The following is a 66577-nucleotide window of genomic DNA, read 5'->3' on the forward strand; positions in this document are numbered from 1 at the left end:
TGGTCTCCACAGCCCATGGCAGGTACAGATTGGGGAGCTGAGGTCAAACTAAACTGAGGTGTCACATGTCATAGGTCTCAGGTTGGAGGGGTGTCTTGTATGACAGGGCCTGATCTACGATGGCTGGTATGGGTATCCGTGAGGGGATTCAGTGAAGACCCCACTGCAGAAGGAGCCCCTTGTGTTGGGCTGGGAGTGAGGGGAGGAGATATGGGGTGAACCTATGAGTGTGACAGGTTGAGCCCCTGGGTTAGGTCTGGACTTGGGTTTGTCCATGCCTTGGGGGTGGGGTGGCAGGGCCGGCAGGAAGCCCCCCTCCCCCCATGGTTTGTGAGAAAGGCCTGCCCATGGCTTCCTGCCCTGACCCAGCCCCCTGGGCTAAGTGGGGGAGAAGGAAGTGTCCTGGGGCTGGGGGCTGGGCCTGGGTGGAGCTTTGGGTCCTCTCCCATCAGCCCTGGCGGGGGGGAGGGGGACCTCTCCTCAACCAAGGCGCTGAGGAGGTGTGGGAAGCTTTAGCTCTCTAAGCTTTTCATCCATTTTAAGAGCAACCTGAGTGTCCCACAATCTCCGCTGTCCCAGTCACAGGTGGGAAACCCAAGCTGGTAAACAGCCGTCACATGTCACCCTCAGGACGGTGGCCTGATTGCTGGCGCTGGTGGCTCTCTGCTGTCCCCTGCTGGCCACACGGAGAAATCAGTCCTGCAACACTATCAATAGGCCCAAGCTCAAACACCTCTATAGACCCACCAAACCCCAGGCTCCGTGAGCTGGAAGAAGCCAGGTTTACGTGGATATGGGGGGAGTGGGTAACAAGTAAACCATATATAGAAGGGACAGCCTGTCTTCCCAATCACCCCTGCCAGCAAGGAGTAGCTCTTAAGGTCCTTTTGAGTCTCCTCACTGTTAAGATCAGCAGTCTGGGAAGGGCGGTGAGGCCTGAGCAGGCAGCCACAATGCATGACTGTAGTAAATTCTTCCCAATCAAGCCATCTCAGCACCAGTGTGACTAGAAGCCTAACTTTCTCGGGCCAGAATTAGGGTGCTCTCACCCTCAGCAGTTTCCAGCCCTTCACGTGGGGCATCGATTTGTGCCTGGTAAGCACTACTGCGCGGGCATCTCACCCACGTGGAAAGCCCAGAGAGGCTGCCATGAACATCCCTCAGAGCCCACGCAGCCTCAGCTTGCTCGTTCTCAATGCAACTGAAATTCTGTGAGGAATCTGTTTGGGTGACACCCTGGGACCCCCACCCCACCCCAAAAGCTGGGTTCATAGCTCTCCCCTCCCAGGCTGTGTGTTTGTGGGTATGTCACTCCCAGGCTCTCTAAAGCAAAATGCAATCTGCTTTCACAGTTTGTCTTACCCAACCACTGAAGGTGCCCAACATTTCTGTTTTAGGCAGGGTCTCATGTAGCCCAGGCTGGCCCTGAATTCACTACATCACCAAAGATGACCTCGAATTCCTGATCCTCCTGCCTCTGCCTTTTGCATTACAGGGATTACATGTTATTTATTTCATGGAAACAAAGTCTCTCTATGTAGCTCTGGATGGCCTGGAACTCTCTCTGTAAGCCAGGCTGGCCTCAGACTCACAGAGTTCCTCCTGCCTCTGCTTCCCTATTAAAGGCCTAAGCCAGCGCTAGGCTGCTCTTTAAAATATCTAAGCCAAGGCCAGGCGGTGGAGGCGCACACCTTTAATCCCAGTACTTGGGAGGCAGAGGCAGGCGGATCTCTGTGAGTTCGAGGACAGCCTAGTCTACAAGAGCTACTTCCAGGACAGGCTCCAAAGCCACAGAGAAACCCTGTTTCGAAAAACAAAACAAAACAAAAGCATCTAAGTCAAGTTAATGCTGTGGGGCTGCGTGTTGCATCTTGGAGCCTTGAGGTCATTGCCCACCCTACACAGTTCAGTTAATGGAGCAGTGCCTTTCCTCTAAATGAATAACTGACCCTGCTTCCTATCTCTACATGGGAGGAGGACCAACCTAGTGGTGACCTGATGGGGACCAAGCCTCCTTCAGTGTTCCAGGAGGGACAGTGGAACACCTTGGGGACTCCTGCGCAAATCTATCAATTGGGGGGCACATATCTGGAGTCCCTTGGGAGAAGTATAGGGTGCCCAAGTTCTCCCCAGGCCTCGAAAAGGTGTGAACTTAGATCTTGGTTCAGACGCGGGGCTGTGACGGACCTGGAAATACAGCATTACCGGGTGAGCAGAGGCCTGGTGCTATGCGCAGGTGCAGCGGGCCCGGGCTCGGCGGACCTGGGCGCCCCCTGGCGGACACCCGAGCGCCGAGTCGCCTTTCAGCAGAGGTGGCGGGCGCGAGCGCGAGCAGCGAGTCTCGGGAGCAGCGGCCGCCGGGGCGGAGCCTGCGACGAGCAGGTCCCGGACTCTCGAGCGCCCCGCCCCCGCGCGGGCGATGCCGAGCGGCGCGGCGGGCAGCGGGGCCCGGCGGGGCGTGCAGAGGAGCGGGCCGCGGCGCTGAGGCGGCGGAGCGCGGCCCGGCCATGGGCTTCCTGCACCAGCTGCAGCTGTTGCTCTGGAAGAACGTGACGCTGAAGCGCCGGAGCCCGGTGAGCGACCCGCACCCCATCCTCCGGGGCCCGCAGGCCGCGCTCCCGATTTGCCGGTGCGCTCCCAGCGTGCACGTGCAGTGCCCGGGCGCGCGCAGACCCTGGGAGGCCGCTACCGGGGACCCTGTCCCGGGCCCGCTGCTTCCGCGGGCTTCCCGGCCCCGGGCAGCGGCTTCGGCTGTGCCCTCGTCCGCTGACACTCGCAACGCTCGGCTGAGTCACGGGCCGGCGCCCTTCGCTGCTCTCTCTGGCAGGCTGAGGTGGGGGCGGGTGGTCCCTGGACTTTAGCTCTGGCGAGGCCCAGGTTCCTGGGACACAGTGCTGGCTGGGGCGCACCATTCAGCGTAGGGGCTCCAAGCCCTGGGTCCACTGCCTCCGGAACCCCCATAGCGACCCGTCTCTTCATTCCCTTTACCGCTTCTCTGCCCTTGGGCAGGCACCTTAGGCTGAAGATGGTACCAAGTAGCCCTGCCGCCGCCCTCTTCCTCCTCCTCTGCCACCGTCTCCTCCTCCCCCTCCTCCCCCTTCTCCTCCCTTCTTCATCTCCTCCTCCTCCCCTCTCCTTTCCTAGCCCATCCTGGCATGTCCACAGCCCTCACTCCTGCTCTCTCATCCCTGGGCATGTACTTGTTGTGCCAGCTCAAGCCGTCAAACCCCAGCACCCGTTTGTCCTTTAGGGCCAGTTTTCCCCGAGGCAGCTCCTCTGATTTCTCCTGCCTCGGGCCTCTCTGGGGGCTGGGGCCTGCTGGGCAGAGCTCAACACCAGGCTTCTCAGTACCTGTCTAGGGCAGCCAGGACAGAAGAGTAATTGGATGAGGAGCAGTTTGGGGGGTCTGGATGGCATGGGCCTTGTTGGTTTTTATTCCAGTCCCTGGAAGAGCAAGGGCACCCAGAGTGTCCTGGGCCAGCAAGAGTATCAGAGGGCTTTTGCAGGGTGGAGGCCAGGGAGGATGGGTGCCTAAAGAAGGGACCAGCCCATTCCCAGGGACTCCTTGGGTTGCCACACTCCTCCTGGTTCCACTTTGGGTATTCAGGTGCATAATAAGAAACTCTGGGCTATAGGCAGGGTGGGTAGCAGTCATCACCATGGCCTGGCAGGATTCCTGTGGGCACCTGGCCCTGGCTGAAGCAAGGACTGGGTACGTCCCCTGTCCTGGTTGTCTGGGGCCACCTGGTGTGGGGTCTGAAGGAGTTGGCTTGTTGTTACTCTAGCTTTTAAGTCCCCAGGGGGAAGACGTAGAGAGAGGATGTAGGCCTGCCTCAGTGCTAGCCCCAAGTTGCTTGTGAGGAAGGCCCCTTCAGGGCCCAGGAGCAGAGGCTAAAACAGTTCCTGCATCTGATGGGAGCCTCACACCAGGCTTGAAGAAGAGTCCAGTGATTTGACAGACAGCTGGAGGTGCTCATAGCCTTTTCCTAGGACTGACCCCGCTGCCCGCTAGGCTGGGTTGATCTGTGGACCTTCCCAGGTTCCCATTGGACCAGTTAGACCACAGTGGGGGATCCTTAACCTACGGCTACAGTGAGGTACCAGCAGTGGCTGTCTTTCTCCAGGAAGACAGGCTTTGCTGGGGCCAGAGACACACCCATGCAAAGCTAATGATCTGGAAGGGACTCCCAGACCTCTGCCCTTCCTGCTTCCTTCTCCCAAGTACCATGCCTCAATTGCCCTGTTTTTGAGCTGGCTGCACATGGGACTCGGGTCTACCCTGGCGTCCGTAGGAGGCACACCAGTGTTGAGTAGTTGTGGTGGCAGGCCCCAGCATCACAGTTGGGTGTCCCCTGCTCTCTCCACTCCCCCACCACAGCAAGCACTAGGCTTCAGGGAGGGCAGCTCAGACCCAGGATTGGCATGGAGACACTGGGGCGGCGTGAAAGGACTGGGCTAGTCTTGAGGGACAGGATCCCTAGGTCACTTGCTGTACCCAGGTAGAACACCTAGGTACTGCTGAACCTGTGCCGCCTGTAACCAGATTCCCCTGTGGTGCCCGCCACCTGCCAGCTAGGACTCTTCCTCCTAGCAGCTCATGCGCAGCCGTTGCTATAGTGATAGGGGAGACGGCCTAGCCTGTGCTGCAGTTACTCTGAGGTGCCCAGGGCAGGGCAGAGGTGCCCAGGGTAGGGCCTGGTATGGGTAGGGCTGTCTCTTGAACTGTGGCCCCTGACACCAGCCACTCTGTATGTGTGAAACACGTTTGTCCTGCGGCCCTGGGTGCACACATCACCTCTTCAGCTGGCCCTGGGGAGAGGAGGTGGAGGCTGGCACCGGCTGAGGCGGGTGTGGGGTGTGGACACACAGCAGGGTGTTCTGGATCACAGAGCGCTATTGTCAGAGCACAGTAGGCATAGCCAGGGACAGGCTGGGCATGGCCCCACACCGCTCCTGGGCGGGGGTGGGGCAGGGTGGCGCTTCAAAGTCCGCTTCAGATGGTGATGAGGGTGAAGGAGATCTCCGATATTGCAGGGCCCTGGAGAAGGATGACCTCTGGTGGTGGTGGGTGGGCCTCTCTTTCCTGTGGTCTCCGAGGCAGGAGCTTCCTGATATATCGCCTGGCCTTCATCTCTGAGCTGAGGTGGGGGGCAGGAATTGAGACAGTTCTTTGTTTACCGAGAGACACTGGGAGGTGAGAGTCTGAGCCCCAAGGTTTTGGCACTTCTGGCCTACCTTGCAGCCTGGCCCCTAGAGGTTAGGCCAGGAAAAGAAGCTTTTGCCTCAGAGACTGTGTTTGCTAGAGGCTCAGGGCCCTGGTCACACTAGGCCTATTCTCTCTGGGTCCAACACAAAGTTATAAGGGTGCTACAGGAGAGGAGAGGGGAGGTGCACGTCATTCAAGTCAGAGATCACACGTGGCCCAGATGCCCTTCAGGATCCCACCCGGGGGGCTCAGCAGGTTGCCAGGGAGAAGAGGAGTTGGGTAAATGATTGGGTCAGAGTTGACCACAAACTGGCTAAGTTGTCCCTGCTGGCCTTGGGCCTCTTCAGAGGGTGGGTGGTCCATGGTTTGTCAGGCACAGTGTAGGCTGCAGGACGAGAGACCCAGTTTGGTGGCACCACACGGCGTTCAACATCAGGGTATACTGGGAGAGACTAGAACCCTGGCTGGACCTGAGAAACCTGTGTTGACCTTCGTGGCCACTGGGTACACAGGGCTGGGCTGGTCCTTCAAGGAGGTCACAAGAGCCTAGGCCAGCACCTGTCCATCATGTCTAGCCCTGGGCAGGCAGTGGACAGACTGCGGTTAGCTTCATGTGGTTCACCCTTTCCAGTGGGTCCTGGCTTTTGAGATCTTCATCCCGCTGGTCCTCTTCTTCATCCTGCTGGGGTTGCGGCAGAAGAAGCCCACCATCTCCGTGAAGGAAGGTGAGGCGCAGGCATAGCCTGGGCACGTGGGTGGGCAGGGAGGGACGAGAGTCCTGTGTGTACGTGTCAGCCCGAGTGTGGCCCCATTCCCAAGACTCCCTGCTCCCCGTGTGGTCCTGGCCACGTGTCTTGGCTAGGCTGTGGCAGTCAGGGCTGGCCATTGTGGCCACGAGTGACGATGGTGCCTGTTTCTGGAGGGTTCCGGCATTCACTAGTCTCCTCTGTTCTGTTTTGACCTGCCCCCCCACCCTGCATGGTCTCTTGTCCTCCTCGGCCCGGCCTGCATGCAGTCTGTAAGTGAGCAGCCATTCCTTCTTGCTGGCTCAGGTGGCAGCCATGGATGGCCTGGCGGGTCCTCCTAGTGCGGCTTAAGCACCCCTTCTGCTTGCATTAACAGCCTCCTAGCAGCTGGGTCCTGTAGAAGCCTCTGCCTGTGATCAGGAAAGGCTGGCTTATCAGTCAGGGTGGTGGGCTGTGATGTGGGGGGTGAGGGTAGTGAAGGGCCAGGCCACCTGGGCCATAACTGGTACCCTGGTCAAGCCATTGGAGTATCTTCTTGGCAGGGTGTCTGAGTCCACCTGGCACTGCTTTCTAAGGGCAGGGTTCCTGGGTTGAGCCTGGGCTAGCCTGGGCTAGCCTGAGATGAGGCTGGGGTGGCCTGCAACTTTCCCTTCAAACTCCTTTGGGCTGTTGCGCTCACTCTGCTAACCAGTTGGCCTGCGAGGTCAGAGGTCACTGCCAAGGGGTGCCTCATGTGTTACCCTGGTGTCTGTGGGAAAGGGGATCATTGGGGGCATGTGGGCAATGCCAGGCTAAAATGTGATATGCTGGGAGCTACAGGGGAAGGGGTGGCAGGTGGCCCTCTGACCTCTGACCTACAGAGTCTTTGCCTTAGCACAGCTGGGGGGGTCAGGTGCGCTGTGCCCCAGTCCTAGTCTGCCTGAAGCTGCGTCTCCCTCCTTCCCGACTGTCTTCACATATCTCTCTTGGCCTCCGCCTCCCCCATTCTTCACCCCACCAGCTTTCTACACGGCAGCACCCCTGACATCTGCCGGCATCCTGCCAGTCATGCAGTCGCTTTGCCCGGACGGCCAACGTGATGAGTTTGGCTTCCTGCAATATGCCAACTCCACGTAAGTGCGCCCGCCCCATGGCTTGGGAGCCGGCTACTCCTACCCGGACACCATAGCAAATGGCTGATGTCTCACGGTGTTGCAGGGTCACCCAGCTTCTAGAACGCCTCAACCGTGTCGTGGAAGAGGGCAACTTGTTTGACCCAGTGCGACCCAGTCTAGGCTCAGAGCTTGAGGCCCTGCGCCAACATCTGGAGGCCCTCAGCTCAGGCCCTAGCACCTGGGAGAGCCGCTCGGCCAGCCCTGCAGGTGTGCCCTGTGTGGGGATGGCTTTGGGACTTGGGGGAGGGCCTGAGCACACTGTCATTGGGAGCCTGCCTGCCTCTGGCCCTGGGTCCCTGAGTCTGCATCCCATTGTCCCTGACCTGTGTGCTTGAGGCAGGCCCAGTGAAGTGCTGGTAACTCTGCTCAGAGCCTATCTGGGACTCCGTAGCCCCAGCTAGAGCCGGCTCCTCAGTCCCATCCTCCTGCCTGTCCAGTTTCGTCCTTCCGTCTGGACTCGGTGGCCAGGGACCAGAATGAGCTTTGGCGTTTCCTGACGCAGAACCTGTCACTGCCTAACAGCACGGCCCAGGCCCTCCTGGCTGCCCGTGTGGATCCTTCCGAGGTGAGGTGGGGCATGTATCCATGGTGGCCATGTCCCTCTGGCCTCCCCACTGCCCCTGGTTACCGCAGCGAGGGAGGGGGAGGCGCTGCGAGTGTATCTCAGCTCCTCTCAGCACTCTGGAGCCCCTACTGAGCCAGACCCCTCACAATGCAGGTCTATCATTTGCTTTTTGGTCCTTTGCCTGCCCTGGATGGGAAGTTGGGTTTCCTCAGGAAGCATGAGCCGTGGAGTCGCCTGGGTAGCAATCCTCTGTACCAAATGGAGGTGAGGGGCCTGTCCCGGGGAGAAGGGTGGAAGGAGAGGATCTCCCTTAGTTACCGGTAACTTCTGGGGATCTGTGGTGTTCATGGTGAAGGGTTTTCTCCCTTAGTTATGCATCACTTCTGGGGATCTGTGGTGTTCATGGGGAAGGGTTTCCTCCCTTAGTTACACGTAACTTCTGGGGATCTGTGGTGTTCATGGGGAAGGGTTTCCTCCCTTAGTTACCGGTAACTTCTGGGGATCTGTGGTGTTCATGGGGAAGGGTTTCCTCCCTTAGTTACCGGTAACTTCTGGGGATCTGTGGTGTTCATGGGGAAGGGTTTTCTCCCTTAGTTACACATAACTTCTGGGGATCTGTGGTGTTCATGGGGAAGGGTTTTCTCCCTTAGTTACACGTAACTTCTGGGGATCTGTGGTATTCATGGGTAAGTGGAGGCAGGATGGTGATTTGAGAGCTCCCACAGCACCGTGGGACCCTGGCACAGAGCCAACACAGTGGACGGGCAGGCAAAATTTTGTGCTACCTTCAGTAGGCCCTTGATAGTGTCTCGGCTGGAGTGCAGGCGTTACCAGTCCCCTTTGCCTTGCCACCAGGAACTGCTGCTGACTCCTGCCCTCCTGGAGCAGCTCACATGTGCACCAGGCTCTGGGGAGCTGGGTCGGATTCTTACCATGCCTGAGGGTCATCAGGTAGACCTGCAGGGCTACCGGGATGCCGTCTGCAGTGGGCCGGCTATGGCTCGTGCCCAGCGCTTCAGTGATCTGGCCACTGAACTCCGGAACCAGCTGGACATGGCCAAGATTGCCCAGCAGGTGAGGTCCTGCCTGCCAGCTGGCCAGCAGACCTGCTGACTAGCCTGGAGGAGTTCTGGGGCTACTTGGAGCCTGAGGGTGGGGGGGCTCCTGCTCCCAGGCCATGGTGTGGCTTGTAATTGAGTATTCAATACCCTCTACTATAGTTCTAGCCCTGGCCAGGACTTCCTAAGGTGTAGACCCTCCCTTGTCTTCCCCAAGCACTGTCCCCGGTTGATAGCCTTCCTCTTCCATCCTGAACTTAGTCACCTCCCTGAGTCACCTCCAATCGAATTTACCCTGTCTCCTAGCCTGCGTTTTCCCCTTGGTCTCCCCCCTCAGCTGGGCTTGGATGTCCCGAACGGCTCAGACCCCCAGCAGCAGGCACCATCCCCACGGAGCCTGCAGGCACTCTTAGGGGACCTGCTGGATGCCCAGAAAGTTCTACAGGATGTGGATGTCCTGTCAGCCCTAGCCCTGCTGCTGCCCCAGGGTGCCTGTGCTGGTCGGGCCCCTGCACCCCAAGCTAGCGGCCTGACCGGAGTGGCCAACAGCACTGTGACGGGGGCAAACACAGGTCCCAACAGCACCGCTGAGGAGGGCACCCAGTCACCTGTAACCCCAGCCTCCCCCGACACTCTGCAAGGCCAGTGCTCCGCCTTTGTGCAGCTCTGGGCTGGCTTGCAGCCCATCTTGTGTGGCAACAACCGGTAGGTCAGCAACAAAGGGATGGAGGGACGGGGAGAGTCGTGGGGTGGTGGGGAGTTGACCCATTGCCTGGCCCTTGTGCATGGACTCCATTCTGGAAGTCCCGTTTTCTGTGTGCTCATACGTTTAAGACCACCCCGTGCCTAACCTGACATCCCACCTGAAGTTCTGTTCCTAAGCCCTGTCCCTTGGCTTTTGTTGAGCCACCCCAAGTGCCCCATCCCATTGGTCCTGACATCTCTGCCCTGTTCCTACTGCTTTGTCTCTGCCAGCACCATTGAGCCTGAAGCGCTTCGGAGGGGTAACATGAGCTCCTTGGGGTTCACAAGCAAAGAGCAGCGGAACCTGGGCCTTCTTGTGCACCTCATGACCAGCAACCCCAAAATCCTGTATGCACCAGCGGGCTCTGAAGCTGACCGTGTTATCCTCAAGGTGTGTGGGTCTGGCACAATTGGGTCACGAGTTGTGCCCATCTCCCCAGTAGGAGCATGAGCCCAGCAAGAGCCTGAGTGAGGGCTCTGTAGTCCTGGGACTCTATGTAGGACTGATGAGAGCTAGGGTTGACTTCGTGAAACCTGGGTAGTGGTGTGCCTAGCACGGCCAGTTTCGGAGCTGGAGGGGTAGTGGCACTTGGCAGCCTTTCTGTTGAGAACTCCACAGAGTTCCTGCAGGGAAGAGATGCACTGGAAAGGCTGGATGCTCTGGCTAGTGTCTCCCCCCCATGCTGACTGGGCCAGTGTGGTATGTTCAGAGGCGTCCCCACACACTCACACACCGGTAGCAACAAATGAGCAGGGTGCAAGGAACATTGAAGCCTGGGAAGAGAGTTTGTTGGAACAGTGTAAGCCAGGAGTGGAAGTGGATGTGGCAAGAGCTTGACCTTGGAGGAGTTTTTTTTGGGGGGTGGGTGGGAGGAGAAATGAGGGTCAGACTTAAGTGCTCAAGGGGCATGTGGAAGGAAGGAAGGAAAAAAGGAAGGAAGGAGTGAGAAAAGCATGCATGGATGCTAAGGTGGGATTCAGGGAAGCCATGTGGCTATGGTAGGAAGGTGAGGTAGAAGTACTAGCTAGGCAGGTCCCTTGAACGTGTGAGAGAACAGAGGACTCCCAGACTGGCTCAGGTTCCTCTGGAGCCCCATGCCTCAAGCTTGCGTTTTCTTCAGGCCAATGAGACCTTTGCCTTTGTGGGCAATGTGACACACTATGCCGAGGTCTGGCTTAACATCTCCGCGGAGATCCGAAGCTTCCTGGAGCAAGGCAGGCTGCAGCAGCATCTACATTGGCTGCAGCAGGTGCTGAGGGTACAAGGTGGGTGGGCACCTGCAGTGGGCTCTTCTGCCCAGAGCTGAAGGGTACGAGCCACACCCTAAACTCAACTGTCTACTTCAGTATGTGGCCGATCTGCGCCTGCACCCTGAAGCGATGAACCTGTCCCTGGAGGAGCTGCCACCTGCCCTGCGCCAGGACAACTTCTCACTGCCCAATGGCACAGCTCTCCTGCAGCAGCTAGACACAATTGACAACGCAGCCTGTGGCTGGATCCAGTTCATGTCCAAGGTGCGGTGGGTGAGCACTGTGACCACCCTTTCCCCCTGTGCATTTTCAGGGCTTGCTCCAACGATGGCCCCTTTCCAGGTGAGTGTGGACATCTTCAAGGGTTTTCCTGATGAGGAGAGTATTGTCAATTACACGCTCAACCAGGCTTACCAGGATAACGTCACAGTGTTTGCCAGTGAGTTCCTCCCCCTCCCACAAAGGTCCTGTGTCTCCTATAGACCTACTTCCTCACCAGCTCGGTCCCACCCTATCCCTACTATGCTCCGTTACCTTCCTGCTCCTTGGCCCAGACCTCTTCACCACCTCCATGTCTTCCCACATCTCTCCCTTTCTCCCTAGCCTGGCTCACTTGGGTCCCACACTCAGCCTGCTGGCTCTGCCTCATCCCCCTGTTCCTCTTCAGGCCTGCTCCCCCTCTTTCTGAGACACCTCATCTGTCCCCATTATCTCTCCTGGAACACTCACTTCGCAGTCTGTCCCATCCCTTCTATGCCCTCTGGCCACACACTCCTCCAGCCTCCTGTTCCCAGGCGTGATCTTCCAGACCCGGAAGGATGGCTCCCTCCCTCCACACGTGCATTACAAGATTCGCCAGAACTCAAGCTTCACCGAGAAAACCAATGAGATCCGACGTGCTTATTGGCGCCCGGGGCCCAACACTGGTGGCCGCTTCTACTTCCTCTATGGCTTCGTCTGGATCCAGGGTGAGGGACTGAGCCCAGGTGGGATATGAGGGGGGGAGCCTGGCCTTGCCCCGATACGACTTCTACCCACAGACATGATGGAGCGTGCCATTATCAACACTTTTGTGGGGCATGACGTGGTGGAGCCTGGCAACTATGTGCAGATGTTCCCGTACCCCTGCTACACGCGTGATGAGTGAGTGCCAGCCTACACAGGTTTGGGGGGAGGGAGTTCTCAGGCCCAAGTGCCCCCTAACCCCTGTTTCCCCTCAGCTTCCTGTTTGTCATCGAGCACATGATGCCACTCTGCATGGTGATCTCTTGGGTCTACTCCGTGGCCATGACCATCCAGCATATCGTGGCAGAGAAAGAACATCGGCTCAAGGAGGTGGGTCTAGGTGGCTGTAGGCACTCCCTTCCACAGGCTGTGTGTGTGTGGTGTGGGGGGGGGCGTGGGGGGCAGTGCCATCCTTTCTCCTCCGCACCTGCCCCAAGGGCCCTCATCTGCTGCCCACCACAGGTGATGAAGACGATGGGCCTGAACAACGCCGTGCACTGGGTGGCCTGGTTCATCACAGGCTTTGTGCAGCTGTCCATCTCCGTGACGGCTTTGACGGCCATCCTCAAGTACGGCCAGGTGCTCATGCACAGCCACGTGCTCATCATCTGGCTCTTCCTCGCGGTCTATGCTGTGGCCACGATCATGTTCTGGTGAGTGCTGTCTCTTGGGGCAGCCCAGGGGGGCTGCAGGCCCAGAGCCAGCCATCTCAGGACTGACAGCCGTGTGGGCTCCCACTGCAGCTTCCTGGTGTCTGTGCTGTACTCCAAGGCTAAGTTGGCGTCAGCCTGCGGCGGCATCATCTACTTCCTGAGCTATGTTCCCTACATGTATGTGGCAATCCGTGAGGAAGTGGCCCATGATAAAATCACGGCCTTCGAGAAGTGCATTGCGGTGAGGAATGGGGCCAGGCAGGGCCAGGGTGGGGTGTCCAACCCCTGCCCGGCTGCTGACACTTACACCCCTCTTTCTTCAGTCCCTGATGTCCACAACAGCCTTTGGCCTGGGCTCCAAGTACTTTGCGCTGTATGAGGTGGCAGGTGTGGGTATCCAGTGGCATACATTCAGCCAGTCCCCAGTGGAAGGGGATGACTTCAACCTGCTCCTTGCTGTCACCATGCTTATGGTGGATACAGTGGTCTACGGCGTCCTAACCTGGTACATTGAGGCTGTGCACCCAGGTACACGCCCATCAATGGAGGGACCAGGGGTGGGAGAAGGTCACTGGGCTTCTGCCTTCCTCTTGGTGGCATTTGGCCTTTGCGGTAGATAGTCACCTCCAGGCCCTCAGTCAGCCTCTCCCATCCTGGACCCCCAGGCATGTATGGGCTGCCCCGGCCCTGGTACTTCCCACTGCAGAAGTCCTATTGGCTGGGCAGTGGACGGACAGAGGCCTGGGAGTGGAACTGGCCATGGGCGCACACACCACGCCTCAGCGTTATGGAGGAAGACCAAGCCTGTGCCATGGAGAGCCGGCACTTTGGTGAGGCCAGGGTCAGAATGTTGAATGGGGTGGGCACTGGGTTTGGGGGCCTGGGGTGGCCTTAGTGCTGCCCCCCGTCCTGCTGACCCAGCCCTGGTACAGAGGAGACGCGCGGTATGGAGGAGGAGCCCACCCACCTGCCCTTGGTCGTCTGTGTGGACAAGCTCACCAAGGTCTACAAGAACGACAAGAAGCTGGCCTTAAACAAACTGAGCCTCAATCTCTATGAGAACCAGGTGGTCTCGTTCCTAGGCCATAACGGGGCTGGCAAGACCACTACCATGTGAGTATCTAGGGTTCAGGAGGGCTTAGCTCACAGGAGGATATGGTTCCCTCAGGGTCTGGTGGGTTGTGACCCCGTTTGCCCCTGCTCCAGGTCTATCCTGACTGGACTGTTCCCACCCACGTCGGGCTCAGCCACTATCTATGGGCACGACATCCGCACAGAGATGGATGAGATCCGCAAGAACCTGGGCATGTGCCCGCAGCACAATGTGCTCTTCGACCGACTCACTGTGGAGGAACACCTCTGGTTCTACTCACGCCTCAAGAGCATGGCGCAAGGGGAGATCCGCAAAGAGATGGACAAGTGGGTGCAGCATGCCGGGGCGGGGACAGACAGGGCACAGTGTGATTGGGATGTGGACCCTCGGACGTGGAAGTCAGCGGGAGGGGTGGGGATGAGGTGAGGTGGGAGCTTTACACGTTCCTGTGTCCAGCCCGTTGATATCACCCTCCCACCACTGCCCTCCTCTCTGCTGGCCATCCTGTTCATGTGCCTCGTTCTTCTGTCCACCCCCTCCCATAAATCAAACACCCCTGCCCGCCCGTCACCCTCCCATCTGTCCATCGTCCTCCTTTTGGACCCATAGGATGATTGAGGACTTGGAGCTCTCCAATAAACGGCACTCCCTGGTGCAGACGCTGTCTGGAGGCATGAAGCGCAAGCTCTCGGTGGCCATTGCCTTTGTGGGTGGCTCCAGGGCCATTATCTTGGATGAGCCCACCGCCGGCGTGGACCCCTATGCCCGCCGTGCCATCTGGGACCTCATCCTGAAGTACAAGCCAGGTGAGCGGGATGCCAGGCTTGCCGTTGCCTGAGTGGGTGTCTTTACCTGTCCTCTTATGCTCCCCTTACCTTGGATCTGGCTACCCCAGGCCGCACCATCCTCCTGTCCACCCACCACATGGATGAGGCCGACCTGCTGGGGGACCGAATTGCCATCATCTCCCACGGCAAGCTCAAGTGCTGCGGCTCTCCCCTCTTTCTCAAGGGTGCCTACGGTGATGGGTACCGCCTCACGTTGGTCAAGCGGCCTGCAGAGCCTGGCACCTCCCAAGGTCTGTACCAAGACGACTTGAGCTAGCCTGTGGTCCTCCCTGCCCCACGACTCCCAGCCTAGGAGAGGTACCTCCTTACCATCCCTCCATCAGGACCTGGTGGATTTGAATACCTCTAAACCCCATCTTGGCTTGCCTGCTAGGTTCTCACTGACGTTCCTCCTCCCACAGCCACGCCCCCAGTGAATCCCCTTCTACTCCTCCTCCTTTCCCAGAGCCAGGGCTGGTCTCCAGCCCCCCAGGTCGTGCTCAGCTGAGCAGCTGCTCGGAGCCCCAGGTGTCCCAGTTCATCCGTAAGCATGTGGCCTCTTCCCTGCTGGTCTCAGACACGAGCACAGAACTCTCCTACATCCTGCCCAGTGAGGCTGTCAAGAAGGGGGCCTTCGAGCGCCTCTTCCAGGTGAGAGGGCTAAACATGGTTGTGGGGACAGAGTGTTCCCACAGAAAAGATGAGCACACCCCTGCCTGCATTCCATGGCGCCAGCCTCACCCAGCTTCTTTACAGCAACTGGAGCACAGCCTGGATGCATTGCATCTGAGCAGTTTTGGGCTGATGGATACAACCCTGGAGGAAGTGTTCCTCAAGGTGTCTGAGGAGGACCAGTCCCTGGAGAACAGTGAGGCTGGTAAGAATGCCCAAGGCTAACAATCAGCCTGATCAGCCCACAGAGGGCCCCTGGGGACAGTCTCTGGAAGTGGGAGTCCCCAGAATCGATAAAGGCTCATGGTGGATGTAGTAGCCACAGGTCTTGAATAGCTATATTAACTGGAAGCTGGGATCAAGTCAGGGCCTGGGGTTCTGGGTGGGCACTAGGGACTGAGGTACTAAGCTGTCCTGGGGTACCATGGCTCCAAGCGCTCCCTCCCTGCCTCTGTTCTTTGCAGATGTGAAGGAATCCCGGAAGGATGTGCTGCCTGGGGCAGAGGGCCTGACAACTGTGGAGGGTCAAGCTGGCAACCTGGCTCGGTGCTCAGAGCTAGCCCAGTCACAGGCATCGCTGCTGTCTGCATCCTCTGTGGGCTCTACCCGCGGTGAGGAGGGCACTGGCTACGCCGATGTCTACGGTGACTACCGTCCCCTCTTTGACAACTTGCAGGACCCAGACAATGTCAGCTTACAAGGTGGAAGCTGCTGGGGAGACTGGGGAGGGTCCAGAAGGGTGATGTGGTACTGGCTGCTCACCCCCGCCTCTCTGCACAGAGGCCGAAATGGAGGCCCTGGCTCGGGTAGGCCAGGGAAGCCACAAGCTGGAGGGCTGGTGGCTGAAGATGCGGCAGTTCCACGGGCTCCTGGTGAAACGCTTCCACTGTGCTCGCCGAAACTCGAAAGCTCTCTGCTCTCAGATTCTGCTGCCTGCCTTCTTTGTCTGTGTGGCCATGACCGTAGCATTGTCTGTCCCTGAGATCGGTATGGCTGCCTGACCTCGTGGGGTGGGGCAAGGCTACCATCTGGCCCTTGGGTTCTTGGTTTCATTTTCTTCCCAGTCTCCTAGAGAATACTTCTCCACCCCTCTCCCCATACTCAACCTTATTCAGGGGCTCATGGGAGAGTCATACCCGCGAAGCTTGGTCCTCTCTGTGTTGGGAAGGGGGAAGGGAGATCTGGGAGCTCCATCAGGTAGTCGGAGCCTACTCAGGTCTCATGTTCACCCACCAGGCGACCTGCCTCCACTGGTCCTGTCACCTTCTCAGTACCACAACTACACCCAGCCCCGTGGCAACTTCATCCCCTATGCTAATGAGGAACGCAGGGAGTACCGGTGAGGCCATGGGCTGGGGCTGTAGCACAGGGGAGAACAAGAGTTGAGACACAGAGCCTCTAACATACCTCTGTGCCCTTAGATTACGGCTGTCACCTGATGCTAGCCCCCAGCAGTTGGTGAGCACGTTTCGGCTACCCTCTGGTGTGGGTGCCACTTGTGTGCTCAAGTCTCCTGCCAACGGCTCCCTGGGGCCCATGCTGAACCTTAGCAGTGGAGAGTCCCGCCTGCTGGCCGCACGGTTCTTCGACAGCATGTGCCTGGAGTCCTTCACACAGGGACTGCCGCTCTCCAACTTTGTGCCACCCCCACCCTCACCCGCCCCTTCCGACTCACCCGTGTCCCCGGATGAGGACTCACTCCAGGCCTGGAACACCTCCCTGCCGCCTACCAGTGGACCAGGTAGTATCTCCTGGAAGGCTGCTGGGGTCATGGCCGTGAGGACCCCATCTCACTGTGCTGCGCTGTGCCCACAGAGACATGGACATCGGCCCCTTCTCTGCCACGCCTCGTGCGTGAGCCTGTCCGCTGTACCTGCTCTACACAGGGCACAGGCTTCTCTTGCCCCAGCAGTGTGGGTGGGCATCCGCCCCAGATGAGAGTAGTCACAGGCGACATCCTGACCGACATCACCGGCCACAATGTCTCTGAGTACCTGCTCTTCACATCTGACCGTTTCCGGCTACACCGGTGAGTTGGCCCGGTGTGGCTACGATCGAGGGGGTGGCTGGCTGATGGCTGCCTAGTCTCATTGTCCCTCCATCTTGTCTTGTGCAGATATGGAGCCATTACCTTTGGCAATGTCCAGAAGTCCATCCCAGCCTCCTTTGGTGCCCGGGCCCCCCCTATGGTGCGGAAGATCGCAGTGCGAAGGGTGGCCCAGGTAAATTGCTTCCCTGGGTTCAGTGGCACCTGGCCCTATGCACAGGGACTCTCAGGCTTGTGAGCTTCTCTGAGTCCCTTGCCATTCTCCAGGTGCTCTACAATAACAAGGGCTACCACAGCATGCCCACCTACCTCAACAGCCTCAACAATGCCATCCTGCGTGCAAACTTGCCCAAGAACAAGGGAAACCCAGCAGCCTACGGTGAGGAGAGTCAGGGTTGAGGGGATGGGGAGGGGGTGCGGCTGAGCCAGAACAGTGCCTGGGCTAATGCTGCCCTCCCTTCCTATGTGCAGGCATCACCGTCACCAACCACCCCATGAACAAGACCAGTGCTAGCCTCTCCCTGGATTACCTGTAAGTGAGGCAGATGGAGCTGGGGGAGGGGCAGGGCCCCCTGGGGTCCTGACAACCCCCTAGAATTGCCATTCCTCTTCTAGGCTGCAGGGCACAGACGTGGTCATCGCCATCTTTATCATCGTGGCCATGTCCTTCGTGCCAGCCAGTTTCGTGGTCTTCCTGGTGGCAGAAAAATCCACTAAGGCCAAGCACTTGCAGTTCGTCAGCGGGTGCAACCCTGTCATCTACTGGCTAGCCAACTACGTGTGGGACATGGTGTGCCCCGCATGGTCCCTTCCCGCCCCTGTCTCCTGTCCCCTTACCCAGGTCTCACCATCTGCCTTTGCCATTGCAGCTCAATTACCTGGTCCCGGCCACCTGCTGTGTCATCATCCTCTTTGTGTTTGACCTCCCGGCTTACACATCGCCCACCAACTTCCCAGCGGTGCTCTCCCTGTTCCTGCTCTATGGGTAAGCTGGGGAAGGGTGTGGAGCAGGCATGGGTGTGGCAGGGGCACCCTGTGACTACTGCTGTTTGCCCACAGGTGGTCCATCACACCCATCATGTACCCAGCCTCCTTCTGGTTTGAGGTCCCCAGCTCAGCCTATGTGTTCCTCATCGTCATCAACCTTTTCATCGGCATCACAGCCACTGTGGCCACCTTCCTTCTGCAGCTCTTTGAGCATGACAAGGTAAATGTGGGGTGGCTGAGCCGCAGGGCGTGGCCTGGGGTGGCGATACTGAGCTGTGTCTGGCCCCCAGGATCTGAAGGTTGTCAACAGCTACCTGAAAAGTTGCTTCCTCATCTTCCCCAACTACAACCTGGGCCACGGACTCATGGAGATGGCCTACAACGAGTACATCAACGAATACTATGCCAAGATCGGTGAGTCCGGCGCTGGGAACAAGGGAGGCCTTCAGGGGGGCATGCCTAGTCCTAGACCCGGCGAGTTCCAATGCTGGGGATGACTGGGCTCTTCCTGAGGCTCTCAGGCCCTGAACCAGCTGTTCCACAGGCCAGTTTGACAAGATGAAGTCACCATTTGAGTGGGACATTGTCACACGTGGACTGGTGGCCATGACAGTTGAGGGCTTCGTGGGATTCTTCCTCACAATCATGTGCCAGTATAACTTCCTGCGGCAGCCACAGTGAGTGGGGAGTGTTGGGCAATGGAGGGATCCATGGTAGGGGTGGGCGGATTGGCCAGGCCCTGCCCACTGTACTGCCCCTAGACGCCTGCCTGTGTCTACTAAACCTGTGGAGGATGACGTGGATGTGGCCAGTGAGCGGCAGAGAGTGCTCCGTGGGGATGCCGACAACGACATGGTCAAGATTGAGAACCTGACCAAGGTAGGCTCCGGGCTGTGGGAAAGTAGATGGGGAATGGGGCGGGTGGGGCCAGGCCAGAGCCCCGCCCGTCCTTTGCTGAGGGGTAAGGCTCTTTGGGCAGGTGTACAAGTCTCGGAAGATTGGCCGTATCCTGGCAGTGGACCGCCTGTGCCTGGGTGTGCGCCCTGGAGAATGCTTTGGGCTCCTCGGTGTCAATGGAGCAGGGAAGACCAGCACCTTCAAGATGCTGACCGGTGACGAGAGCACGACAGGGGGCGAGGCCTTTGTCAATGGACACAGGTGGGGTTGCTGTGCCCCTCAGACACACTGTAGGGAGGCGTGGATGTGTGTGTGTGTGTGTGTGTGTGTCTGTGTAACAGCTTCCAGGTACACAGCTGCTGGTTAGGGGTTGAGTGGCCACCCATAGGCGCACAGCCAGGGGGTTGCATGGATGACCCTGCCCCTCAGGTGCAAAGGCGTGCGTGCGTGTGTGTGTGTGTGTGTGTGTGTGTGTGTGTAGGAGTGGGATGACTGTGTCTCCAGGGTAGGGGAGGGCAGGTGTGGGGTGGATATGTCCCTCCTGGGTATTGATTGCCCTCTGTCCCTAGTGTGCTCAAGGACCTGCTTCAGGTGCAGCAGAGCCTCGGCTACTGCCCGCAGTTCGATGCCCTGTTTGACGAGCTCACAGCTCGGGAACACCTACAGCTGTACACACGGCTGCGTGGCATCCCCTGGAAGGATGAAGCAAAGGTAGGATGGGAGGAAAGTCACTGGCGAGTGCAGTGGCGTGTCCGTGGTGGGTATGTGTGGGTGGTGGGTGCCGTGGCATGGCCGTGGTGGGTGCAGTGGCGTGTCCGTGGTGGGTATGTGTAGCTGGTGGGCCTATGCTGGTGGGTAAGGTGAAGCCCATATCTCATACTGGCCCCGCTAGGTGGTGAAGTGGGCCCTGGAGAAGCTGGAACTGACAAAGTATGCAGACAAGCCAGCTGGCACCTACAGTGGTGGCAACAAGCGGAAGCTATCCACAGCCATTGCACTCATCGGGTACCCTGCCTTCATCTTCCTGGTAAGTCTGGGGGCGTTTGGGAGACAGCTACCCCGTTTGGTCTTTCCGTGAGTTTGAGGGGAAGATGCCCCACCTTCCTCCGCTTCCTGGTGAGCCAGGCAGAGACGGGTAGAACCAGTCTAGGTGGGCTGCATCTCTGGATGAACTGACCCCTGCCCTAGGATGAGCCCACTACTGGCATGGACCCTAAGGCCAGGCGCTTCCTGTGGAACCTCATTCTGGACCTCATCAAGACAGGACGCTCAGTGGTGCTGACATCACACAGGTGTGCCTCTCCCCGACCCCTCCGTGGTCCTCTGGCAGTCCCTCTGGTGCCAGCCTGTGCTGTCTGCCCACAGCATGGAGGAGTGTGAGGCTCTGTGCACGCGGCTGGCCATCATGGTGAACGGACGATTGCGCTGCCTGGGCAGCATCCAGCACCTCAAGAATAGGTGAGTCAGCCCGGGCTGCAGGAGACAGGGCGAGCTCTGCTGGGTGCACAGGGCCCCTGGTCACCCCTGTGTCCCACCAGGTTTGGGGATGGCTACATGATCACTGTGAGGACCAAAAGCAGCCAGAATGTGAAGGACGTGGTGCGGTTCTTCAACCGGAACTTCCCAGAGGCCATGCTCAAGGTGGGTGTGGTCGGGTGAGGGGAGGGTGAGGGCGAGCCCCATTCCGGCAGCCGCTGACCTCCTTGGTCCCCTGATCTCCCAGGAACGGCATCACACGAAGGTGCAGTACCAGCTCAAGTCAGAGCACATCTCCCTGGCTCAGGTGTTCAGCAAGATGGAGCAGGTAGTGGGTGTGCTGGGCATTGAGGACTACTCTGTCAGCCAGACCACCCTGGACAATGTGAGTGTGCCACGTGGGGTGGGGTGTGTCTTCCTGGATTGGCCCGTACCACGTAGCCCACCACCACCTGTCCACAGGTGTTTGTGAACTTTGCCAAGAAGCAGAGTGACAACGTGGAGCAGCAAGAGGCTGAACCCTCGACCTTGCCGTCCCCCCTTGGACTCCTCAGCCTGCTGAGGCCCCGCTCTACACCCACGGAGCTCCGGGCACTGGTGGCTGATGAGCCTGAGGACCTGGACACAGAGGATGAGGGCCTCATCAGCTTTGAGGAAGAGCGGGTGAGTGGTCAGCATCCTCCCAGCTGCACGCCTGCTCACACTGCCCAGAGACTGAGGCTGAAGGACCTAAGCGAGAGAACTGGCTGAAGTTTAGATTCAGAACAGAGGGGGACTCATGTGTGCCGAGGGCTTGAGTGGACACAGGGAAACCAGGGTGGGTAGAACCCAGAACACACTGGCAGCTTTGAAGACCCCAGATCAAGGTGGGGATTAAAGAAACCAGAGACTAGGGAGCAATCTAGACTGTGGCTACCACACTGGGCAAGAGGGCCAGACGCTGAAGCGTGCTTAGTGGGGAGAGAGTACTCGGGAGTGCCGATACCAGCCAGTGGTAAGGTCCGGTGTGAACATCCTCAGCCCCCACTGTCTGCTCCTCACCAGGCCCAGCTCTCCTTCAACACGGACACGCTCTGCTGACCATCAAGAACCAAGTCAGGGATGCACCTGTGGGGGGCAGAAGTCAGGTGGTGGCTGTCGTCACACACGCCAGGCCCTGGAAAGGCAGGTTCAGGACCAAAGGGCTCCCGCCCTCCTCCCAGCTACCACCATCCTTGCCTCGTCCTGCGGTCACTCTGGCCGCCCTCCCCGAATTGTGCCAAAGGCTGGCCTGGCCCTGGGCTGCACATACCCTCACCCTGCTTTGCCTTAAAGCCTTGGGTCTTGGCCCAGCCCCTTACCCTACCCGGCACCATCCACCTTCCCGGGGTGACATGGGCTGCCCCAGGCATCCTGTGACCCTTCTCTGCAGCGGCCCCGAGTCTACCCAGGCCAGCATCTTGCACAGATGTCTTTTCTTGGACATCCCTGACTGCAGGAGGGGGCTGGGCAGCTTGCCTACTTACTTTGCTTTAAGAGCCTCCCTCGCTCTGCTGTTGTGAAGAAGGTAGGCCACCCACGGGAAGCCATGCGTGTGGTTGTCTCAGGCCTGGTGGAAGAGCAGGAATGGAGAAGCTGGGCTTGCTGGCCAGGCGAGGGGCCACTGCTCCCTCCCTGTCCCCTCAAGCTGCCTTTGCTCTCTCATCCAGCTTGGCCCTTCCCGCCACCCACCTGGGAGCGGGATCTTGTATATAGCGCACAGATGTTTGTTTTCAATAAATAAGCGAAAAAAGCCTGTAGCCGCCTGTGCATGTGGGAACTGGGGGGAAGGCGGGCCCCTGGGGCCAGGGTATAGCCACCTAGTCTGACTGTACTAGGTATGAAGGGAGGGGCTGCTACAAACAGGGAGATCCACCTTTATTCCCCAGCTCTCCGCACAGCCTAGCCGCCTGCTGGGTGGGTGGGTCCTCAGTGGGCTTATGGAGGCAGGCCTGTTCACCCAGCACTAGCGCTGTCCCATACCGCCTTAGCTTCCCCCACAAGGCCTAGAGCCCACAGTGAGCCTGTTCTGGGCTAGCTCCACTTCTGAAAAGTGGAGGGGGTTTCCAGGAGATCTCCAGGAGTATGGGTACATAAGAAGAATTTCCCCAAGGTGGTGGACCTGTGCTAGTGGGTGTCTGGTAAGGTGGTCCATACCTCACATTGGCCCTGCCACGTGGTGAAGTTGGTCAGTGTACAGAAAGGCCCTAGGATACAGAGCTTAGTAAAACAAGATCTGGGGGAACAGAACCCAGGAGAAACGGGGCCCGGGAACTCTGAGGCTAACTGGTGACGAGGCTCTGTGTATGCCAGGCGGGAGTGAGGGCACCAGGGTGAAGGGTTCTCAGACTCGCACTTCTGTCTTGTTCAGGGTCCCACCTCAGACTCTTCAGGTGCCTATGGGTTAGGGATAGAGGGCTGACTGGCACTGTGAGGGGGTGGGAAGGAGTGAAGGAGGAAGGGTGGGAGTGGCCAGGGGGCCAAGGTGCTGTGTCCCCTGGGCTACAAAAACTGCAAGCCCACTGCAGTCCCCAGAGACTGGGCCCAGAGCTGGTACCTAGTGGGTGGAGGTTTCCCTGGCTACAGAGGCCAGGCAGGAGCAGGAGGGTGAGCATGTTAAGGACCAGAAGCGAGTGCTTGGTAGTCTTAAGGGGAAGCAGAATTCAGTGTCCAGCACCCGTGTGGGTTGTTCATAACCATCTGTCATTACAGTTCCAGGGTTCTGATTCCTTCTTCTGACTTCCAGATACACACACACGTGGTATGTACACACAGACATATGTACATACACATAAATAAAAACTGATTCCAGGACTTTGGAGAGATGACTCAGCGGTTAGCACTTCCTGATCTTCCTTCCATAAGACTAGAATTTAGCGACCATCCCTCATGTCAGGTGGGCCACAACCACCTATAGCACTAGAGGATCCTGTGTTCTCTTCTAGCCTCCTCAGACACACGTACGTATCACACACACACACACACACACACACACACACACACACACACACACACACACAGATCCTGAGGTTCAATCTGCAAAACCATCAACACAACAGGAAGTGTGGCAGGCACCTGAGGATCACTACACACACACACAGATTCTGAGGTTCAATCTGCAAAACCATCAACACAACAGGAAGTGTGGCAGGCACCTGAGGATGACTACACACACACACACACACACACACACACACACACAGATCCTGAATTCCAAAAGAAAATCCAGAGTCTGGTTCCCAGGAGCCAGTGAAGTGCACTAATTCCTGTCCTGAAGACGGCTCGAATTTGGATGGACTGCTTTAAGCTTCTGAATTTGTGACAACCCTAAGGTGTACCCTACCATCTTATTTTTGAAGCTTCCAGAACGGTTGCTAGAAAAGAACAGTGTGCACCCTGTGCCCTCTGCACAAGCTCGTGATTTGGAACACTTTTGTTTTTTTTTTGTTTTGTTTTGTTGTTTTTTCAAGACAGGTTTTCCCTGTGTAGCTTGGCTTTCCTGGGACTTGATCTGTAGGCCCGGCTGGCCTCGAACTCACAGAGCTCCACCTGCCTCTGTCTCCTGAGTGCTGGGATTAAAGGCATGCATGCACCACCATGCCTAACCTATGGTTGTTGGCACAATCTGTAAACACCGTTCTTGTGCTAACCCATCAGAAAGTAAGTAGCAGCCCAGAAACTCGCAGCTGCCCCTCTCCCCCGAGTGCGAGGACTTCTCTCTGGGGACAAGGACAGTGCTGACACCCAGTCTGAGGCATGCCCTATGTAGCTATTAAAAAACGCTCCAGGACACAGGAAGCTGTGAGGCTTCTACCTTCCCCACCTTAAACCCAGTAGGCTGAGGAGCTGAGCAGGCCTAGAAGGAACAGAAGTGTCGGGGTGGCCAGTGACTGGAAGCTTCTTCTGTAAGAGCAGTCACGGCCACAGGCTGGAGGCCAGTCTGGGCAGCCATGTGTACAGCCTGCAGGGCTGCAGGGCCATCACTATTACCCTGACCCTTACTTTGTCCCAGATCACCAATCAACCAGCCGAACGGTGACCCAGCGCCCGCCAACTCCGTGGTCACTGGAGGTGGCCTGGCCTGCAGTCAAGATACTGAGGGACTCACTTTCTGCCATTTTCCATCTGATATTAGCAAAATACCAAGGTGAAGAAATGAGCTTCGTAGGACGCAGTGTCAAACAGGAAAGAGCAGCGAGGTGGCCCAGTTTGCGTCCTGTGGCTGGCTGTGGTAAGCACCGCAACCAAAGAGAACTTAGGGACAAAAAGGTTTATTTCATCTGTTTGTCATTTTGGGAGTCCAAGGTAGAAACCTGCAGGCAGGAACTGAAGCGGAGGCCATCGAGGAACACGGCTTCCTGGCTTGCTTTCCATGGTTTACTCAGCCTGCTTTTTTATATGATCTAGGACCTGCCCAAGGATAGCATCACCCACAGTGGGCTGGGCACCCCCTCTTATATCAACCAGGAATCCAGAAAATGTCCCACAAATTTGCCTACAGGCCAGTCTAATGGAGGTGTTTTCTGAATTGAGGCTCCCTCTTCCTAGATGACCCTGGCTTTTGTCTCTAACCAGCATATTAGGTTCGGTGGTGATACCTGTAGCCCCAGCACTCGGAGGAGGATGGGGGTTCAAGGAGGCTGTGGGCTGCAGAAGACCCTGTCCAAAATCAAAAACAGGAAAGAAAGAAAGAAAAGAAAATCTCCTGCCTCTAGGACCAGTTAGAGTCGTCTTTTGTTTCCTTTTCCTTTTTCTTGGTTTTCCTTGGTTTTCGAGACCGGGTTTCTCTGTAGCTTTGGAGCCTGTCCTGGAGCTTGCTCTGTAGACCAGACTGGCCTCGAACTTACAGAGATCCTCCTGGGATTAAAGGTGCACCACCAGTGCTCAGCTAGAGCTGTAGTTTCTTATGCTACAGGCATCTCTGACACAGTCTCTCACCTTTTTCTTCCTGCCCCTCAGCCAGGACAGGTTTGGTCAGTGCTGAGATCTGGGTGGATCTATCATTTCCTGGGTCAGCTGCAGCTGGAAGTCTCTGGGAGGAATAGTGTGGGCTGTGACACGCCCACAGCCAGGAGTCCTGGTGATGGTGGCAGATGATGGCCTATTCTGGAGCATCCCACTGGGGGAGGGATCTCTCTCTCTCTCTCTCTCTCTCTCTCTCTCTCTCTCTCTCTCTCCCTCTCTCTCCCTCTCTGTTCTTAATTTTTATTTTCATGTGTATAGGTGTTTTGCCATGGGTATTGGGTACTCTGGAACTGTAATCATAGACAGTTGTGAGCTCCCATGTGGGTCCTAGGAATTGAACCCTGGGTCCTTTGGAAGAGCAGTCAGTGCTCTTAACAATTGAGCCATCTCTCCAGCCCCAAAGTTCTATCTTTTTTTTTTTTTTTTTTTTTTTAGACAGGGTTTCTCTGTATAGCCCTGTCTGTCCCGGAACTCTCTTTGTAGACCAGGCTAGCCTCAAACTCACAGAGATCTGCCTGCCTCTGCCTCCCAAGTGCTGGGATTAAAGGTGTGCGCCACCACCCCCTGGCCAAGAACCTTTCTCTTTCAGCAGAGACAATGAGGTTGCCCAGGGCTGGTGACTATTTCATTTTCTGTGTGTTAGTTGGCAATCTTAGAGTCCCCTCTGCTTTAAAAATTGTGTCACTGTGGACCTATGCACTAACGTGTGTGTGTGTGTGTGTGTGTGTGTGTGTGAGAGAGAGAGAGAGAGAGAGAGAGAGAGAGAGAGAGGAGAGAGAAGAGAGAATATGAATGTGTGTATGTTTAGGCCAGTACGTGGCATGATTTTGGAGTTGAGAGAGAGGGAGAATATGAGAGTGTGTGTGTGTGTGTGTGTGTATGTGTGTCTGTGCCTGCACATGCCATGATTTCGGAGTTGGTTCTCCTTCAACCAGCAGCTTCAGGGATCAAAGGAGGGTTGTTAGGGTTGTGTTTGAATGCAAGTGCTTTTGACCACTAGTTCATCTCTTGGTGGCCATTACCTTTTGTTGTTGTTTGTTTTTGAGGCAGGATCTTTGTGGGTAGCCCAGGCTGCCTGTTTCCTAAATTCTGGGATTATAGGCAGATAGATACCACTGTGCCTGGCTTGGCCTAGCCTGTGTCCCTTTGTTCTGCTCTGAGCTGCCTCTGCTTTCTGGACCATATACATACAGATCAGCCCTTCCTCTCTTCCCCTCTGGGCTTCTCTAGCAGCTCAGATGGCTGGGGGACCAGGAACGATACATTAATCCTTCATAGTTCTGGAGACCAGGAGTCTAAGACCAGGATTCTCTATGTGGGATCCTGGCGGGTCTCCTTGGTAAGATTACAGATCCTACTCATGAAGGCTCCACCCTTATACTCAAATTGGCTCTGATAAGCCCCACCTTCTAACCATTTACCATGGCTATGAGGGTTTGTTTCAGCACAGGAAGTCTGGGGAGACATGGCATGGTAGAGTCCTTTGGGGAGATCAAGGATCTTGGTACCACACCTAGGTATTTTCTACAGGAAGAACTCAAAAGTATCTGAGCACATCCCTACCGATACTCAAATGTGCCCTAGCCCCTGCACCCTAACCCCTAGCAAGTTTGTGTCTCCTTCAATATAGAGCTGTTGGGGGCCAGGTATGGTGACACCTATAATCTCAGCACTTGAAAAGTGAAGATAGGAGGATCAGGAGTTCAAGGCCAGCCTGGGTTATATGAGACCATATCTTTAAAAAAAAAAAAAAAGGTTGAAACTTTGTACAGCAACAGGATTTGTATAAGAGACAATCTTGATTGCATCAGGGAGTCAGGTACAGCAGGGAGACCTGAGCCAGTCTTGGGTCTAGCAGTACCTAGAAGGTGTTCTGTGTGTAGTAGAGATTTCTGGGCAAGGTCCTATGGTCTGGTTAAGTCATGGGGTCAGTTAAGGTGGGTGGCATTGGCATCACGTAGGTACTGGTGGAGTTGGGATTGAAGGGCCCCACACATTGAGGAATTGCTCTACCTCTGAGCTAGCTGTACCCAACCCTTTTACTGTGTTTCTCTGTTTGAGGCAAAGCCTCACGCAGTCCCTCTGGCAGGATTTATCATCCTCCTGCCTCAGCATCACCAGGCCTGGCTGCTCTTCTCATTCCTTTAAAATGTTTACAACTGTTGGGCGCAGAGGCAGGCGGATTGGATCTACCTGGGTTCGAGACCAGCCTGGTCTACAAAGAGAGTTCCAGGACAGCCAGAGGTACACAGAGAAACCCTATCTCAAAAAAAAAAAAAAAAAAAAAAAAAAAAAAAAAAAAAAAAAAAAAAAAAAAAAAACAGATATCTTAAAACAAAATAAATCAATAAACTATTTACAAGCCGCACAAGTGCACATGGTGTCTGGATAGAGCAAGAGTTGGCGTGTTCCTGTCGGAAGTTGCTGACAGATGTCTCCAGCCCAGTGTGGGCCAGCAGCGGCTCATAAGCTCACGTGCTAACGCTGCTCTTTGTCGGTTCTCTGTGTTTTCCTGTTGGTTTGCTGTGGTTGCCGTACAATGAAAAGAGAGACTGGGATTAGGGCAGGCTGGCTCCACTAAAAGCTGGAGGAAAGATGTGTTTCAGGCCTTCCCATGACTCCTGAACTTTGCTGGGCGGTCTTCCGTCATCCTCGGAGCACAGGTGTGTCATCCTGCCCTCCTCTGCCATCGTGTTCACGGGATGTTCTGTGAGCCTGCCTGTCTCTGTGTGTTCAAATCTCCCCTGCCCCCTTTACGATGCTGAAAAATCAAACCCCAGGCAGGCTCTCTACCACTGGGAAATACCTGAGCTACAACATTTCTCCTTTGAAAGGACATAGTCATATTGGATTAGAGCCTACTGGACGGTCTCATTTTCAATTTGATTGTCTCATTAAGGACATTATAGGTCCTGGGGATTAAGGTTCCAGCACATGAAGCTTTGGGGGGGGGAACACGACAACCCTGTAATACCAGGCTCTGTTGGCATGCATATGTGGGCCGTCTCCTATCCCATTCCTTGTGAGGGACACAAGTGCTGTAGTGACGACCCCTGTGTCTGTGAGCATAAGAGCAGAGCAGTGATGACTCCTCCCACCACGGCTGACACAGGACACGTCCACAGCTCTGCTCGTCACAGTAGAGCCTGCATCACTCGGCCTTGTTTCTTGAGATGTGTTTGCTTCTTCTCCACATCACCGCCCGTGTTGTCTGTCCACTTCACCTTTTCTCATGCATTTAGAAAGGGCAGCTTTGCAGAAATAGATAAACTCAGGGCCTATCCCGGCAGCTGGGAAAGGCTTCAGGGGCTACAGTGCTGATCTGTCAGCAAAGGAGAGAAAACCACAAAGCAAAAAGCCGGCCAAGTCCGTGAGAAGCCAAAATACGGCTCTAGGAAAGAGTCGGGGGAGAAATTGGCACAGAGTCAAGCCTCACGGATGTCAGAGCTACATTCTACCTGTCTGGGAGCTCCACTGAGGCCTGGGAAGTGGCCAGACAGGGCTAAGGAAGGGGAGCACCTGGGACAGCTGAGGCACTGGCCAGAGGCAGGCATGAGAGTAGGTGAGTGGGCAGGTATGGAGCCACCTTGGCTACACTACCTAGCCTGGATGGCACCAACCTACCAGAGAGGGGGAAGCAATCACCAGGTCCTGGTCTTAGCCCTGGGCAGAGCCAGTCCTCTGAGCACACGTTCTGAAGACCAAGTCTGGAGGGCTGGCCGCTTGATAGCAGCTGCAGGCAGAGACACAAGGAATGCAAGGCAAAGCGCCCTGTGGACCCCAGTGGGCTCGGAAAGCCTGAGGGAGCGGCAGGTGTGTGCCTGGTGGCCTTTTCCTTCCCGCCGAGGACCACATCCCCAGCTCCTCTGCCAGCAGGTAGCTAACCCTTGCTGGTGCCATCTGAAGGTTAAGAGCAGGAAACCCACTCTGAGCCTGTGTAGACGGGATGGTGGCATGGAGTCCTCTGCCCAGCTGGGTTAAACACCAAAACCAGGTTTATCAGCCAGCCAGCCAGGAACATGTCAGGAATGTGGGCCCGCCCTGAGGTCAGAGGGCCCTAGCTAACTGGGCTTTGTTGGAGGGAGGGGGCATCTCTTCCTGAAGGGCTTATCACACAGATGGGGAAACTGAGGCATTTCCCACTCATCCCTACTCCCTGGCTTCCTGGGATAAGGACTGGACAATGGAGATGAACTTCAGAGGACTGAGATCAGTGTAGGGCAGCTCCAGTTCAGAACTGTCCTTCCCAGGCTAGTAGTCCCCAATGCTCCTGTCTCTCCTCTCCCATCTGTATTCACCTCGCTGGCCCCATCACAGTCACACTGAGGCTTCTGCTGTGAGTCAGCTTCCTATACTCACCGCCAGTCCTGAGACTCAAGCTCCCTGTGGTCACTTAAGCAAGGACACCCTGCTCTTAAACAGACAACTGGCTCTGCCCTGACAACCTATCTGCTGCCTAGGTGGCTCTGTGGGGCGGGCCCACTGACTGTGGAGGGTGGAGCATCCAGGGAGACTTAAAGAGCTCCCAAGGCACACCCTGTGTGTGCCCTGAGCTGCTGCCGGATGCCTCAACTCCTACCATGGCTGAAACCACCAAGCTCCAGCTGTTTGTGAAGGTTCTGGGCTGGACGGGGTGTTCTGTGTTCTTGTGTAGGCTAAGGGGTGGGTCTTCCTAGGGGTGCCCCCCCCCGTGTGGGGCTGAAGCTGCCCCACACAGGGCTGAACAGAGTCAGGCAGCCTGGGGGAGGAGTTTCCATATGGGAGGGGGATCAGATAGCCTGGGTCTCTAAACCTTGGATCCTAGACCTGGCCCAGCCCTGGGAGAAAGCCCCTTGGTGGGGAGCTGTGAATCCGGTAGCTTGCATCAGACATTTATCTGGAGATTCACGTTCATGTGCCAGGAGGGGGTATTGCCGGATAGCTCCATTGGCTCTCAGGCCAGAGCTCAGATCTGAGTGCGGGCAGGTCCTGAGCTCCTCTTTGGCCATTTCCCTGAGCTGAGTTATTAGCCTCAATACCTGGTTGTGTGGGTTAATCACCTAGAAGGCTCTCTGGCTTACCCCACCCTGTAGCCAGTCTCTGTGTCTAGAACTCTCTGGTGCTGGAAGAAAAGGTTGTGGCAGGACCCTAAGTTCAGGCCCTGTCCCTACCTGCCTCCAAGTTCCTGGCTTCCCCTGCTTTCCCCATACCAGGGCTCAGGTCAAGGGCCCTCTCTACACTCTTGTAAATGCCAGGCCCAACCAGGCCAGAGTCCTAGCATGCCTCCAGAGCCAATGGCAGTGGGAGGCAGGTTCCCACCCAGCCAGGTGTCAAGATTCCTGGGTCTACTCCCAGCCCAACACCCCTGCTCCACCCACTCAGGCCAGCGAAGACGGCGAGAGTGTCGGACACTGCCCTTCTTGTCAGCGGCTCTTCATGGTCCTACTCCTCAAGGGTGTGCCCTTCACCCTCACCACGGTGGACACACGAAGGTGAGACACGGCCCTGGACCCCTCCCTGGCTTCTGCCCACCTCGGGCCAGCCACCTCCCTTCTGCCTGGTGTCCACAGGGCACTGGATGTGCTGAAGGACTTCGCGCCAGGTTCGCAGCTGCCCATCTTGCTCTATGATGGGGATGTCAAGACAGACACGCTGCAGATTGAGGAGTTTCTGGAGGCGACGCTAAGGCCACCTGAGTGAGCACCTGACGGGGCGGCAAAGCAAGGATGGGACTCCCTGGGGGACGCTTGGGAGAATGCTTAGGAAGGGTGTGTTGAGACGTGGTGTGAGGATCTGACTGGAGTTCTCAAACCTCTGCCACTTACAGCTTCCCTAGCCTGGCACCTAGGTACCGGGAGTCCAACACGGCAGGAAATGACATCTTCCACAAGTTTTCTGCCTTCATCAAAAACCCAGTGCCTACACAGGACAATGGTGAGACCCAGCCCAGCCCTGACAGGCAGGAGGGTTATCCAAGGCCAAGCTTAAGACCTTACTGTGCCATTGCTCCCAAGCCCTGTGTCAGCAGCTGCTCCGGGCCCTGACCAAGCTGGACGCCTACCTGCGCACCCCACTAGACCATGAACTGGCACAGGAGCCACAGCTTCGTGAGTCCCGGCGCCGATTCCTGGATGGTGACCAATTCACACTGGCTGACTGCAGCCTGCTGCCCAAGCTGCACATTGTGGATGTGAGTGGGGCGCCAGCTGGTAGGTGTGGGGAGAAGGGCAGTCGCGTGAGGCCCTCCCTCATCACACTTTGTCGTACCCACAGACCGTGTGTGCACACTTCCGCCAGATGCCCATCCCCGAGGACCTGGGTGCTGTCCGCCGCTACCTGGACAACGCGCTGCAGGAGAAGGAGTTCAAGTACACGTGTCCCCACAGTGCAGAGATCCTGGCAGCTTACCGGCCCGCTGTGCATCCCCGTTAGCCCCCCAACTCCATACACTCCTCTGTGGCCTATAAAGGCATCTGTGCCCCCAAGTAAGCGTGTCCTGAACATCCAAGTGGCCAGAGGCCCACAATTACGCTAGCCCAACCCCACGGTGAGAAACACAGTTCAAGATGACAGCCTAAAATGATGGGGCAGGAGAGTCCGGCAGGCAAGGCGCAGCTCCTCCTCCTCCTCTGTGGTGCTGGCTCAAAGGCCTGGGGCCGGCAGAGATCTAGGGGACTGGATTAGTCTCCCAAACCAGTCAGGCCAGAGCTGGGCGGGGTGCCCTGGATGGCCAAGAAGGGTGGGGAGAAGAGCTAGCTCCTTGGAGCTCAACCTCCGGGATTCCGGCCAGGTGGGTGGGGGCAGGCCTACATTCCTTAGCCCCACCACAGACTGCGGGTCAGCCCCATCTCCTCCTCTGAGGGGCTCCCACCATCTGATGCTCTGTGGGTGCCTTCCAAACATGCATCTTCCCCAAGACAAGCACTCTGTGCATCTCTGTACGCGACAGGTGTGACCTGCCCTGCGTGGGTGGAGCTTAGAAGTGTGGGGCGGCACTCCAAGCCGTAGGGAGTCCTAGCCCTACCAGGCAGGGATCTTTTCAGCTTCTGGGCTGGCCATGCAGAAACAACATAGACAGTCTAAGAAATCTCTACCCTAGACCCAGCCAGGAGCGCCTCCTGGGTGCACACAGCCTGATGCACCTGTTTGCACCCTGGGGCCCCACATCAAAAGGCCCTTCTCTGGCTTCCTCCCCAAGGCGGTTCCTCACCAGTCGAGTCTGGCCTAGCATTTCTCCCCAAGAGAGCACTTTATTTAACCAGGAAGGGATGAGAGGAGCTCCTGCCCAACTGTAAGACCAGTCGGTGGAAGTTAAGCGGTGGCTTTCTCTGGTTGGTGGGGGTCAAGGATCTACCCCTTTCCTTGTAGACAGGCTTCTGGCAAGGACACAGGTTCTGCTGTATCTTCAGGTCTCATCGAAGTCTACACCGCCAGCTGGCTTCTTACTAGAAGACAATATATGTAACGCACAGAGGAAAGGGAGGGGACCAGGGTAGGAAAGACACGAGGGCAGGTACCTTTTGAAGCCAGGGTTGATGAGAGACTCCCCCGGACACCGTCTCCTGACCCCAAGTCCAGAGCTGCCTCTCTGGTGATCAGGTTCTGCCAGAAAAATCAGATCAGGGAAATCTTGAACCCCAAAGAAACCTGAGCAGAACTCTGTCCACTCTGAAAGAGTCTCTCTAGAACATGGGGCGTCAGGGGGAGGCAGTTCCAGAGAAAGCCCAGTCAACCTACCTGCCAGGCCCGCCTCTTACCTGGTAAGAAGAACTGAGGACCCGCTGGATGGATGTTCTTCCTGGGACTAGTCTCTTCTGCAGCCGGGAGAAAGCATGGGGCACCCCACTCAGTGCCATGAGGGTATGTGAAAGCAGGACCCTGAGTGAGGGTTCAGGTGCCCACGTACATCCTACCTGCCAGCCGCTTCTCTAGGTTGTACACACGCTCTGCCAGGCTGAGAGTCAAAGCCTGGAGCTTAGGCGCTGCCTCTGGGCTGGGCACCTTGGAGAGGTCAAAGGCTAGTGTGGAGGTGTCCCCTGAAAGGGTCATCGAGGCCCTATCCTCTTGCAGGCTTACAGTCACTGCTTGTTGCTGGCAAGCTGCCCTAAGTAGAGAGACAATGGTGTTATGGACAGGACGTGTGTTAACACTACCCCAAGTTCCTCACCCACGTGGCCTCTCTAACTGGGACTCACCTGAACCGGGAAGATATGTCCTCGGTCCCACTTAGGCCAAATCGGGTTTTCTAATGGGAACACGGAATTGTCACTACCTGCCCGGGACCCTGGACCCACAAGACGCTCCAAACTGCCCAACCCTGGAATACTATTAGGACCACAGGCAAAGGGGCGGGGCGTAAGGAGTGCTAGGCTCCCAGAAGTCTCCCATCCCCAGCGCGGGTACGCACGAGCGTCGCCAGGCTGTCAGGCGAGAAGCAGGTGCTCCAGAGCTCCGCGGCGTCCGTCACACTGGGCGGGAGGGGCTGTCAGGCTCGGCGCCCGCTGCGCTCCCGCACCCCACATCCCTAGACCCCACTCACTAGAGGTTGAAGCCGCCGCCGTCCCCGTCTCCGCTGTCCTCCGACTCACAGTAGCACACGAAGCGGGGAGGGCCCGAGCCTGGCGGCAGAACGCACAGCGGCGGCGACAGCGGCGGAGGGGCCATGGCTGCAAAGCGGTTTCGCTGCAGGAACCTAGCCAACTGTGGACTGAGGGCGCCTGCGCAGAAGTACGGACTCGGCGATTCGCAAGCTCCGGAGTCCTCTCGGGGCGGAACTTCTGGTGTCGGGGAAGACGGAAGGACGAGGCAGCGGGGCGGGGTGGTACCTAGGGCTGCCAGTGTTGCTGGAGATCAGGCCCGGAGCGCAGGCCCGAGCTAAAGGGCGGGGCTTAGGGCGTGGGGCGGGGCTTGAGGCACCTGGAGGGCGGGACTTAGAACTTTAGTAGACTCCTTAGTGTTGTACTGGCTTCCGTCCTTTGGCAACCTTGCACCCTAGCGGAAATCTATTAGGGCCTCACTTTTTTTTTTTTTGGCTTTGGTTTGGTTTGTTTGTTTTTCGAGACAGAGTTTTTCTGTGTAGCTTTGGAGACTGTCCTGGAACTCGTTCTGTAGACCAGTCTGGTCTCGAACTCACAGATATCTGCCTGCCTCTGCCTCCCGAATGCCAGTATTAAAGGTGTGGGCCACCACCGACCGGCAGGGCCTCACTTCTTGTGCCTCCTTGCGACCTTGCTCACATCTGCCACTCTTCAGTGCTGGTCCTCTTTCCTAAACATTCCCCGTGGACTGATCCCGGAGGCCTCCCTCCGGTCTGGTAGCCGCTTGTCCCTTCATGTCACTTTAGATACAAACACACCTCTTTCCATGCTGAATTGTAACAAACCAAAATGCAAGAGTGAGTGCAGTAAGTTTGGCAGACAGTGCAAACAGTGAAGCCTCCCTACTCCACGTGATACTCTCCCATCATCTGAACTCCCCACCCCCTCCCCCATCCCGTGCTACCTGCTGCCTTAGCCTTGAGGACACTTTGATCAATACAAGGTCTCTCGATCTGACACAAGATCTGTTGGAAGAGATGGATAATCAACAGGGCAACACTCGGGTTGCCGCAGAGTGCTGGTCAGAATCCACAACAGGGGCTGCAGGATATGAGCTGATGTTGTTTGAGCTGCTATGGGCAGAGGATGGAGGCCTGAATGGCGGAATGGGAACAGAAGCCTTCCCAAGGCTGTGTAAGAGGGCTGTCATGACCGACCGAGAGCCGCACGAGAGCGGCTAGTGACTTTGCCAACAGTGCTGGCATATTTGAAGAGTGCAGTCAGCCAAACACACCCCAGTTCCCACTGTTTTCTAGTCTGCTCAGTCTGCCGAGACTCCTGTCTCAGAGCCTTTGAGTGGGCTGTTTATGTCCCCAGAACTGTATACTAACTACCCTTAGCTCTTTGCTGAAACAGCATCTTTTGAAAGAGTGCTCCTGAGGCTCTTAGAACATTTCAGCTCTGACCAAGTCTCTCTACGTCTCTCCCACGTCATTACTTATCTCCCCTGCTTGTCCCTGTGATTTTAGGATTCTCAAGAACAGCCCTGATGTCTGCTGGCATTTCCTCCCTCAACTGACCCCTCCCAGAAGCTGCACCTAAAGTCTTGCTTCTGCTCACAGGAATATGGCAGAAGTGATGGCTGTCATTTCTCCCAACTGTATTGTATTGCTCACCACAACACAAGGCAGCTGGGGACGCCTTTGACTAGCAAAGGATGAGGCCGGCCAGTGCTAGGGAGGGAGCTAGAAGGCAGAGCCATGCAGAGCCCTGTTCAGCCACAGGTCTGGGAGACAGCACACTGCATCCCCTTCCACTAGAGGGCCTGCATCAGACCCAGAGATAAGACAGCTTATTGTCCTAAACTGCTAAATTCGGCAGTGATTTGATCCTCAGTCTCCTCTGAAGCCACTGGGGTTTTGTGCTGGTGGTTGTGGGTTTTGTTTGTTTGTTTGTTTGTTTGTTTACCAATTTTGTGTCTTCAGTGCTTAGGCAGTGAACTAGGCCAACAGTGCATGGCAGTGGCCCCGACCACCCTGGGGGTGGAAGCAGGGTCACTGTTTGAACCAAGGAATATTTTATGTACTTTAATTTTTAAATTATGTGTGTGTGTGTGTGTGTGTGCCTGTGTACATGTGAATGCAGGTACTCGTAGAATCCAAAAGAGGATGTCAGATTCGCTGAAGCTGAAATTACAAGCAGTTGTGAGTTACCATATGGGTGCTGGGAATTGAACCCCGGTCCTTTGGAAGAGCAACGACCACTCTTTTTTTTTTTTTTTATTAAAGATTTCTGCCACAACGACCACTCTTAAGTATTGAACTATCTCTCTATCCCACTGAACCAAGGAATTTTGTTTTGTTTTTCGAGGCAGGGTTTCTCTGTAGCTTTGGAGCCTGTCCTGGAACTAGCTCTGCAGACCAGCCTGACTTTGAACTCCCAGAGATCCACCTGCCTCTGCCTCCCAAGTGCTGGGATTAAAGGTCAATGCTGCAACCACCCGGCTACAAACCAAGAAATTTGAGACCAACTCCAGCAGCAGCATATCAAGATCCAACATGTCAAGAACACTCTGGTTAGGTGGGACCCATTGGCATCCAGGGATTTTAAACATTAAGGGCAAGATTTTACATAACTTGTGATACTGTTATATATAATTTGACATACTTTGTTTCTGGTTGAAGAACCGGCTGAGGGTTGCCCCTTGTGGCCATACTAGGGTGGTGCGGTATACGACAAGTGAACTAACTGCTGACAGCAAGGAACATCTACTGGACTCCCAGGACCCAGGGCTCCTAACCCCAGAGGAAGGGTATGGTGTCCTTGAGGCTACAGAGGGCACCTTGCTTTTCCCCACTGTAGACCCGTTTGGGAGTCCATGGAGGTGAAGCCAAACTGGCTGGAGGAAGACCTGGCTTGTCTCTGTTGCTACATGGCCTATGAGACCTTCTGTCTCTCCTCTTGGCCTATGGCGAGGCTGAATGACCACAGACAGAACATTAATAAAGTGACATCCCCGGCTCAGGCGGCATTTCTCAGTAAACACCTCTGGGGTTGGGAACTCGGGGTTTAGGTAGGCTGACTGTACCTTGCCCAAGCCTTGCAGGCGCTGTGGCCATGGGTGCAGATGGGAGCAGGGTTTCCAACTTGGTAGGCCCTTCCCCACTGTCCAGACCCCAAGCCTTCATATTAGTGACAGGGCTCACCACTGGCCAAGACCTGGAGACCAGAAGGTACTGGGGCGTTAAAGGGGTTGACTGACCACTGCAGTGCACACACAAAAGTGTGTGAATGTGTGTGTATGGGTATGTGTGTGTATGCATGTGTGTGCACGCGTGTATGCGCGTGCATGTGTGTGTGCGTGTGTGCGAGAGAAGTTTGTGTATGCGCGTGTGTGCATGTGTGTGTGTGTGCACGCTTATTTTCTTTGTGACCTCTCATCACAGTCAGCCCCAGCCCCAGTAAAGAAAAATAGTCTGGAAAGACAGGAATTTCTTTTTTGGACTGAAAAATTTCAAACCAACTAAAAAGCAGAAATAATAGCATAATGATCCCCAGATGGGAGAATTATCAACATTTTGACAAATTTAAAATCATCGTTTTTAAATTTTAATTTTATTAAATGTTGAAGAACATGTACATTACAGACAGCCCCCAAATTTTCCAGGACAATTTTGTCTTTTCAGAACAGCGGCGCTGTAGGGCACAGTGGTACACACTAGTAAACCTAGTGAGAAAGACTGAAGCCAGAGGACCTCAGGCACCTGCTCAGCTCAGATAGACAACAGGGCCCTAGCACATGCATGAAAGATTAAATAAACAGGACTACATTGTCCTGTATAAGCACAGCAGGAGTACTCTTGCCTTTGTGTGTGTTGTATGTATTCAAGTGTACACATGTATGTGTGAATGAATGCACATGTGTACACATGTAAACAGAGACCAGAGGTCAATACGGGGTGCCTTCCTCAATCATCGTCCTTATTATTATTGTTTTACATGCTTACCTATTTTATCATGTGTGGGTGCATGTATGCCATGGTGTGCATGTGGAGGGCAGAGGCAACTTGGAGGAATTGGTTCTCTTCTTCCATCCTTGGGTCCCAGGAATCAAAGTCAGGTTGTGAGACAAGTCAGAAAATACTGTTACCATCTGAGACATCTCAACAGCCTTGTATTTGAGATACTTGAAGGTTGAATCTGTCTGCAGTGGCTCCCAGGGCACACATGAGGCAGGGTGGGTATGGCTTGCCACATGTAATTGCAGTCCCAGGCCAGGGGCTTCTGGGCAGCTAAGCCAACAGTACTGCCCTTAGGTTGCGTGCTGGAGACTACAGGATCCAAGAAGGACACTCAGGCCTGCCTGGGTCTTCCTCCTGCAGAACCAGGGTTCCACCCTTTCCCTGCACCCAACCCTGCAGGTACTGCCCTGAGGAAGTCAGCTCATGTGGTTGGGAGCCTCAGGTCAGTCCTTGCCTCTCATCACCCACTCTCTGCCTTCCCCTGTGAAACGCCACTTCTGCCAGCTTCATCAGACATTTACTGTGCTTGGGGACTATAGAGAGAGACCAGGAGCTCTTTGGGGAAAGACACAACTCATAGGCAGCACAGCAATGGGCCTCCCGGGTGTCTGGATCTCTGGCTGCAGAAGCAGCAGCAGGTGTAGCCATTCCCCAAGCATGACTGATGGTGAGGATGAGGGTGTCGTGGGCTGGGTGAACTGCCTGGAGCTACGGTGACCAGGCCTTCCTGTCTGCTCCACACCAGAGACCACCCCAGTGCAGTCCTAGGTTGGGGTGGGGTTTGGGGAGGGAACTCCGAGAGCACTCACGTATGTCAGTGCACTGACACACTGATCTGTTGAGAAGGTCCTCTTCCCCACCTCAGCTACTAATAGTCTCCTGTGTGTCTCCCCTCCCCTGGCCTGGACAGACAAAGGGTGGCCTCTGGCACATCTGTCCTGGTTTGTCGTCTGTAGGGTAACTCTGGCTTATGTGACCAGTCTGGGTCTTCAGTGTCCTGGCTCCTGCAGCCCTGAGCGGGGTTGGAGGCAGCTTTCACCTGACGTGGGTGCAGGCCTCCTTGGGCTGCCAGCTGATGCGTCTTTTGTGCACCTTCAGGAAACATCTGTGGGGTACGGACTGAGGGTAGGCAAGGAAGGTCTTGAGTGTAGATGGGCAGGGACAAAGATGGGTAGGGTTGTTGTCTAGGTAGTGAGGTGCCCCAAGTCACATACTCTAGGTCATGTACGCTGAAGATCTCCCTTCCCTAGGTGGCGGCATAGTTACAAAGAAAGAGCAGAAGCACATCTGCATATCCTGACCACCACATCTGCACATCCTGACCATCACATCTGCACATCCCGACCACCACATCTGCACATCCTGACCACCACATCTGCACACCCTGACCACCACATCTGCACACCCTGACTATCACATCTGCACATCCCGACCACCACATCTGCACATCCTGACCATCACAACTGCACATCCTGACCATCACATATGCATATCCCAACCATCACATCCACAGATGCCAACTACCACACCTGCACATCCTGACCACCACATCTGCACATCCTGACAATCACATCTGCACATCCTGACCATCACATACACACATCTTGACTACCACATCTGCATATCCTGACCACCACATCTGCACACCCTGACTATCACATCTGCACATCCCGACCACCATATCTGCATATCCTGACTACCACATCTGCACGTCCTGACCATCACATCTGCATATCCCGACCACCACATCTGTACATCCTGACCACCTGTTAGGATGACATTGAGCTATCTTAACTTCAAAAGAACCAAACAATCACCTCCTGAGCTAGGACGTGCAACTATGCTTGTCAAATCTCCAAACTCTTCGATTGTCAGACAAGGTGGAAACAGGCCTGCATTTTTCAGTCTCCACAATTCCTTTTTATTAATTTTAACCTCCACAGGTGACCTAGCCCAGCCTAGGGACACTCCAAGGAGGTCAAGGAGCAAGCCAACCAGCAGAGCCTACAGCACTGTGGAGGATCCTCGGGGAAGAAGAGCTAGGGTAGCTTCCTCTGAGTAGCTTTTTTGTCCCCAAGATGCCCTGAGGTGACTGTCCTGTCCTAGGACACTGGGATAGACCACTGATTGACTTGCTCCTGACTCTACACTCCCTACCCCAAGGGGTCAGAGTAGGCAGAGGGTCAGGCAGCCTCTCCTCAGCCAGCTCTATCCATGGGAAGCCCGGATGCTCATCTAGTCCCTGGCAAACAAATGGCTCCTTTTTGTTCCTCCAGCTTTATTGCCCAATCCAAAGGTTCTAAGCTTACACCTTGAAAGTTCATGGGATCTGAGGCTCCCTGGAGGCTTTTCCTGTTCGAGTGGCTACTGTCAGGGCAGGGGTGGACACATGTCTAAGGGATTAGCTATTAAGTGACTGACCTCCCCCAGCCCAGGCCTGACTGTGGCTAGAGGGGTTGGGGTATGTGGTGAGGTGGTGAGGTTGAGCAGGGCAGGGGCTGAGTCCAGCATATCCCTTATCAGAGCTGCAGCAGGAACAGACACCCCACTGGTTATCATATTGAGATATTTATAGGAGGGGCCAGGAGCAGCCCGGGGACCTGGAGGACACACAGAAGAGAGACAAGATCTGATTTGCTTTGGACTTTATTCCTCAGTCAAGACTAGGCTGGAGGGTGTAGAGGCACTTTGGGGAGCCAGGGCTGGGATCTCAAGGGTGACAGAGCAAAGGAGTCCTGAGGGCCAAATCACCTGGACAGAAGAATAGAATCCATCAGGGACACAGGCACGTCCTTGTCCTCATGGGGCCCAAACTGTACTTCTGGCAAGGTCCTCCTTCTGGAGGATTCCTCCAGAGTCTATGGTCCCCAAACCTCAGTTTTGGCACAAGTGAAGAACCCTCTGACTTGGTATTTTCATCCCTGGCCACTCCCTTTCCTGATCTTGCCCATTCCAGTTCCTTGGAGGCCCCTGCTATAGGATGAGGTTCAGAGAGGAAGCACCTCCTCATTCTGTTTGGAACTAGGCTCCCACACCCTTACCCTTTCCCCACGAGCCCTTGGCCATCAACCCTACCCTAGCCATTGGTATTGGAACTGTCATTTCTTCTGTCTCACATGGACCTTGTTCTGCTTGGAGAGCTGCGTCCCCACCGCTCTGTGGTTATGTGTTGTGGCGGTAAATGAACAAGAACAGCACTTACCGAGTGGAGCCTGCGCAGTGACTGGCTTCTCTCACCCGTTTTTACTCTTGAAGGCATTTATCTGCCAAGAAAGAAGCCCAGGGAAGCAGACAGGGTCACCAGGGCTTTGTGTTTCTCCCTTGACTCCAAGAAGCCTCCCCCAAGGTTATGAAGAGTTCGTTTTTTGCTGAGGCCCCAAACTACAGACTCTATCCCATCCCGGCTCCACAGTCTGTTCTTCAAAACACGAGGGATGGTCTCTCGCCATCGGCTCTTTCCAGTGACACCCCTAAACCTCTATCTGGGGGACTGGCAGACAGAGGTGCTAGGTACCCACCAGGAAGGTGGTTCCCAGCAAAGGGGGCTGCAGGCAGAGGTGATGATGTTGGGACAGACTGACACCCATTTATTTCCTTACAGTCCCCTGGGCTAGTACGTGGTAGGGCAAGGCCACGCTCTGCCCAGTCTCCCCTCACCCTGTGGCAATCAAAGGACCTCTAGCTCTAATCCGACTATAATTCCCTCCCCTGCATCTTGGCCTCACTCACCCGGTGGGGGTAGGAAAACAATGTCCTCCTCTGTGAGGCCCAGGGCCTTGCTAAAGGCGGTGAATTTCTCCTTCACTTTGTCCTTTACGGTCTGGGTTCGGCCTGGTAGATAAAGAAGGGGCCAGCCTCAGGAGACAGAAAAGCCTCCATTCTGCCCCCTCAGCTGTGTCATGGGGACCACCTGTTTGGTATGCTTCCCGAGGATCAGGTCTTGGTCTTCCTCTGGCCTCATGCCAAGCCTCTAAGGGGTCTCCCTTGTGTGGGGGCCTGGTGGGGTATGATACCTACTGTAGAGGGTGGCCATGCGGAAGTCCTGGCCTGGGCCCTTGGTGCCCCTGCTGAACAGCAACGCGTACTCATCATAGTTGGTTTCCACCACGGAGACGGAGTGGGTGCTGCCCCAGTCTGGGAACCCAAGAGAAGACTCCGGTTGGAATACATGTCTCCCACAGCTCTGTCCTCCTCTACTTGGAAGGGGTGACCTCTGAAGGCTTCACTGTAGGAAGGGTCTCAGGCCTGTGGCTCCCAGGACACGTCTTCCCACCGTCTCTTTGACTGCCTTCCTTGCCCCTCTCTAGGTGGCCACCTGCCAGTTTCTGGCTTTGTGCCTGCACAGTCCAGGATTACTGTCCCCAAACTACCAGCCTTGGGACAAGGCAGAAAACACTTAGGCTCAGAAAATCTGGGTTTCGCCGGGCGATGGTGGTGCACGCCTTTAATCCCAGCACTCAGGAGGCAGAGGCAGGCAGATCTCTGTGAGTTCGAGACCAGCCTGGTCTACAGAGCTAGTTCCAGGACAGGCTCCAAAGCCACAGAGAAACCCTGTCACAAAAAACAAAAAACAAAAAAAAAAAAGAAAGAAAATCTGGGTTTCAATACAGCCAGAAGGAGAAGGAAATAGGGTTCTTGCCGGGAGCCATAGCTCAGGTAAGGGCTGGAGAGAGGACCATGGGTAGGGACTGTTGAAGCGTGGGTAGGATTTGCTGCCACTTGGGTAGCAGAGAACTGGAAAATTCCATTTGGGCAGGAAAGGGGCCTGGGAGAACATGGGTAGGCTTCAGGGAGGACATGGTCCCCAGAGAGAGGTCTGTGTGTCCCCAACACCTACGCCCGCCCTGTGTGCCTAAGGCAGATTCACAACAAGGTCTGTCCTTGGATGACTGACCCTGGTGGTGTGACCATTATCCCCACAGTTTTCAGATAGGGGGTTGTCCAACCTGCCGGCAAGGACCTCAGAATTGACGGAGATCAGGAAGCGGCTCACTCACGGGGGCTGTTGTAGTTGTATTGCCCGGGAACCACTGAAGCCTGCAGCACCATGATCTTGGTTTCACACTGGTTCTTCCTGTGGGCAGATCACCATTTGAAGGAAGGAAACAAGCCCCAGGATGTCCCTAGACAATGATGTGGGGACTTCGGGGTCCCAGAAACTTGCCACACCCCATTCTCTCACCTGAGGAAGGTAGAGGTGAGGTTGAGGCCGCCGTCTGTGGAGGGAGCTACCACCGTCTTGCACATAAACAGTACTGGTTTCTTCTCCCGGAACCAGCTTGAATTGGAGGCCAGCCCTGCACTGTACCAGCGCCCCAGGAACTGCAACCAGTGGATGCCTAGGTTGGCAACGCTCCATGCCCTTCATAAGCAGACCCTGTGGGCTTCTGGTTCTTCCTCCTCCGACTCGCCCCCTGCACTGGTCCTGGTAGCATACCTACACTGGACTATGCTCAGCCACACCGCACTCTCTCTAGCAGACATGGTCCATTGTCCCATTGAGGAGGTGGGTAGCAAAGACCCTCCCCTCTTCCCCAGGAGGTTGATGTCCTCATCCCATCCCCCTAGGGGGTGGAGTGGGTATCAGAGCAGGCCACATTCCTGGAGGAGTCAGGTGGAACAACCAGGCAGAGTGCCAGCAGGGTCCCAGCCAGCACCAGTGCACAAGCATACATAGCTAGCAGTGCCCAGCACGTCCAGGGGCTCACTGGACAGTAAGTGCTAGCCAGTGCACAGTCGTTCTGGGACTCGGATGTGTTGACCTGTGCTTGTGCATGTCCCAGGTGTCTTGGGCTTATAGGGGGATTGTGTTTGGAAACCACGAACACCGTGTGGCTCATGTGTGCCAGTGTCCTCGGAGGAGAGATTGGATGGGATGATGTGGCTTAGGAGGGCTTCTTTTCAGGCCTAGGTAACCAGCCAGCCCCCCTTCTCCCTCAGCTGGCTCAGGCAGGCCTCAGCGCATCTGAGAGCGTGGAGGAACAATCACGTTCTTTTGTGGGACAAAGCCCGTCACGGAAAGTGCTCATTGACCTGACGGTTCTGCTGTCTTGGGGTGGGGTAGGGGAACCTCACCTTGTCTTCTTGAAAGTTGGGCTGCACCGAGCCATGGCTCTCACCCTCAGCTCGAGTCTGTGGGAATCCCAAGAGCCCCAGCAGGACCAGCCCCATCCACAGCATGTGAAGAGCAGCCATTTGCCTGAAGTGGAGCAGGTGTCTGGGCCTGAGGCCAGCAATGTGGGCAGAGCAAGGAAGACCGTGGGCAGAAGGAGCAGAGGGCACTGTGGAGACCCCTATTTATGAGCCAGGCTTGGCCTCCACCCAAGGCCCAAGGCCAGCCCACTAGAGGCTCGTGATGCTGGCGTGAGGGAGGGAGGCTGCCCCGGCTGCAGCCTCATCAGCAACAGGGCTGGTTATGTAAGAGGTTCCAGCTGAGCCCCGCACCTCAGTGGAGAAAGGGCAGGTCACGACCGGGAGAGGACTCTGCATGCCCCCACTCCCCACCCTAGTCCCAGAGACAGAACTGGCCCAGACCTGGCCCCACTCCTGTCAAGGCCCACATACCTCAGCAGCGGATGGCCCTGGAGGTTACCTTGGTGCTGCCCTGCTGCTGGGAACCTAGTCACTTCCCACCTGGGGCTGGGACCTGCCCCTCACAAACCCTACCTGTCATCTCCTGCAAGTCCCATGACCCCAGCAGGAACACAAAGCACCATTTGTGCCTTGAACTTTTGGTCCTGAAAGGCCAGGAGCCCAGGTGGCCATGAGAAACCCTCACCAAGTAAAGAAACTCAATCTACCCTGCAGCGAATTTAAGAAGCAGCCACGAGGACAGCCTCCGCCATGGCCAGCCTGTTGGGGTTCTCCTGATGATCCTTTCCTTAGGGCGAGGGAACAGTTGGGACCGGGTAGAGTGGTGGGCTTCAAGCTGCTGCGAGAACAGGGTGGTTACAGTATGGCTTCTTCCTGGCTTCCATGGCCTTGTCTCTGGATGGGAAGCCAATGGCCGTGGAAGAGAAGGCTGGCATGTACTGTCCTCCTCCCCTTCCCTGTGGCCCAGGAGTTTTGGGTTCTGAGGTACAGGATTATTTAGCATTCACATCTGAGTGGGCAGCTGGGCAGTGGTGGCGCACGCCTTTAATCCCAGCACTCCAGAGGCAGAGGCAGGCAGATCTCTGTAAGTTCGAGGTCAGCCTTGTCTACATAGCAAGTTCCAGGACAGGCTCAAAAGCTACAAAGAGAAACCCTGACTTGAAAAAACAAAAAACAAACAAACAACAACTAAACCAAACAAAATCACCCGAGTGGCCTCTGCTAGGAGGGACTCTTGCTCTCCCACTAACATTGAGGGTCCAGGAAATGGCCCAACAGAGCCCAGGTGAGGAAGTGGGGTGGATCCCAGAACCACCCAGAGAGCCCAAGAGTCCACCTTTTCACTCAGCCTCCCATCAGCGCTTGCCCAGGATAGACCATATATCACCCACTTAGGTCTGTCCCTGCCCTGGGCCTAAGGAGAGAGGATCCGCACCATATAGTCCCCAGGCCCTAGCCTGGCCTAACAGTATATCTGGGAGTTCTCTCCAGAGGGGCTGAGGATGGGGACATGAAGAACTCGGGTAGAACGCCTGGGTGCATCAACCTATGTGTACGTGGGGGGGGGGGGTTCCTGCAGATGGAACGAAGGCCCCCCAAAGGAAAGTAATCTTGAAGTATTTCCAAGGGTGGGACCTTCTTATGGTTTAAATCTGAAATGCCCCCATCAGGCTCATGTTTTAAAGGTTTATTCCTCCGCTGGTGGCAGGCGCTATTTGGGGATCTGTAGGCCCTCAGGAAGTGTGATTGAGCTGGTGGAAGTGGGTCACAAGAGAAGGGCCTTTGAAGGTCCCTGCTCCTGCTATTTCTCCTCTCTGTCATTCCTGGTGCCATGCCTCAAAATAAACCTTGTTCCTGCCCAGACACTGTTTTAGTGATAACAAAGTAACTATAACACAGGCCTCTTGGAAGGACACCATGGCTCTCCGTTTGACACAGGGACGGTTCTACCTACAAAGTCAGACCTGCCTGGTGAGGTGGGAGGTGCCCCACTTCCAAGCCAGTAAGGGCCTCTCTTTGATCAAGCGCTTCTGTGTGCCACTTCCGGGAAGACCTCTTCCTGGGCCAGCCCCAGGACCCCCCCTTGCTCTGCAGCCATCCACAGCGCTGCTCAGCCTGACTGATCCTCTGGAAACTGGGGCACAGTGCTGATCCCAGGGGGAATGGAAGTGCGTGAGGAGGGACAGCACCAGGCTCTATGCCTGATTCGCACCAGGTATGGTCCTGGGCCATCTCTGAAGGGGACAAGATTCTGATGCCCACAGTCTTACCAATTCCCACCACAGTAGGAAGTCTCTCCCCTACCTAGCTTCTTGTCCCTGAAGTGCCTTGTCCCAGTCTGCCCAGAGTCACAAGGAGTGGGATACCTATGGCCCTTCCAAGTCCTCTTCAGGCCCTGTCTCCTACCTGTGAATTCCTGGGCTCATCTCCTAGGGTGTACCTGCATCACTGCCTGCCCCCTGCACTACCCTCTCAGGGAAAGCCTGACCTTCCAGGAACCTTAGCGTGGTTTTTGAATGTACTGGGGTTCCCTCCTCCCTGCTCTCCCCATAATGTCCATTTCATTAGTGTCCTAGCACACGAATTCTCAGCGTTCCAGAATTCAGCCAGCACTGTGGAGGAGTCCCCGAGTCTCCCAGCTTTGGCCTCAACATGCTACTAGGTGCCAGCCCTGTTACTGAGGTCTTTTCTTCTAAGTTCTATTTTGAGAATAATTTATTTAACTTTATTCTATGTGTGTTGGTGTGAAGGTATCAGATTCCCTGGAACTGGAGTTACAGATGGCTGTAAGCTGCTGGGAATTGAACCTGAGTCCTCTGGAAAAGCAGCCAGTGCTCTTAACCACTGAGCCAGCTCTCCAGCCCCCTTCTTCTAAGTTCTTATCAGTTTGAGGGCATCCTACTTCCCATGAACTGGAGTGTAACTGAGTGTAGAGCTTAGGATCACCCAGCATCCCCTCCTTCTGAACATACTGTCTCCTTGGGTGGCTCAGAGCCAGGAGTAGATGAATGAACTACCTTCCTGGGTGTGACAAAGATACGGTCTCCCAGGTCAATGTGCCTCAGTTTCCCCATCTGTGCAAAAAGAGTGGAGGTATTCTTACCTTGCAGGAGATCTTGGGAAGTTTGTTAAATGTGGGCCTACCAGATCATGGGGACTTGTTTGCCGTAAGTAAGAGCCTCTGTTGGGTTGAGGTGGGGCCTTGGACCCGCTACCTCTCCACAGCCTGGCTCTGACCCAGATTTTCCTCTCATCCTTACCTAATGTCATAGAAACTGGACTGCAGGAGGACTCTGAGCTATGGTAGGATCCAAGTGGACTTGCCTGGAAGCCCCTTCCCCACCTGGTCTCTAGCCACCCCCTTCTCCAGGCCACCCCAAGTCACCGGTGAGCCCCCAAATCAAAACATGAAGTGTAGATGGGCCTGCTGGCCTGGGGGATAGAGGGTGAGGCCTAGCTCTGAGCCCGGGGGAGGGGAAAGGCCGGAGGGAGAGTCCCAGCCTCTCTGCAGGCAGTCAGAACCCTGCGTGGGAGGCCAGCTTCCTGACATCCCCAGAGATAGCTTATCCTCAAGGCCTGGTCGGACCTGAGCTGGCTGAGTGACTTGGCTGAGTGACAGCGTGGTGGAGGGACTCCCTGAGTCCCCAGCTTTAGCGTGGGACTCACCAGGGCCACATGACTCCCACCTGCTGCCTGAGCATAGCCCCTCTGTGTTGGAAGCATGGGGAGAGAGAACTCTAGACCTCCACCTTCTCAAGCCTGCCGGGTCTCACAGCCCTTCCCAGAAAGGCCCCTCAAAGGGCTGTAATGAAGAAAGCCATTGCCCTAGGCCTCTGAGAAGCTGCTGAGTAGAATATTTTGGGCTCTGTTAACCTTGGTGTAGTACCCTAGTCTGTGACGTGAGCAAACTAGAGCCCGTGTGGAGGTTACAGTCCAGCTCAGGGACTTCATGTAAACGTGCCCATTAACGGAGCTCGCAGGGCTGTCTCTGAATTTCCATCCAAGGCCACCTCCTGCTCTTCTCCTGGCTGGTTTCAGTAGCTGTTGGGTTCACCTCTGTTGATTTTGGACATGGCTGCATCTCCCTGCCCACACTTCTAGGGTTGCTACGCTTTCCCAGCTCTGTAGGGTGGGGAAGCAGGATCAAAGAGAGGCAGGCAGGAGGGTTGGGATAAGATCAGCATCTGGATTTGAGTCTCTTGTGCATGTCAGCCAGGTCCCAGAAGGGCCCCCAGGATGGATAGACCAACCGCTGCTCAGAAAATTGGGTCTGGGAAGGCAGCTGCTGGACGCCAAAGAATCTGTTGCGGTCACCTCTACCCGCTCTACTCTTGCAAGGGTGCCCAGGGAGCAGTTGAGCCGCCAGAGGGCCTGGCTTGGTCTCAGCAGCTACATGCCCATACACTCCAACCATCAGTGTTGGGGTAATGGAGAGGATGGTGCTACAGATCGCCAAGGCCTGCTCTGGCTTCCAGAAGCAGCCAACAGACGTCAGTCAGGGATGGAAGATCAGAGAGAGAATGGGCTAAACGAGGCAAGTCTAGGAAGGCTACAGTATTGTCAGCATTGTTCATGGAGGAGCTTGCTGTGTCCTTGTAGGCCAGGCAGAGTGGAGAATGCCGTTAGAGCCAGGCTGGGTCTCCTGGGCCAGGCTGGCTGGCAGGGCCTCCTGCATCTCCTGGCTCCCATCTGTGGGTTCACAACAGCCGTAGGACCTGGATTTTTTTTTTTCACATTGAGACAGGGTCTCACTGTATATCCTCAGCTGATCTGAAACTTTCTCTGTAGATCAGACTGGCCTTCAACTCACAGATATCTACCCCCAGAGTACTAGAACCAAAGGAGTACCTGGATCTTAATCGAAGTGCAGCCCTGAGGCAGGGTCCTGCCTTTCACTCTGGGATCTAAGATGACCCAGGAAACTGGTCCACAGCCTCTGAACAAGGCCATAGTGGTACCTAGAAATGAGCGTTTGATTACATCTCTGAGGCATTGTGCTTGGTTCACAGCCCCATCTGGAATCTGGGCTTCAGCACCCTAGGAGGACCCTAGGGTCACACCGTGTCCCTGCTCCCCAGGCTGGAGTCAGGTGCTGTGTAAGTACAAGCCTGTCTGTCCCTCTGAGACCAAAAAGGGGAGACAGGTCAATGAAGAAGAGCAAACAGGAACATCACAGCCCCCAAATCAGAGACTCCAGCTTTTCCACAGCGTGGTACACAGAGGTAGTAGCGCTGAGAGCCCAGCCATCCTGGCTCACATTTCTGTCAGCAGTCATGGACAGCCGGCCCGTTCCTTTGTGACAGGTGTTTATTTGTGCTGGGAGCAGATGAGACAGAATTCCTGTGAGGAGGTGCACAAGCCCAGCTGGGACGCGGCTGGGACGCGGTGAGGGCTGAGTCTGCCATGGTCAGCCAGTCCTGGCGGTGGTCTTCTGGCCTAAGGGAGAGAGGGAAGAAAGAGAAGCAGGGAAATGGGAGAGAAACTGGAGCCAGTGGGACCTGGGCAGAGACAGACCCAAGAAAGGTGGGTCTAAGAGGAGCTAGTGGGGTTCAGGGAGAGAAGCTGGAGACGCAGGAAGGGCAAGAGGGCAAAGGGTGGGGTCTCAACGCCTGCCTCCCCCTCCTCCATGGCCGCTACATCTCTACCAGCCATGCTCACAGTGTCCTCAGGACCCTGGGTCATATTCCTCTATGGGAACAATGTTGGTTAGGGAGCCTGGGGTCCTAAGGACACATTTGCATGACCTCTGACCTCCAAATCCCCTTTCCTACTCAGCCCGGGCTTGGTTTACCCTTCAGATGGAGGAGGAAGGGCAACCTAGACCAGGGAACCCGGAAACTTGACAGGAGGCACACTTCAGGCAACAGTGTCTGGCATGGGTCCCCCACATTTTCATGCACCCTGATTCTGGCACAGCTGTGAAGCCAAGACTTTGATTTCACGTTTACTATAATGTCCCTTCTGGAGCCAATTCCATGTCTCCTTCTCAATTCTTCCACATACACCGTGTAGCCTACTTAGTAGTTGCCAGTGTCAGACTTTTGAGGTGGATCTGTCTAGAATACCCCCTCCCATACCTCCCAAGACTCCCCCTAGGCTCCACCTGCCAGGTGTTGTACCTGTGAAGGCCTGGATCATCCATCCCTGAGCTTTCCCTGGCTTCATAATGAGACAAGCATTTTCTCCAACAGCACTGTGGACCTCCCCCACCCTCGCCCCAGGATCCTCTACTCTCAAGGTTACCGCCCAGTCGTCTGTGTAGCCCAGTGCCCATCCCTTCATTCTAGGCTCGGTTTCAGGCAAGAAGCTGGCATGGTCCTGGAGGATTCCCACTGTCCCAGCAGACCTAATGACCGCCCCTGACTCCATCAGAATCCAGCTTCTTCCTCCTCCCTGCATCAGGATGAGAGGCGAGCACTAGGGAGCACTCTGTTTCCAATCGACTCCCTGGGGGCCTTGAGAAGAACCCTTCTTCCCACTAAGGGGATGATGCCTCACCCAGTAGGACTCCTCTGCTGAACCATCTTCTACCCAGGTCTTTAACCAGCAGCATGGCCTGGAATCTCCCCCTGTTCCGTGGTCCTCACATGGAGGACTATGGCAACACTCTTGGGGTCCTCTACCAGGTCCACCTTATAATTTTCTGACCCTAATTTGGGGGTGGGGGACTCTTCTGGTGGCAGGGAACAGCTGCTGATAGTCCCTCTCAGTATGACACCAGAACGCCTGGTTGACTCAGGGCTGCCTGGAACCTTGCCTGGGGCCTTGCCTGGGGCTCCACAAAGGAAGTACTCACCGTCCCAGATTCTGAGAAGGCCCTGGCCTGGCTGACCCTCAGAGATAGCGATTCATAGGATGGGATCCTGGGGAGAATGGAAAAAGAGAGAGGAGGGGTCCTTTGGTGGAGCTGGACTTTGAGGGGGGTGTAGGATGTGTTCGGAAGGAGGGGGCGTTGAGGTTTTTCTAGAAGGGTCTTGCTCTGCACACTTTCCAAGACAGGTCATCCCTCATGGCAGCCTGGACATCCCAGAGCTCCCACTGGTACTTCAGTTGAAGTCACTGTGCCATCTGATCCTGCCCTCTGCCCTATCTTAGGCTAGGGCATCTTCCTGGGTTCAAGTCTTCACTGTCCCCTAGACCTCCGCGGTCCCCTGCTGACTCTGTCTCTAAACCACAGGTCACAGGACAAAGCAGGTGCATGTATTTGGAGTTCACTGAAGGCAGACCAGTCCCCATCACTGTGGGGGTCTTCCCCACTCGCCTGTCTATGATGTCACCACCAGCTATAACACTTTTCACACGTGGCAGGGATCTTAGTCTCACTCAGGTGAGACTAAGGACAAAGTGGCTGTCCCTGAGCTCAGAGGTTATCACCCATATCTGGAATGGGGCCCCATCTTCCCTCCTGAAGGTGACCCACCAAGCAGAGGTAGACCACTCTCCCTGGAACTGTGGGACTAGTGACAGACAGGGCCAGCCCTCTCCCATCAGATGTGGTCCCAAGCTATGTCTGCACAGGCGATGCTGGATCTAGCAGAGACCACTTGACTCTCAAAGCCTCGGCTTCCCCACATGCACAAAGAGAGCTGTCCCCACCTGGAGGGTCCCAAGGGCCACGGGAGAACGTGGAGTCTGTGTAGGGTTGGCATTGGGCTCAGCTCCCCGTTCCTCGCTCCTGCCCATGCGAACTGGGCCTGTCCGGCCTGGGTTCCCAGTCACCCTGTCCTTCCCCAGGCTGGGCAGGAGACAGATCTTGTGGAAAAGCAAGAGGGGGCCTGGGACTTGAGGGAGCCCCTCATGCCTTCCTGGGCCTTGGGCCTGGGTCTGCATCATCCCCAGCAAGATGAGACCTATCCACAGGATCTCCATGTGGAGGCTGATCCTAGGCAGTGAAGATCTGGGTAGCAGTGGCCTGGCCGGTTCAGGAGGGGTTGGGTTCAGGCTGTCACTGAGCGCGCACTGGTCCTGTCTCAAAGCGGCGAGCTCATCTCTACATCCAAGAGGGGAAAGAATACGCCCCTTTGGCTTCCTCACGGTAGAGCCTCCTCGCTCCAAGGCAGCGCTCTAGCCCACAAACACCTCCCCAGTACCTCCTGTCCCATTGCCCACTTCCAATGCTCTCGGTGCCCCGCTGCACATGACAACTAGCGCAGAGCTCAAATCCAGGCAAGATGACAGCAGATACCTGTTGGGATCCACTGTGTGCCCTGCATAAGTGGCCACCCCAGAATCCACCCACACTTGTCTTGCTCTGTTGGGCACAGGCTCTGAATCGACTCCCACCCCCTGCCTGGGAGCAGATTGAGCTGTTCTTTGGGCTGGGCAAAGAGGGACAGAGTGTGCTGTGCCAGAGCTGGCCCAGGGCCACCTACTCAGGCCACAGGGCCGCTCTGGGCCATGGCCATTCACGGGGCTGCTGCCTCCTCTGCAGCGTTTTGCCCACTCCTGACCTCATCCTTGGGTGGAGCCCTCCACTGGCCCTGATACCACCAGCCTCCGGCTCTGGTGGCACCTGAGGACCACAGTAGCCTCCTCTTGACTACTTCACCATTTTCTGGGAAAGAGGTGGTTGCTGGAATTCCGTCATCACCCTGGAGATGGGCAGTACCACAAGAGGCCTTGCTGGCCAGCTTAGACGCTTCCTAGGGACCATGCAAATTTGGTGGCACAGATACGGGAGGCCCAAAGTCCTTTCTTGTGATGCTTGCAGTAGAGACAGGACACACTCTGGGGGACCTAGGTGCTGCTCTCCTCATCAGGACCTAGGCCACTTCTGTTCCTTTTCCTGTCTCTACCAGGGTTGACTTTCTGGAGTACAGGCCTCTTCCTTGCCTCTGGATGCCCCAGTCCCCTCACATCCCAGAACCTTTTCTCAAGGGACTTGGGATTGTTTCAGGAAGCCTGGGTCACAGGCTTGAGCTGGAGGCTTCTGCTCTGTTCCCCCAGGTAGGGGTCTGACACCCAGCGAGCAATGTAGCTGGATGGGGCAGGAGAGGGCTGGCTTTCCTTCCTTCCAATATATTCCACAAATCCCTTTCTTATGTGGCTCAGGTTCTGCATAGACCTCCATATGTAATCCAGGAAGCTACACTGGAAACCCAGGGAAAGAGCTGGCCACCCACAGGGTGACCTAGAAAGAAGGTCCCTCAGGTGTCCCTTGTTTCAAGGCCAGAATGGACCGTGGAAGCTGGCTTCAGGGAGATGTCTGCCTCCCTGCTGTCACAGGCGTTGAGAGGAACCTTGACAACTCAGCCCTGGGCACATGAAAGGGCAAAACAAGACCCAACACAGATCGACAACATGAACTATAAAACGTTCTGTAGCCAGTCAAACGAAAAGGAATACAAAGCGAGAAGACTCTGCTGTGGGATGCTCAGAGACCAGGAAGCCCTGAGACTTGGTGAAGCGAAAATGGACACACAATAACCCATGTGCTGGCTGGAGAAGGTCTTTAAAGGGGAATGATCAAGCTGGGAGTCCTGATACAGACTTGTAATCCCAGCCCTCAGAAGGCTGAGGCAGGAGGGAGGATCTTAAGCCCAGGGCCAGCCTAGGCTACACAGTGTATACGCACACACACACACACACACACTTAAGAATAAATATATCAGGGCTGGGAAGATAGTTGAGTCAGTAAAGGTTCCGGCTTGGGAGTAGCGTTCCAATGCCAGGAAGGTGGAGACGGGTACTTCAGCCTTCTCATCAAGTTCCAGGCCAGGAACAACAACGACAAACCCACAGACACAACCACAGGTGGATAGCTCCTGAGGCTGCCCTTGGACTGCGTGTGTGTCTGCGCACACAATGCCGACGCTGGATACAAGTGCGTAGACATATTCTGATCTTTAAACAGTTTTAGGTTCGCGCCTGTTATAGGGCACAGTGCCGGTGCAGCGCTGGCACAATTAGGGAGGCTGCGCCAAGCAACGCCGACTATCAAGATGCTGAGTCACGTAAAGTTCGTGTCTTAATCAAAATTCTACCTCACTTGGTGGAGTGCTTGTCTGGCATGTGGCCCTGGAGTCAATCCAAAACAAAAACCAAAAGCAAAATTTTCTAGCCTACGTTTAAGTGTCTGATCCAGGCCCCGCAGTATGTTGGGCTTCTTGATCCTTGGGCTCCTCTGGGCTGGGGCAACTCTTCCAATTATTTCTTCTTTCTCACCTCAATGGTACTGGGCAGTGCTGGTCAGGGGTTTTGCAGAAGTCCCTCTACGGGGGATTGTTGATGCTTTCCTCGTGCCTGGGTGGTGCTTTGGTAGGTAGGCCTTGGAGCTTGCTGTCTAGGACTGTCCTCCGGGCCTACTGGCAGCTCTCCAGCTCGCAGAAGATTGTCACAGCTGGCCTTGTTGATAGTTGGCTTTTCATCAGCGAAGAGGGGATGGAGAGGGTCATCAGACCCTTACTTAAGTGTCAAGCCACCCCTCCTAACCAGCTGTATACAATTCTTCCCTCACTGTCCATGGTTCCCAGGTCTCTGAGCAGGGCAAGACTGGGGGAAGGGAAACACATCTGAGCAGCTAGGAGAAACTATTTCTTATGCTGGGTGCAGACTTTCCAGTTTGGCTGCTTTGGATTCACACTCCTGTCAGTAACCCTCACTCCAGCTCCGCCAGTAAGCCCAATAAACTCATTGGTTTCCCGGGGGTGGAATGGGGTGAGGGAACCAGGAATGATGGGACCTTAGGGGGCAGCTGCTGCTTAGTCTCCCCCTACTCCGATTTCTGGTGAGAATTCTTTCAGCAGAGGTGAAGTGGCTTCTCAGAACAATCACAGCAGTGTCGCACCTAGTCAAGGAACGCACACTGGGTCCTCCCATGTAAGGTCACTCTCGTTTCTCACTGTCCTCGGGAAGGCCTTCGGTGCGGGCAGCCTGAGTTTCAAATGAGGTTGGCACAGCCTTACTGGATGCCAGCATCTTCGTGGTGTTGCCTTTTCCATATGCTAACTTATCTATATCAGGGTGGACTCAAGGTCGGTATTTGTTCTTTGGGCTGTAACTTTGCCCGTCCTTATTCATTGTGTTGCTTAAATTGTTTCAATATTGGCCAGAGGGAAAGCCTTAATGACTGCCATTGGGGAAGAAAGCAGAAAGACGAGGCGTGCAAGTGGCCGAAAGCACAGGGAGATTCAGACTGCCTCTGCTCGGGCAGTGTCACAGTCCCTGTGACCTGACTCCATCTTCGTGGGACTGGGCTTTATAGGATTCTTTAAATTTTTGATAAGTTATAATACATGTGTGCATCCAGGAAACCATCACCACAATAGTGAGAGAGTGAGCTTAGTGGTTTGAATGAAAATGGCCCCCATAGATTCACAAGGAGTGCCAATATTGGAGGTGTGGCCTGTTGAAGCAGATGTGGCCTTGTTGGAGGAAGTGTGTCACAAGGGGTGGACTTTGAGGTTTCAGAAGCTCAAGCCAGGCCCAGTGTCACACTCTCTCTCCTCCTGCTGCCTGCTGATCTGGATGTAGAACTCTCAGCTACTTCTCCAGCACCATGTCTGCTTGCATGCTGCCATGCTTCCTGCCGTGACCACAAATGGACTAAACCTCTGAACCTGTAAGTCAGTCCCAATTAAATGTTTTCATTTACAAGAGCTGCTGTGGTCATGATGTCTGTTCACAACAACAACTAAGACAGTGAGTGTGATTACCATTTCATGAAGATTCCTTATCAGGAGGCAGAGTCAGGCGGATCTCTGTGAGTTCGAGGCCAGCCTTGTCTACAGAGTGAGTTCCAGGACAGGCTCCAAAGCTACAGAGAAACCCTGTCTCGAAACAGACAAACAAATTCTTGAGCTGGGACGGTTGAGATGACTCAGTGATTAATAGAATTTGTGGCTCTTCCAGGGGACCTGAATTTGATCCCCAGCACCGTATCAGGCGGCAAGTGACTGCCTGTAGCTGTAGATCCAGGACACTTAAATAAAAGATAAAAAATAAATAGTATTTTAAAAGATTCCTTGGGGTTGGAGAGATGACTAAGCAGTGAAGAGCACGGGTTGCTCATCCGGAGGACCTCTGTTTAATCACCAGCACCCACAGAGCAGCTCACGATTCACTACAACTCCAGTTCTGGAATCCAATCCCTTTTCTGGCCTCTGAAGACACCAGGCAAGCAAGTAGTGCACAGATATACATGCAAGCTAAACACCTATATGCATAACAATTTTTTAAAGATTCCTTAGGCTCTCTTGCGGATTCCTCCCTCCCACCTCCTTCCGCTGCCCCACCCCCACCCACCACAAGAGTGTTTAGTCCCTACAGACACGCTGGCGCACTCCATGACAGAAACCACATTACACATTCAGATTAGCTTGCTGCTTACACTCAGCTCCGTGAACTAAAGTGCCAGCAGTTCATGGCATCTGGCCCCAGGGTGTTACCTTGTGCCACCTTCCGCAGCCAATCGCCCCTCATCAACTGATGGCCATGGGTATTAGTTGCGGTTTGGGGCCATCCATACCAAGCTGCCAGGAACGTTGAAGCCCACGTCTTTGAAGGACCGCATGTTTACTTCAGTCCTTCTGGGAAACCCAGTGGAGAAATGGAGAGGCATGGTTGGGTTCCTGGTCCACCCAAGACCACAGGAAGGGCACAGGAGCCCACAATAGACTCAGATCATTCTCTCTACTGTAAAGACTGTTGTCACAGCTTGGGGATCTCCCATCTGATGCTGACCCAGGCCCATGCTGAAGGCCCACATCAGAAGAAGGGACCACCCCTCCGAGCCGAACCTCATGCCCATCTCACTGTCCAGGTGGCCACAGCTAGTTGAGATGACATCCAGGGGCTGTCATCAAACCAGAGCAGAGGCAGCTGGAATTCCCCACCGTGACCTGACTTTGGGGCACCCAAGTACCTCTTTTTGCTCTCTCCCCCAAGGGCAGCCACTTCTAGATCATCCTTACTATCTCCCTGAATAGCCCAGTGCTCCATTTCCCAGCTCTGGTCCCAGATCTCAGTGGCACCTGATGTGTCTGCCCCAGGAGGTAGGAGGATCTGGGTCCAGATCAGGCTTCTCCAGAGGAGCCCCCAGACCTAGCATGGGATTATGCAACTGAAATCCCAGCTCCCACGACAGCCTGCACACCTCTGGCGCCCCCACCTGGTCATCCTCTTACTCACCTAGAAGCTCCTATGGACGCTGAAAGAAACACACACCTAGACCCTGATGCTGCTGCTGTTGCTGCATCCTCTGTTTGAGCCCAGAAGCCAACCCCCTCCTCACTCCTGTTTCCTAGGCCCTGACTGCGGCTGCACCATCTCTCTGACCCCAGAAGCCAACCTCTCCTCACCCCCTGCCTGGTCTCTTAACCCAGTTGTCTCTCCTGCGGGTGACAAGTAGCAGACAGCGGGGCAGTTCCCCTGAGGAGTTGTTTGAGTAGCAGTTTGAGTCAAGGTGGTGACAAACCACAGGTAGGCAGCCCCGGGGCTATCAGCCTGGGGGACCTCAAGATCAGTGCCCTCCATGAGGCCATCCTCCTTGGTCACCAGGCTTGGCTCCAGCTGAGCACCAAGTTTGCCCAGGCCAGGCCCTAACTCAGAAGTTCTCTCATCTGGTAGCCCAGGATCAGTCTTAGCTTTGAGTCATCTGACATGAAGTTCCTCCAGACCACAGCAGCGGCAACCCGGCAGGGGTTGAAATGCATCAGAGAGATCTTCCCTGGCCAGCCCTCTGATCACAGGCAAGCCCTTAGCCAAGCTGACGGAGCACATTGTCTGATCCTGAGAGTCCCCAGTGAGTGCACATGCCGGGGGACCAGGACCTAATACTCTGCACCTACCCACTCAGATAATGGCAGGGTTGGCTCTGGCCCCAACCCAAGAGCTGAAGACAGACCCAAGGGGCCAAGGGGAAACCCTCAGCTAGGGACTAGATTGTCCTCCCAGGAGGGGCTGCTGATGTTGCCTGCCCTATTCCCCCTCAGAAGGGAAGCCCATCCCGTGAGTAGGTCCTGTCCCCCATTGTAGCGAGCTGCGTGGAATCACACCTGATGGAGATGTATAATCAACTCCTATGGCTAAAGTCTGACTTATGCTATGATCACGCAATGATTATCAGCTGCTTGCATATGCGTGGACCTATGGGCAATGCCCACCTGGCAATCCGGGATTGGCAGCCCATGCCTACTTAAGGGCTGGGAGAGGTTTGCCCAGAGAGAAAGAGAGGGGAAAGGAGAGAGAGAGAAAGTGAATAAAGTCCTGGAATAAACTGCAGTGAGAAGAGCTCCGGTGGTCGCGTCATCCTTGCGGGTCGAGGGTGGCCGTGACACCCATCCTCCCAACCCTCCTCTCTGGCCTGCTTCAGCCTGCCTGGCCCCATGTTCTTCCAAGCCTGAGCCCCCTCCTCTGTTTCTCTACCCAAACTTCCAGCTTCCCAGCGTTTCCTATCTGATGCCTGCTGAAGGATGAAGGATCCCTGCCCAATCTAGGGGGAGGAAGGGCTGTCCCCGTCATTGGTTAAGTTAGGGACCTACTTCCTCCACGGCTCCCACCCCATACATGAACAGCCCGAAGGGTTAGGATTAGATCACCAAGCCACCCATTTTAAGCATGGTGGAGATATGTCTCATGTACGCAGAGGCCTGGGTGCGAGCTGGCTTATCTTTATCCTTCCCCACAGACCAAAAAGGGCAGAGGGACCCTTCGATCATGCCAGCAGCACGTGTGTCCTGATCCTGTGGATGTCCCCAGGGAGCTTCACGAGGTGTGACATGTGTGATAACTCTAAGAGGAATGCAGTGGGGGCAGGGCAAGGGTAGTACTGGGGAAAGCAGTAAGCAGTGTGTCCCCCCCCCCCCCCCGGAAGGGGTAGATGTAAGATCTGGAGGGCCTGTGGGTCTTAGGACCCAGCAGGAAGGGATAATGTAGAACCCTCCTCAGGGAGGGTCAGGTCTCTCACAGGCCGGGTCTCCTGACTTGCTGCTCACTTCCACCTCCAGGAACCTGCAGACTCAGCCCTGGAGCCCAGCAGGTCCAGGTGGCAACGGGAGGGGCCGCTCACAGGCCTGGTGCTCGTCCAGCTGACCCTATTTCCCTTCCAGCAAACCGCAGGCTCAGCCCTGAAGCCCAGCAGGCTGGTCCAGGCCCAGCAGGCCCAGGTGGTGGTGGGAGGCGCTGCTTAGAGGCCTAAGTAAAGAGACTTATCTGGCTACTCGGCAGGGCATACCGGCTGGGTGTGTTTTCCCAGGGAGAACTAGGCAGCTGTATGTGTCGCAGGGTCTAGAGGTGAAGCCTAGAAGGAGCCCACCCTTATTTGGGGAGCAGCGCACAAGCCCCCATTCCCACCCCACATCTAGCCAAGAATTCCAACCTTGTTCCAACACCCACACTGACCCATGTGTGTTAACCTCTGACCCCCACGCCAATCTTGCAGTACCCCCTGCCCTCTGACCACTACTTGCCGGCTGGTACACCCCACCTCTTGCACACTGACCCCTGCATGACTTTGGCTGCATCCTAGCCCCTGCACACTCACCTGTACTGACCCCCGGAAACCTGAGAGAAACAGAAGGGGAGAGGGTTTCCCTCTTGCATCTCACAAACATGGGCCCTCCATACTTGGATGGGAGTGGGACTCTGCTTTGCCTGTGTCCTCATAGCCATGATTAGGAAGGGTGTGGCGGGCCCAGTGGGGAGGAGCAAGCAGGCTGAGGCATCAAGCCAACGTGCACTCTGCACAACATTGCTCCAATCTTCCAAGACTGCACAGACAAGTGCAGGGGGCTCTGGCTGTGACACCCCATCTTGCCAGAGGCTGTCCTGGAGATACATGGGCATAGAGAGCCTGGCTGCTCTGTTTTTAGAGTGGGGGGATGGTTAAATGTTGTCTCCCCACTGCTGGATTCCACGAGTTGGGGAGCCAACTGGTGTGGAAAGACCCTCCCACCCAATCACTCACTCACAAGAGTTTGTTTCCTGTCTGGTCAGCCAGCTTTCCCTGAGTACACAGGGGTGTGAAGACCCCATATGACTGTTTGGGGTCTTCATACCGCTGGGCTGACCAGCAGAAAGAGGGGTTACTGTCTTGGCTAGAGGGAGTCGTCTCTCATCTCCGAGAGGAAGTTGAGTTTCTGCTTCAGAATAGGAAGCTCCCTGGTAACTGGGGGTCCCCGGGGCACCTTTTGTACTTCCATACCTACTAGTGAAGGTTATGGGACACCAGCAACCCAAATTTAAGGTCAGCGAAGGTGAGGTCTTCTGGAAGTGAGGACCTTACAAGGGGTTAAGGAGTAACTCCGTACCGAGCACACGCCTAGGACGTGTGAGGCCCTGAGGCCCTGGCTCCAGCCTCAGCACGAAGCAGGGCCGCTGGGCTCCAGCTGGGCCAGGGGACTTATGAACTAACTTAGAGGCTGGCCTGCAGCCTCCCTTCTCCCCAAAATGCTGAGTGGAGCTGAGTTTGAGAGGAAAAGAATGTAAAATGCAGGTTACAAAGACGAGGCCGAGCAGTTCCTGTGGCTTCCGCGTGCCATCCACTGTGCCCAGCCCTACGCATTGTCTCCTGATGTGGAATCAGTTGGGGATACAGGCCAATGCATGAACCCCCCAACTCTGTGAGGGATCACTGCCTCTCTCTGTAGTTAAAGGTCTGTGGCTGTTCAAATGTGTGCCTCAGAGGGAGGTGGTTAGAGAGCCGTGCAACACACACACACACACACACACACCGCTCAGGGCTCTGTCTGTGGCGGTGGTACCAGGCTGTGGCCCTCAGTGACAGACAGGCTGTTGTGTGGCCACCCTTCTTCTCTCCTTCCTCCATCTTACCCCATCTTTCTTCACCTCCCTACTTCTCCAGATTCCCATCCTCATTACGTCTAAGTTCTGTCGCTTCAGCTCCTCAGGGGCTTCTTCCTCTGTTCTTTGTGCAATCCATGGCCAAGGGCTAGGCTAGTCTACCTGCTAATGGAGACCCTCATTCTTTAGTTTACACAAAAGGATATTTTTAAGGAGACATCCTGGACTGGGCTGCTGCTGCCAGGAGATGAGAGCTGTCTAGCGGAGCCTGTGTGTGGATTTTAAAGTTTGGTTTTGTTTGTCTGTTTGTTTTTAATACTTCTGAGGTAAGTAGCATATTGTTGTAAGCAGCTGTTTTCCTAACAAATCATGGTGGAATCTATCTCTTTTTAGGGCATTTTCTCTGCCTGATTCCTACAAAAGGAAGTGTGAAAACCACACATGCAAATGGTATTGCAATAGAGTCAGGTCTTTGGAGGGTCAGACCTTCTGCTAGTGCATGCGTTGGAGAAGGTGCTGGTGCCTCGGTTCCTAATATGGAAAGAGCAGCCTCACCACAGCTTCAAGGATGTGTAGCTACAAAGGGGAATTCTCTGTGTCAGGAGCCAGAGCCGTCTTGGAGCTCTGTGGCCATGTATCCCGTGGACTCGGTTCTAGGACGAGAACATAAGCACCCACGCTGCTCTTACGTCTGTACTCAGCACCCTCTGCCACTGCATCCCAGCGAGATCAGGCTCTAGTGGGTTGGAACCCAGCATGGACACATGGGTGGCTCTTCTGACACCTGTCCCTGATGTCACATGATAGTCAGACTCCCTTCACTACGAGGAGAGCTTGGTTGATAGAAATGGGGGCTAAGCCTGCTCTAGCGTTTGGTGTGCCTTTCTCATTTAGACGACAGAGTGGACATGAAGCAGCTTAACTGAGGAGATGGTTACCTCAGCTCCCGGCTCAGGGAACACATCCATAACAGTGAGGAAGAACAGCAGCAGGAACCTGAGGCAGCTGATCGCACTGAATCCCCAGAAGGATGGCCTGGGGTGGTGGATGACGGTGCTCAGCTCACTCTCTCCTTCCTGAGTGATCATCTGAGATCCTGGCTATCCATTCATGCACCTATCCACCTACAAACCCATTCATTTACCCATCTACCATCCTGCAGTTACCGGTTGACCAGTCACACAGTAGGACAGATGTCTGTCATGTTCCCCGTGAAGGGTGCCATCTTGGATATATCTGGGACACAATTTTGGATAAAAGAGACCTTGTCTCCCTTGTAGAGTTTGATCTGGGAGGTCAGATGCACAACTGAATGCTGAATCGTACCCTCGGGCTCTACATGTGGAATTCCCTGAGACTAGAAGGGGGGTTGGTCTTACAGGTATTATCAGGAAAGGCTTCAGGTCTGTTTCTGCCATAGCCCAGCCCAGTTCCAGAATGTGCTTGGCTTCTGTACAACTTGCTCAATAGGAAGGAAGTGGGCATGAGGCCATACACCCCTGCCCAGGGGATGGGGAAGGTCTACCATCAGGGGGATTCTGCACACTTCCACCCCACAAGCCTGGCGCCACCCTCCCAAGCAGTGGGCTATCTCTGTGTGCTATTTGCTCTCTATCAAGGCCACAGATTTTATAGCCATCTCCACGGATGGCTTTGGGCCATTGCCTGCTCTGTTTGTCTCCTGGGGCTGAGAAAGGCTTAGATGAGGGTGGGGCCACGCAGCAGCTGTGGACTGGGGAAGGTGCACATTGTGCGGACAACCTCTTTCAGGGGTGCGTTTGGAGCTGGAGTGCTTAGGTTCTGGGCCCACTGCTTTGGACCCTGTATGCATCTCCATTTTTAAACAGCTGTCAGGCCTAGCAATGTTTGTCTCCACATCCCAGAGGAAGAAGGCATACCCTGTTCCTTCCCCAGCCTGGGGCATCGGCTTCCTTCTGCTCTGGAGCTCTGACTGTTCCTGCCTGCCACCTGACCCAGCGCTCCAGGGGCATGCCCTGAGCCTACCACAGCTCACCGTGTTGGCCCCAGGGCTCTGCTAGGTAGAGGTACGGCCTGTGATCTGAGACAGCTGGCCAGCAAGGGAGGAGTGGGAGGAGTCTAGTTGTGGGGGCTGAGAAGCCAGTTTGGGGTGGCTCAGAGCACGATCATCATTGCCCTGCAAGGTCAGAGCCTCTGTTCTTGCTTCTCACCCACCCCACGGTCACAATGGTCACATCCTGGAGTCATGGGCAGCGTGTTTATTTGTGTTGAGAGCAGAAGCAGGGCGAGGCTCTACGGCAGGAACCCTTGCCTTCTTCAGCAGACATTTGGATCAGGTGTCCAGCCTGACGGGGTGGGGAGGGACAGTGTTGGGATGGTGGATAAGGAAGAGGAGTGTGTGTGTGTGTGTGTGTGTGTGTGTGTGTGTGTGTGTGTGAGCATGTGCCTGTCTGCATGATTGTAGGCATGTGCTTGGTGTGCAAATGTGACTAGGCAGGTATGCATGGAGAGGCATGATGGGGAAGGTCCTTGGACAGGGCGGGAGTTGAGGGGATCCTGATCCATCCTTGAGAGGAGTGAGGCTGAAGACAGGGCTCAGCCCTGAAGCCCCTTGGCCTTGGGCTCCCGGAGACTTTCCTGCCAGAAAGAGGCTGACCAAATTCAAGGACTTCCCTGGATGAATTCCAGTCTCCTGTGAGCAGGGAACTATCCTCCCGGGACAGAACCAGGGCCAGGAGGGGGCAGCCTGGGACAGTGACACAGGGTTGGGAGGAAGTGGCCTGGGATTCAGATAAGAGCATGAGCCATGAGCACCTCCCTGCTGATTCAGGCTGAACAACTCTGTAGCAAGCACTTGCCCTCTGAGGATAGGCACTGGACTTGTGAAGGCTGGGGAAGGTGCCACCATCGTCCCCAGATCCCATCCCCCTTCCCATCATCCACTGCTGCAAACCCATTACCGGTCACATCGGGGAAGATGAAGTTGTTCTTTGTGAGGTTCTGGGTTCTGGCCAGGCAGACAAACCTGTCTATTGGCTTATGAGGAAGCCTCCATTTTCTACCTGTGGCCAGAGGAGCACAGCAAGGCTCTCAGCACTTGGTGGTGGTGAGGCATTTGTCCCCAAGCCATCCCCCAACCCAGACAGCACCACCCTGACCAGGCTTCTGCAAGCGGGGGCTCACCCAGAAGGTTGACCCTGATGATGGTCAGGCTGCTTGTTTGTCTGAGGGACAGTACCAGGGCGAAGTTGGTGTAGTCTGTCTCGATGACGTGTATGTCTTCTCTGTCTGCTCCAGTCTCTGACCCCGAGGAACACACATGTGAGGTCCCCAAGGCAGCGGTGCCCTCCCCACTCATGCCACGCTCACCTTTGTTCTCCACGGTGAACTGCCCAGGCTTGGTTGTTGGGATCAGAGCATAGGACCAAGCGTCACAGCGCTTGCCCCTGTGGGAGGGGGAGGCAAGGGCAGGAGCAGGGGTGGGCAGAGGGCTAAGGGAGCCAGCCAGGCCCACCCTGGTGTAACACACACACACACACAATCAGCTATTTATTTGAAGAGGCCTACACCCCAGGACGCATAGCGCGGGAGCCCTCCAGACTCCCCAGCCTCAGCTCTGGAGTCCTTTCAGTTGCTCTTCCCTTCGGAGAAACCTGGCTCGGTGCCATAAGAGCAACTCCTGCTCCACCCAGCACTGGTCCTCAAATCCGCAGGAGCTCGTCATGCCAAAAAGAAAGCTTCTGGGGATCAGGAGCTAGCCTCCTCTGGCACCCAATCCAACAATCTCCAGAAAGGGCCACAAACAGACTTCAAGTAGGGGGCTTCTTGCCACTGTTAAGACTTTCGAAGCAGAACCTACCCAGGAGAGCAAGACAGGACAGAGAGAACCAAGACAGGGAGAGAGATAGGTCCCTGACCACACAAGAGTACTGAAAACCCATTAGCCCTCCGTCTCCAGAGTGCCTCCCCCAATGCCTCTCCTCTGACAGCCAGCCCTTCACTGGGTTGGCCTTTAGCAATGGTCATGAAGCAGGCTGTACTAGACATGATCACTAGATGTCTTTCCTCACCCCACAGTGTGGCTGGGCCATGCAAGGTTCCTGGGACGCAGCCCCAAGTCCTTGACTGCTGGGACAGGAAAGACACCCCACTCACCGAGTCATGGTGTTGGTCACCTGAAAATAGCTGTTGTTTTTCAGCTCGAACAATGCGATGTAGGGGCTGAGCAGGGTCCGGTGCTCTCTCTTGTAGGTGTTGCCCGCCAGACCGAGGACAAACCATTCCCCCTGAAACTGCATGGCTGGCGATAGGCATAGCTAGCCGTTTCCCCCGCTACCCTGGGCAGCACACAGTCAGCAAGGACCCTCCTCATCAACAACACTGGGAGAACCCTGCAGCTGCTTTTAATCTAGCAGGTAGAGGGTGACCTTCGTCAGTAGCCAGGTGGTCTTCCCAAATCTCCATTTGTGTTCTTTCACAGAGGGACTGATTAGTGCCAACACAGACAGTAAGATGGAGCTAGGCCCTTTTCTGGGGGAGGTCATGGGCTCACTCTGGAACTCCGGGTTCAGGTTCTACCCTGGCCTCCCAGTGCAGTGCCTATGGGCCTGCATACACCCTCCCTCCAAAAGCCGGGACCCTAGCCAGCTGCAACCTGCGTCTTTTCCTTTGAAAGCCCTGTACCTGGTCATTGTGGAAGCTAGTCAGCTCAGGAAAGCCTTGAAGCTTGCTTGGAATTTGGCCCTCCAGGATTTGGGGAAAGGTGAGAGTCAGCCACAGAGCCCACCAAGGGCCCATCCCAGCAGTGACCAGGCTCCAGAGGGACAAGGCCTGACTGAAGAACGATATTGGTGAAACTTGCACAGAAACCCGTTTCTTCATGCCCCCCCTGGCCAATGCTCCTCTTCGGGAAGTGCGGCAGGGCCAGGTGGGTGTGGAGGGAGGGCAGGGCTGACCTAGGGTATTGTAGTCCTCAGACCCTAAACACCTGCCAGGGTCTCCTGGGTCCCAGCCAAGGAAAAGAAAGCCTGCTGGGTCCAGCTGGGGCCATCTTGTGACTCCAGACACCTGCTCTTGGTGTCCCCACAAGCGGGTCAGAAGTCCGCCCACATCCACCCTAATCTGTTCTTCATGCCAAAGGACACCTTGTTCTAGGCAGGGGGCATGTCTGGATCTGGTTTCCACAGCTTCTTGCCCATGGTCTGGCCCGAAGGCCCCCAGGCAGCTCCATAGCCCTCTCACGTGCTGAAAACAGTGAAGCATAAACACTATTCACTGTTGGAACACAGAGCTGGTCAGAGGGAGAGGGAAAGGCCTCGGAACACCCGGGCCAGGTAGGACATGCTGGGGGTATTCCAAAGGGACCTCCCATGCAGAGGGGTGGAGCTGGGGGAAAGACCATGTGGGAGCGGGGCTCTTATGAGAGCAGGTACAGTGGGGACAGGACCTTTAGGAGTCTCCTTCTCTGAGAGCGGGACCCTATAGTAGAGACCCATGGGAGCGAGGTCCCATGGGAATGGAGCTCTGGGGGCGCGGGTCCCTAAGGAAGTGGGATCCCATAGTTGCAAGGTGCTACGGAGCAGGAACCTGGGTAGGATCCTGCTCGAGGCTGTGAGAGGTAGGTGCCGTGCTCTCCCTGGTCACAGGCCGGTGACCCAAGAGCTGTGCAAACTTGGTGTAGGTGGTTCCTGACTGAGCTTACAGAAGGAGGTGCAGAGCCATCTCAGCCTGTTCCCTGGGCTGTCTTTTCTGCAAGGCAGGACACTGAGAAGACTTGGAGAACAGAGCAAGGACAGACCAGGTCTCCAGGCTGGGCCCAAGCAGGGCCCTTGGTGGACCAGGCCTTCCCAGGTCTGCTGAAACT

The 66577-nt window shown here is 55.6% G+C and overlaps 5 protein-coding genes across 10 annotated transcripts; 2 read left to right on the forward strand and 3 right to left on the reverse strand.

Moving 5' to 3' along the window:
- The first annotated feature begins 2336 nt into the window (after positions 1-2336).
- Positions 2337-22155, forward strand: Abca2 (ATP binding cassette subfamily A member 2). Of its 5 annotated transcripts, XM_050155143.1 has the most exons (48): positions 2348-2573; positions 5838-5931; positions 6953-7064; positions 7150-7313; positions 7544-7671; positions 7825-7935; positions 8527-8745; positions 9067-9434; positions 9705-9864; positions 10595-10723; positions 10821-10988; positions 11067-11163; positions 11519-11692; positions 11765-11867; positions 11945-12059; positions 12192-12382; positions 12473-12623; positions 12706-12910; positions 13048-13212; positions 13315-13495; positions 13589-13801; positions 14085-14281; positions 14371-14553; positions 14769-14953; positions 15059-15179; positions 15439-15675; positions 15755-15961; positions 16211-16313; positions 16396-16715; positions 16790-17003; positions 17091-17196; positions 17289-17400; positions 17493-17553; positions 17637-17811; positions 17891-18006; positions 18081-18228; positions 18299-18422; positions 18553-18685; positions 18770-18887; positions 18988-19166; positions 19475-19616; positions 19798-19932; positions 20094-20197; positions 20271-20363; positions 20444-20546; positions 20629-20766; positions 20844-21044; positions 21426-22155. In XM_050155143.1, exons 1-48 carry the CDS (start codon positions 2508-2510, stop codon positions 21459-21461), a joined length of 7305 nt encoding a protein of 2434 aa, XP_050011100.1. In that variant the 5' UTR covers positions 2348-2507; the 3' UTR covers positions 21462-22155. The 5 variants fall into 5 exon arrangements, 4 of the variants coding, with proteins under 4 accessions (XP_050011101.1, XP_050011097.1, XP_050011099.1 ...); XM_050155140.1 differs by having other exon boundaries at positions 2347-2573; positions 10821-11163; XM_050155142.1 differs by having other exon boundaries at positions 2347-2573; positions 10821-11163; positions 15439-15618.
- Positions 22156-29882: 7727 nt separating this feature from the next.
- Clic3 (chloride intracellular channel 3) lies at positions 29883-32248 on the forward strand. The gene is made up of 6 exons (XM_050155132.1): positions 29883-29980; positions 30726-30835; positions 30914-31039; positions 31171-31277; positions 31358-31533; positions 31617-32248. Exons 1-6 carry the CDS (start codon positions 29945-29947, stop codon positions 31773-31775), a joined length of 714 nt encoding a protein of 237 aa, XP_050011089.1. The 5' UTR covers positions 29883-29944; the 3' UTR covers positions 31776-32248.
- A 315-nt stretch (positions 32249-32563) lies between these two features.
- Positions 32564-34208, reverse strand: Paxx (PAXX non-homologous end joining factor). Of its 2 annotated transcripts, none has more exons than XM_050155007.1 (7): positions 33883-34208; positions 33751-33811; positions 33539-33588; positions 33257-33447; positions 33101-33157; positions 32861-32945; positions 32564-32784 (listed from the first exon to the last, which is right to left on the reverse strand). In XM_050155007.1, exons 1-7 carry the CDS (start codon positions 34005-34007, stop codon positions 32766-32768), a joined length of 588 nt encoding a protein of 195 aa, XP_050010964.1. In that variant the 5' UTR covers positions 34008-34208; the 3' UTR covers positions 32564-32765. The 2 variants fall into 2 exon arrangements, with proteins under 2 accessions (XP_050010964.1, XP_050010963.1); XM_050155006.1 differs by having other exon boundaries at positions 32564-32788; positions 33883-34206.
- A 6333-nt stretch (positions 34209-40541) lies between these two features.
- Positions 40542-44191, reverse strand: Ptgds (prostaglandin D2 synthase). The gene is made up of 7 exons (XM_050155285.1): positions 43978-44191; positions 43085-43224; positions 42900-42976; positions 41920-42036; positions 41632-41733; positions 41105-41165; positions 40542-40653 (listed from the first exon to the last, which is right to left on the reverse strand). The coding sequence occupies exons 1-6, from the start codon at positions 44095-44097 to the stop codon at positions 41146-41148; spliced, it is 576 nt and encodes a 191-aa protein (XP_050011242.1). The 5' UTR covers positions 44098-44191; the 3' UTR covers positions 40542-40653; positions 41105-41145.
- A 19018-nt stretch (positions 44192-63209) lies between these two features.
- Positions 63210-66242, reverse strand: Lcn12 (lipocalin 12). Its single transcript, XM_050155137.1, has 4 exons — positions 65398-66242; positions 64870-65006; positions 63898-64160; positions 63210-63776 (listed from the first exon to the last, which is right to left on the reverse strand). The coding sequence occupies exons 1-4, from the start codon at positions 65974-65976 to the stop codon at positions 63541-63543; spliced, it is 1215 nt and encodes a 404-aa protein (XP_050011094.1). The 5' UTR covers positions 65977-66242; the 3' UTR covers positions 63210-63540.
- Positions 66243-66577: the final 335 nt, after the last annotated feature.

This window comes from Alexandromys fortis, unplaced genomic scaffold (assembly GCF_014885135.2).
Source record: "Alexandromys fortis isolate MF-2015 unplaced genomic scaffold, M_Fortis_MF-2015_v1.1 scaffold_72, whole genome shotgun sequence".
In the NCBI taxonomy this organism is placed as follows: Eukaryota; Metazoa; Chordata; class Mammalia; order Rodentia; family Cricetidae; genus Alexandromys; species Alexandromys fortis.

What these genes read in the sequence shown, in the direction of transcription:
- Abca2 (XM_050155140.1), top strand. Translation starts at nt 2,508, where the DNA reads ATGGGCTTCCTGCACCAGCTGCAGCTGTTGCTCTGGAAGAACGTGACG. An exon ending in GAGGAACGCAGGGAGTACCG is followed by an intron (nt 16,314 to 16,395) that starts GTGAGGCCATGG and finishes CTGTGCCCTTAG; the next exon opens with ATTACGGCTGTCACCTGATG. An exon ending in AGCCTCTCCCTGGATTACCT is followed by an intron (nt 17,554 to 17,636) that starts GTAAGTGAGGCA and finishes TTCCTCTTCTAG; the next exon opens with GCTGCAGGGCACAGACGTGG.
- Clic3 (XM_050155132.1), top strand. Translation starts at nt 29,945, where the DNA reads ATGGCTGAAACCACCAAGCTCCAGCTGTTTGTGAAG. An exon ending in GCGACGCTAAGGCCACCTGA is followed by an intron (nt 31,040 to 31,170) that starts GTGAGCACCTGA and finishes TGCCACTTACAG; the next exon opens with CTTCCCTAGCCTGGCACCTA. An exon ending in CCAAGCTGCACATTGTGGAT is followed by an intron (nt 31,534 to 31,616) that starts GTGAGTGGGGCG and finishes TCGTACCCACAG; the next exon opens with ACCGTGTGTGCACACTTCCG.
- Paxx (XM_050155006.1), bottom strand. Translation starts at nt 34,007, where the DNA reads ATGGCCCCTCCGCCGCTGTCGCCGCCGCTGTGCGTTCTGCCGCCAGGC. An exon ending in CTGACAGCCTGGCGACGCTC is followed by an intron (nt 33,589 to 33,750) that starts GTGCGTACCCGC and finishes TGTTCCCATTAG; the next exon opens with AAAACCCGATTTGGCCTAAG. An exon ending in TCCTCAGTTCTTCTTACCAG is followed by an intron (nt 32,946 to 33,100) that starts GTAAGAGGCGGG and finishes TTTTTCTGGCAG; the next exon opens with AACCTGATCACCAGAGAGGC.
- Ptgds (XM_050155285.1), bottom strand. Translation starts at nt 44,097, where the DNA reads ATGGCTGCTCTTCACATGCTGTGGATGGGGCTGGTCCTGCTGGGGCTC. An exon ending in CCAACTTTCAAGAAGACAAG is followed by an intron (nt 43,225 to 43,977) that starts GTGAGGTTCCCC and finishes CACTGGTTGCAG; the next exon opens with TTCCTGGGGCGCTGGTACAG. An exon ending in CCGCATGGCCACCCTCTACA is followed by an intron (nt 41,734 to 41,919) that starts GTAGGTATCATA and finishes TTTATCTACCAG; the next exon opens with GCCGAACCCAGACCGTAAAG.
- Lcn12 (XM_050155137.1), bottom strand. Translation starts at nt 65,976, where the DNA reads ATGCTTCACTGTTTTCAGCACGTGAGAGGGCTATGGAGCTGCCTGGGG. An exon ending in CTAGCTTCCACAATGACCAG is followed by an intron (nt 65,007 to 65,397) that starts GTACAGGGCTTT and finishes CCAGCCATGCAG; the next exon opens with TTTCAGGGGGAATGGTTTGT. An exon ending in CATCAGGGTCAACCTTCTGG is followed by an intron (nt 63,777 to 63,897) that starts GTGAGCCCCCGC and finishes CTCTGGCCACAG; the next exon opens with GTAGAAAATGGAGGCTTCCT.